The 67937-nt window shown below is 41.7% G+C and overlaps 3 protein-coding genes across 4 annotated transcripts; 2 read left to right on the top strand and 1 right to left on the bottom strand.

Annotated features, from left to right (window-relative positions):
* Positions 1-13007: 13007 nt before the first annotated feature.
* On the top strand, positions 13008-30443 carry slc35f4 (solute carrier family 35 member F4). Of its 2 annotated transcripts, none has more exons than XM_034123300.1 (7): positions 13008-13239; positions 27367-27667; positions 27912-28131; positions 28221-28346; positions 28445-28637; positions 29102-29191; positions 29736-30443. In XM_034123300.1, exons 1-7 carry the CDS (start codon positions 13008-13010, stop codon positions 29975-29977), a joined length of 1404 nt encoding a protein of 467 aa, XP_033979191.1. In that variant the 3' UTR covers positions 29978-30443. The 2 variants fall into 2 exon arrangements, with proteins under 2 accessions (XP_033979191.1, XP_033979199.1); XM_034123308.1 differs by having other exon boundaries at positions 13081-13313; positions 29736-29977.
* A 5025-nt stretch (positions 30444-35468) lies between these two features.
* ap5m1 (adaptor related protein complex 5 subunit mu 1) lies at positions 35469-40293 on the bottom strand. Its single transcript, XM_034125742.1, has 8 exons — positions 40106-40293; positions 39314-39974; positions 38991-39218; positions 38769-38908; positions 37905-37990; positions 37686-37798; positions 37421-37517; positions 35469-37331 (listed from the first exon to the last, which is right to left on the bottom strand). The coding sequence occupies exons 1-8, from the start codon at positions 40171-40173 to the stop codon at positions 37249-37251; spliced, it is 1476 nt and encodes a 491-aa protein (XP_033981633.1). The 5' UTR covers positions 40174-40293; the 3' UTR covers positions 35469-37248.
* A 233-nt stretch (positions 40294-40526) lies between these two features.
* Positions 40527-49519, top strand: exoc5 (exocyst complex component 5). The gene is made up of 18 exons (XM_034119215.1): positions 40527-40553; positions 40940-41034; positions 42451-42598; positions 42716-42910; positions 44303-44367; positions 44560-44588; positions 44697-44806; positions 44972-45016; positions 45122-45262; positions 45347-45429; positions 45521-45730; positions 45847-45994; positions 46092-46200; positions 46722-46842; positions 46975-47061; positions 47158-47266; positions 47430-47645; positions 48249-49519. The coding sequence occupies exons 1-18, from the start codon at positions 40527-40529 to the stop codon at positions 48435-48437; spliced, it is 2127 nt and encodes a 708-aa protein (XP_033975106.1). The 3' UTR covers positions 48438-49519.
* The last annotated feature ends 18418 nt before the right edge of the window (positions 49520-67937 follow it).

The following is a 67937-nucleotide window of genomic DNA, read 5'->3' as shown; positions in this document are numbered from 1 at the left end:
TTTGATGTTTATTAAAAATCAAACCAATCAATTCTAGAAAAGTGTTGACTATATCAACTTTACATTGCTGTGCTATAATGAGCAAAGCTCATCTGAGGCTGATGCCCGAGTCATGGCTGAAGGTTACTGAGGAAGATTACTGAGGCTGCCAAAGTTAATAAGGCTGTGTTTACATTCTGCGGCTCCACATTTAAGCAGACCTGAATGACCCGGGATTAAAAGGGGGCTAGTAGTGGCTTGATTGCAGTCACACACACACACACACACACACACACACACACACACACACACACACACACACACACACACACACACACACAGCCGATGAGGCTTTGAAGGCTGTGTTCACAAATTACTGAGTGCTTTCATATCAGCAGGATTGCTTGAATGGTATGCTATTAACATCCTTCATTAAATCATTAGATGAATATTGAATAAAACCCCAAAACGTATGTACGCCCAGATAATCTACTTGTAAACTACTTAGGGTTGAAATTGGTTTATAGTAAAAGCCATATTACATTGTGCTAGTTCATAAAGTTGACAATAATGCACAAATATACTTTAGCTAAGCTTATAAAACAACTGAAAATCAAAAACTGATACACATGGTCCTGATTATGAATGCGATTCCTCAGGCTTCCAGATGTTTGCAGAAAATATTTTGACTTATAAATTCAAAATAAAATACACTCAAATGCACACATGTGGTGTTACTTATGTAATCTAGATGGTTGTACTCAGATAAGGACAAAATATTCCCTCAATTACACTCTGACAATTGTTTGCCTGAAAGCGCAGGGGTTTTATATTATAGGTGATATTTGGGGTAGTTTGGATTTGTATGGCATGTTAGCTACCATTACAAATGGGCAGATAGAGTGGGTTTGACCCTTACTCTCAAGTTGGTTCTACTTTATAACCTCTGATGCTTTAAAGTTAGGAGATTTACATGACTGTTGATATTAACTCAATTATTTCATAATTTTCAGACTTGAAACTCTGACAATCATCAGGCCTCTATGTGCCTGTGATCAGAGGAGAATCACAGTTTTTGTTAACACCTGATCCTGTATACTCCCAACATACAAAAGCAAGCACTTAGTACCGCGCTCATCTATCATTTTGACATATTTTGGAACCGAACAATTGCCACTCTGCTCTAATGTTCCACTGTCTAGCCTCAGAGGTCTCTCCGTCCGCACTCCACTACACCTGGCTGTAAAGAAACCCCAGCCCACAGGCACCTGCGCAGCCAGCACGCTGCAGATGGAGAGATTAATCACACAGCGGATGAATGCTGGTGATTTATGGGAAACTGTGACAGTGTGGTCATAACATTTAGACTGTGTATGCGGGATGGCCTGGAGACTAAACGGTACGGCAGGAGACTAAATGGGCCATTATTTTGAATGCAACGCTACCGTTCAAACCAAAGGGGGTGTCCCTGACTCCTAACCAGGGAAACAGAGGGAAAGGAGCTGTCCCACGTCTACCGCCTTTGATGCCTCAGTTACAAGTGATTCCCCCCTCCTCTAGTCCTCTTCCCCTGTGGTTTTCCTCCTCTTCGTATTATTATTGCTATTACGGCTTCTTCCTGAGAGGACATATTCCCACACTGTGACCAGAATGAATCTGGGTCCTCTCTGTCGTGACTTCGTCCACTTTCACCGCAGACGTACCCAGCAGCTTTATGACTCTGCCGGAGGCGAGCTTAGTAAGGGGATCGCCATCCCAAGGGACCAAACTCCACACAACAGATAAGCTCTGACAAATGGGTTCTGGCAAGTCGTTTTACACACTCACGTGATATCAGCAATTACACTGCTGCTCCCCCCCCCCCCCCCCCTGTGTCCCCTGGGAGGGCTCTTATCAATGTGAAGAAGTCACTAAAGGAAATGCCAACTTAACTTGAGGAGCCTGCGTCTTCTGTCTGCAGTGACGAGGGATTTGCAGCAGCAAAGGGGGGGGGGGGGTCCTAGCTATTAGGCAGTGTGCCTTGTGGCACTGTGGACAACGAGCACCAAACTTTGTGTTGAGCACTCTGCAGGGTCCAGGATCAGATTACAGGTCTCGGAAACGGGGCACAGTGTCTGGAAGCAGCAGGATCAGGCTGAGCATGCAAGCATGGGAAATGTGCTCATGAATAGAGAGACCTTTTTACTCTGGGCAGGAAACACTAATCTGCAGATGTTGAACAGCTGGTAGACATCAGAAACTACAGCATGGGAAATAAGTACTCATGATATACAGTTCACACTGCTGAGATGTACATTTAATAACCTCTGAGATAGAGAGCTACTGCAGGAATAGTCAAACTGGAATGAACAAATTGGATTTCTGCATGGAGAGGCTCAGTGGAATTGAGCATCACTTTTCCTGTTTCTGTGCTTTTTATTAAGTGAATGTTCTCAACCTGAAGAAGGCCCAATTGACAGTTAATGCATATTTTTCTCCTGTTGTGGAAATGAGATTGAAGCAGAGGAAAAGATGAGAGTACATGACAATTTTAGAGATACAAGCAGATAGGAATTCAAGTATTTCACTCATTGTCTTGTCCAAAGCAGATGTGTCTGAGATGATGTGATGCATGTAAGCCAAGAGCTAGCCTCTTGAGATATCGGACATATTTTAGTAGAAAAAACCTCAAATTAACAAGAAGTGCTCATTCCCATGAACTGGTAGGGGGAAGATACTATGTATGTTGGTTATTATCTTGGACAGTTTTGGAATGCAATTCAAAGAAACAATCAATCAAAATGTGTATAGGTGTTTCCTTTTGACAATACATTTATCTCCAACTGCAAACAGAAATGTGGAAACACAGGAACATCTGTAGCAGTGCACTTGATTGAGATTTGGAGAACAGAAAAAGGCACTTTTGAAAGATCAGTGGTCTGTCCAGCGGAGGTTATTATGTTGTATTTTTATTGAGAACAGAATCTCTGCAAATGACACATTTATAATGCTGTCATCAAGAATAACAAGAACAAGTATCACAAGCATCTGTCTCAAGCACATAAACTGTGCGACCTCAATAGTACAAAGAGTTATATCTTCAAAGCTTTTAAAAGCCAGCAGATGTTAAGTCAGTATCAGATCGGCATTTCTTTCAACCCATTTTGAAACGTTCTCACTAAAAGGAAAAAACTAATTTTATCACTATCGGCCTTATAAACAGAATTAAGAACCAACCGTCAGGAACAGCAGACTTTTTTAAGGTTCAGCAGTTCAAATACTATATGGCTGTTCAACAACAAAGACGAAAACATTAAGAAAATGCAACCAAGGAAAATATATGGGCAAACTATGTAAATCATGTGTTTCTACTTGACTTGAAAAGCCACCAGCCCAGTCAGGGTAGAGAAGAATTGTCAGTAATGCAGTGTTAGGTGACATCAACTAACGGCCATCAAAGAAAGTAAGAAGTTGAGTTGTGATATACAGCGTAGTCTCTGTAATGTTAATGTGCACCGCAGCAGGACATAAACAAGGTCAGGGGACTGAATGACGTCTTTCGGGATGTAAACACATGTTTACAGTCGAAATTTGTTTCATGTAAATCATCAAATTAAATTAAATAATCCTGTTTTTTCAGATAATTGCAACCTTACTTTATTTACATTATTTCCATCTTCAAAGACTGTTTTATAAACTTCAGTACATCTGGGTAACGTATATAAGCCTGCAGATCTATTACCGCAATATCGATCATTTTGAAGTGATCAGTATGTTCCATATGCTGCATGCTTTATAGACAGATCTCACTGACTGACTGTACAGAATGTCACTTTGGACTCAGACTCTGGCAATCGCAATAACATCTGAAATTGCTTCTAACCCTAATTCCCATAAAATTGTTTGAAAATGGTGTCCTGCTGTGGAGTTGGAGCACCCTCAATCATAAAGACAGTACGTTTTTCGGGAGTAGCCAATGCGATAAGTCCTGGCATTCGTAAGAAAGACTACATTCACAACGAGCACTGATGCGGCAGGCTGGGGAGTGAAATGCAGCATTTCCTCTGGGATGACTGAGCATGAGACTTCTGCAAAGTCAGATAAAGGTGGTGACACTGACTTTTAATTGAAGGTCATTGTGAATAAAGAGGAATTGAAAAGGAAAATAGGAATAGAGCTAACTTTTTAATGTATCTGAGGAAGAAGTCTACCAGAGGATTTCACCTTACATTCAATCTTTAATACAATGTTTCATGTGTCCTTGGTGCTCTGTTTAATGCCGGTTAAGGAAGCTCTCATTACACTTCATACTAGGAAAAGTGAAAGCTTTATATTTAAATCCCTCAAGGGAGGTATAAGAAGACAGCCTCTTTAGCCAGACTCTGTCTTCTGTGTCTCACAGAGTGTATCTGCTGCTCTGTATCAAGTTGTTTTAAAGGAATGCTAACCTTCATACACATGACATATTATTAATAATGGCTGTTGTACTGTCAAAAACAAGATCATTTATCTGTGGTTTATCTGATACTGTCATACTCGTGAAGTGAAGTGATTAAACGCAGGGGATACAAATAGAAAATAGAAACAAAAAAACAGAATGAGAAACAATGTTTTTAGAAGCAACACTGGATGTTTGGAAATCCTGAAAGGCAGATCTGTTGTCAGTAGACACTAAATTGCATTAAAATGCCTCTTGTGTCCCTCTAGAGTCAGTTATCTGATTTCCTGTACTCAAAACTTAAAAAACACAGTTACAAATGACCAAACGTTATCCACAAAGATAAACCAAAGCCCAAACACATGATGAGCATTTGTTGGTATTACATTATTTTAACTTACATAAGTTAACATTGAATAAATTGATATAGGATTAGAGCAAATTCATGCGGTTAGGAGAGGCTTCAGGCGCACTGCCAGAATTATCCTTTGATGGCCTTTCTTCCCTATGTGCAGCTCCCAGTTGAGAACATCCTTTAGAAAATATTCTTTCCAATGTAAGTGTGAAACACACCAAACAATAACAAGTCCCTTTTCTTCATCTTGAACATTTTGGTGCAAACTCTGCAGCCATTTATTGCACTGTATATTTCAGTGTCTTTGGAAATGGTCTTGGATTTGCAATTAGCAGATCAACCAGAGGGTGGCACTCTGGTAACAGCTGTAAACTGAAGGTGAACAACATAACATCATGTAATAGAAAGGAAGGATACATTCAACAATATCATTATACTCACACTGTTGGATCAGGATGTGTTCATGGAGCTCAGTTCCAGAGAACGGAAAGAAAACACAACTATTAAGAAATAATCATGTTTTTACAAAATTATAGTCTATAGATTTGAAAAAGCCATATAGCATACTTACCCTGGATTCATCTTTATTCAAATACAATGAATTCAGTAAGCTGTTCTGAAAATACAATTTGATCTCTATCTCACAATGCATTTATGAATTTATAAAAAACTATAAATAAATTATGAATTGAGGCACTGCTGCTTAGATAATGCTTATAATGTGTTATAATATTAACGTTTAAGTAAAGACAAGCAGAACAGACAAGAAAAAGATATATGAGAATCTATGACACCGATAATGAAAAACATCATCATCATCGCTCTTGTTGAGTGTGAAGGGCGGGAACATGTCACAAGCTATTAATCGCTAATAGCTAATGAGATGACTCTTGGTAATGGCTGCATTTACTTTGAGTCCACATACATTTTTTATATTCAATTGAAGTGTTCATGTTTCAACAGGAAGTAAGAAAATGACAGATTGTAGATTAAATCCTGTGTTTGTATTGTATGTGAAATAGTAGCCTTTACACTGCAAAGTCAATGTGGTATTATTGATGTAGATTATGTGGAAAAGGTTTAAAGTTAATATTTTCTCCCAAAACGACAGCATTTGCTTATCGGCCAATTCAATCAAATGTAATTCGACCTTTGGCATGTTATCTGCTCTATGGAGGCATAATATATCTAAGGCTATAGCTAAAGAGAAGTTATACTACAAAAATGTATACCAATAAAACGGCCTAAAAGTATAGTAAATTCACTATAATGTTTTATTGAGTACCACAGTCTTATTATATATCCCTTTAGAAATATTAAGTTGTATAGTGATACAACAGCAGATAAAATGCCAAAATGCCAAAAGTAATATCATATTGATCCATTCATATTAACCCAAATTATTATATAAATGGACTTGCAATATTGCAATGTTGATTTAAGATTGCACAGTCAGAGTAGATAATCCCATCACCATTACTCAGTTTTTGCTGCACAGCAGGAGCTTGGGACCATTTCCTGTTATAAAACTCCATAGGAACTCGGCTCTCAGTGAACATTGATTCTCTGTAAACTCCTCTGTGCTGAGACATGTGAGAGGGAGTCTGACCCTGCAGTTTAGCCACCATTGATGAACTAATTAGTTAAATCAATCTGAATCTGAGGGCGAAAGCAGCATTATGGGTGACGCTCAAGGGTGCACAGAGTCAGCGGGGATAAGGATCGATATTTCTATAAGGAACTGATCGGAAATGTCTGTGCAAAAGTGCCATTTTTGAGCAAGTCGTAAACAACTTGCTGATCGAGAGTTTCGACATTATTGTCGGCTAGGAAATGGTTAGCATAGTTAAAGGTGGGGTAGGTAATTTTGGAGAAACCAGCTCGAGTGCGCTAAAATTTGAAAATACACAGCCGGAAAAAATCTGCCACTTCCTTACAGAGCCCCTCCTCCAACACACACGAACGCACACATGACCAATGAGGGCACGAGATAAGTTTGTGCACAGATGGAAGGCTGACAGGCAGGTAGGCCATCCAGTCATTTTAGCCGGGCCGTGCTTTTTACAGTACTACGGCTTCCACAGATGACATTTTTTTATGGATTTTTTGTCAAAGCACTTAAGATATTCATTGCTATCGGGATGTTAAGCGCATTCCATGGAATATAACAAAAAGTGTATCTCGAGCCGGTTTCTCAAACTTACCTACCCCACCTTTAATCAGAGAGTGGAAGAAGAGTGAACATTGAATTTAATAATGCATACATCTATGATTAGAGCAAATTAATGCAGTTAAGAGAAACATCAGACAAACTGGCAGATGTATCCTTTGATGGTCCTTCTGTAATGAGCAGCTCCCAGTTGATTTCTATCATGGTTGTATGGTACCAAAATGTATATGAGAAGATGATCGAGATTGACACCAGTTCTGACCCACTAGGCTGTGTGTTCATCCAAGCGTCTCCAACACCTTGCTCTGGGCACAAGCTACAGGACACAAATCTGCGAGAACAAGGGTGTTGTCCTCATAGCCTTCTTCATTAAAGAACAAATGACAGCAGCAGGTACAGAAGGCTCTGTGGATAATTTACAAACCACTTAACAGAGCTTCCACTCAATACCCATCTCGACCTTGACTTCCCCGTGTCAGCATGCCATCAGAGTTCAATGAGTCGGTCTGAGAATTTACCCTCCTGGCTGATACACCCCCCCCCCCCCCCCCCCCCCCCCGTATTAGATCTCACTTAATGAGCCAAGGGGCATTAATCTGTCGTAGGAGCCGAAGATGGACACTCATCTCTTGATCATCAACTCCCCTGCACTAAAGCTGAGGCAGAGCTGCAGTTGGAGGATACTATAGTGTAATAATCCCAAAATCCCCACAAAAACTCACCTCAAAAGCTGCCGTGTATTTATTTGAACATTTAGTCCCGATTGATCATCTGTCAGTTATACTGCTATAACTGAGTAACTGCTTCTGTCACTGATCTCCTTCTGATCCTAGTGTAGGATGTGAACAGGTGAACTTACATGCCTCCTCCCCATCCAGTGCTGCAACATTTTAAGGTGAGAACCCCATGAGTGTTTAATAATACAACACAAACATTTATAACTGCACTCTTACACATTAAGCACAACCAGGCAACACCAGACAGCACAAAAACGTATCAATTATTAATGTACCGTTAATGAAAACATCCAACAACCCTTTATAAAGAGCAGATAGAGGCGCCTGGTTGTTCGTTGTTGATGTGCATTTTCATTTGGTATTATGTAGCCGTGTTTCTGTCAACACAACAATGGTGCAATACAAATAAAATATCTGCAGATGCAATTTGTTGGACAGCATCTGTTGCAATAAACATCCTGAAACAATCTAAATTCAGAGTGTGTAAGTGTGAGACAGCCCTTTAGCTAATATCGATGTGAACATAACTAGCAATCCTGCCTGGTCAATCACACTAAATACCCCGTCCCTGCTGCCTTCTTCCTCGGCCCCCTCACACTGGCGGCCTAATCCATCATCCTGACTGCAGTGAGGAGGGATGGAGCATGCTGAAAAGCTGCAACGAGGGATTTAACTTTGTTATCTCCAGAGACCATAAATCTCCGCCAGTCCTCTCCTCCCAGATTCTGCAGGTGAGATCAGGTTAAACTTCACCCCGAGAAACACAACCTTTGTCCACTTCAATACAATGGGAAAATAAACACCCTGTCTCATGGTAAAATGATGAAATACATGCCATGAAGGATGTGTCGATTAGGGTTAGGGTTATGTGCATTTGGCTGTTATGATAGTGTTTTTTTGCTTTCATTTAAAGATAGTTCACATCGGTTTGTGTAACAACTTAATTAATTGATTATTGTTTTGAGCAGTCCTTCAGTTGCCTCGAGGATAAATGATATCACAAACAGTCTGCCTTAACGGAGAGTAAACCTTCCAACCAATCCTAAACAGACAAATGTAGACATCTAAAACTGAAGGTGCCTCTCCACTGATAAGCTTTACTTGCTGTAATTGAACATTGATGTTTGAGCTTTCACTGTGCAGAAGTTTATTTTGTACAAAGAAAGCTGTTTTCAAATTCATATGCCAAAGTAGGACTCAGTTGTACTTTTCTTAAATCCGAGAATTACAGGTATTTTTATGAGTATGATTTTGTTACATATCAACTATTTCAGAAGAAAAGCAACTCACTAACGTGTGATGTGGATTTTTTCCCTGTAATTGTGTTTCTGGGAAAAAACAGACATACATTATTAATCAAAGAAAATCACTTTCACATGGGATCTATGAATTGTTTTTTGCCGTTCAGCTCTGTAAATCCCTTTCTTTATCTTTATCTTGAAATGGACAATCTGTGTAATACCTCCAAATGTGTCTAAATATACTCACATTCAAGGCAAGACCCATAGACATAATGTGTATAGAGTAAAGTCATATATACCGCACAATGAATAATCCTCATGCTGTACAGTATTCTATAAACATGTTCCTCTTCTTGGAAATCTCCTTTGATGGGATGGAGAGCCTCACAGTGACATCCAGGCATTTGGAATTGTATATTGATCTTTCTTAAGGTCAAAGGTTAGGTGCCTTTCTTATGTCGAAGCCACATGTTTAAAGCATATTGTGATTTTCAATTTTGCTGATGGTTTTTAGTGAAATGCCTCCAACGTCCCCTGTCAGGCAACGTTTAAATCATGTGCACATGCTTTACAATGCATGGTCCATGTGGGTATGACCTTCCGAAAAGTGGATATATAGACAGTTGCATGTGACATTTTCATGAGCAAAATACCCTCTCAGTTAGATGTAGTCAGCATGTAGGCTAATTGCCTGCTGGGTCTGTTGTACAGTACATGTGACAGTGCTGGCGCTCCTATGAGCTACACTATGTATTGTGTAATGCACATACAGTATTTAACCACCTTCAACTAAAAGCATGTTCGAACACGAATGAAACATGTCAGGGAAAAATTTGGCATGACGAAGAGGCGAGGGTCTGTGAATAGTCTATTTTTAAAAATGCAGCCTGGTCATTGTATATTTTATTTATATGCATACTGGTATCCCTAAATGAGAGCAAGCAAGCTCATTCTGCAATCGGTGCCTTGAGGCAAAACAACTTCTGTTGCTGAAGAGAGACAAAGAGGAAACTAAATAGGCCACTCTGCAAGACTTCATAAGCAGGTAACGGTTTTTCTTTGCATGGAAACAACAAAGAAAGGTCATACGAGACTTTAAAGGACATTCTGATATTTCATCTTGCAGCCACAATGAATGAAAGAGAGTAAGTCAAACCTACACTCTGTGATGCTGTACAAGAGAGTCGGCTGTATTATAGGAAGAGAAATGTCAGATTTATTTTCTGGCATTGGTCACACATTATTTGCTTGGAAATTTGAATATTCATTCTGTGAATATGCTCCAATAGGATTATGTATTCCTAATTGTTCATACATTCATTGCACTCTGTCTAATTAAAGCCATACATTACCACAGAGAACTGGTGATCAAAGTTATTAATTATTTACCAAACTTTCAAACGTGACCTTTGCAGCCATGCAGCCACTGTTGAGCTCGCCATATTCAAATGACTGTTCCTTCTCCTGCCGAACAGAACCCCTTTCTCTCTCCCCGCTGCACGACTCAGGTTATCTTTAGTGCACATTGAATATTTATACAGCAGGTGGCTGGGGAGTTGGTCACTGATCTCTAAGGTGACTTGCTGAGCCTCTGTGGGGGGTGTTGGTGCGCTTGGGTTTGCCTGGGATGGAGTCACATGGGACATATTGTCTCCTCAGTGTGTCCTTTTATTCCACTTAGGCAAAGGATTAGGTTTTATGGTTGGATGCCTACAGCAAGCGCAGAGGATAAAAGTCAATGAGCTACAGAAGAGTGAGGCAGTTACGGTCAAACTATCATTTGATTTATATCCAAAAATTCCATCAAATCTCAGCATGAAAATCAGAACCAGGATCTAAAAATAGAAGGCACACTCTGCACATAATAAACACGGCTGTACAACAAGAGAAAGATTGTGTGTCACATCACACGTGAAGCAAATAATGGGAAAATGTTTGAGGATCTAATGAACATGATAATAGGCTTTGGGTTCTTTGAAATATTCTCCTGAATTAGACGAGGTTAGAGGAGAGGAATGCAAGGCAACGTTCAGCATGCACAGAGAATTTGTGTTTGGGGATGCAATGAATGCTAATCGTGTTGTCTGAGATTGAAGTCAGCCTCATTCCATCTTCGTGGCTGGGGGACAATAAGACATGATATTAAAAAAGATAGGAGAATCTTCCTTTCATGATGGCTTTTAAGATAACACTCCAAGGATTGAATGATTTCTATTGAGATCACTTGGTCGTGATGACACGTATTACAGTGCGGTATGTGTGGATTTAAAATCTAAAAGGCTAGAACTTGCATTGTCACAGCTCATGCATAAACCAGATTCTTAATGTGGGTTATGGCTGCATAGACTTTCAATGAGCCCACTGCTGTCACAGAGCTATTTTTCCATTGAGTTGATTTATTTTAAAGCATAAGCAGCTGATAGAAAATAATACAGAGTGGTACCTGGAACATGAGGGGAATTCACCAACAAATGATCTTCCAATGTGGCTATTTAAATTGTGTTTTGCATAAACTATACCAACTTGTAAAAAGCCACAACAAAAGTAGGTGATTGAAGACAACTTATTTTGGACTGTAGCTGCACACTGTTGTCAGAGGGTGTCCAATAATAAATGAGCAAATCTCAAAGAGCGTGGAGAAACTTTCTGGGCACTGGCTTTTTATTCTTGTAGCCACAAAGCTGTCCCTGCACTGAATTTGTGAGATAAGTGCTTTGGAGCACAAACAAACTGAAACAAAAGAACATGAGGTGGAGATTGGTTTAGTAAGTAAGAGAGGGGGAGGAAGCACTTCTGGAGTCCAAGGGCATCATAAACCCCAGCATGTGTCTGCACAACAATGCCAACAAGGGCGCAAATTCTCCACACACCGGGAATCGATTTCACACAGAGAGAGGAGGACTTGGAAAGGACTTGGAAAGAGGCGTATCGGAGAAACACTGGAATACTGCATCTTGTGTTATTGGATTTGGAGCCCAGTTTTCACATCTGCAAGCTGGGGGATCCAGTCAAGTGGAGCTTCCTCGAGCCAACCAGAAAAGCTATGGCCAAGGAAAAGAGAGGAAAGAAGAAAAGGGATTGCTCTGGGTTTAAATTTAGTATGAAATTCATGTCATGATAAGCGTTATGAAATATGAAAAACATTCTATATGGCATAACATAATGTGCACACACTTCCTAATCTGTAAACCATTCTAGAAAAAGTGAATAACACTCGTGGCCTGTATTTAAATGTAGAGCGGGGTCAATACAACCAGTGAGTGAAACAAAACTGTGCCATATTCGTTTTTCATACATATTTTATAGTGAACAGCAAATTGCAACACTTTGAAAAGAAGTAGCATGATAAAGGTGTCAAAATATATTCTTGGTTTGATATTGTTGTGTGGGGTTAAATGAGAGGATTTGTTTAATCTTTTTGGTGTTTATATTCTACAACCAGCTGTGAAAGCAAAGTTATTTTAGACCGGTTATCTACTGGTGATTTATTTTTAGATACAAAATGCAATTCAGAGAGAAATATCTTTTTAGACCAATAAAGAAGCAATTATCAAGCACCAATTGAAATGTTACAAGAATATCACAGTGGTGCCAAAGGACACTTGTAACATCACCCGAACATGAACATTACAAAAACTATCATGGTTACTGCCTTCATCAAAGGTTTTAAATCAAATACCAATTCGTATTCTCACTTAGGGAATTATAATACCATAATGGAGGAGGAAAAAAAGTAGACTCTTAAATATTAAAGCTTTAGTATTTGACAGATACCATACAGATTTGTATTTATATGAATGTGTTTTTATTAAGGGTGCAGTGGGTCAGCTCTTCTGCTCCACACTGCTGCTGAATACAGCATATTTTTTTTTGTACCTTTCCTAATTGAATTCAAAGCATGTGATAGTTGTGACACGCCCCCTGGTGGTCGGTGTGTGCCAGGCTCATGGACAGTGATAACCTTGCTGCTCTGCGTGCAGGAGCATCACTGAAGGAATGTGGATGTCCTGCTCGTGTTTCTAATTGTTGATGCAGCTCCGAGGGTCTCTCGCAGGGTGATCAGGGCTCATCCCCGGTCTCTTCTCATCTCTGTCCGCTCGGACCAACAATGCTAAGCATCGAGAGTGTTTTGGAGAGTGCTGCAGACCAGTCTTGCATCCGGCTGGAGCCCCTGGTGAACACGCACTTATCGGGAAAGACGACGACGACCGGTGGCAGCTGCGATGTCTTCACAGATGGCAGCACCAAAGTGACAGCCAACGGGGTGCACGACATAGAGGACCGGATTCTGAGGATCACCGGCTACTACGGCTACAACCCGGGGTACTCCAGTCATAGAAGTGAGTTCAAAGAAAATAAAGTATACTGATGGCATCACCATTGGATGCGACGATTTCACGCCTTTCCTTGACAGGTGCGTGAATTGAAGACAACAATTGTATGATGGAAATAAATGTGTATCAATGTTTATTTGTGTACCCCCATTCACACAAATCATCCTATCTTGCAAATCAGTATTTAATTGTGCAAAATCCACTATTGCAACTCAGCTAATTGGGTTTTAATCATTGCTATTATAGAGCAGCATGATGTCAATCACTGTGAGCTGGAGGCTGGGTGATGCTGGCCCATCCATCTCTGAGATGAGACAGAGAGAGGGAGAGACAGAGAGAGATAAATAGAGAGAGGGGGGAGAGACACAACAAAACTAACATGGCTGAGCATTTACACAGCAGAGTGTCATGCCCAAATGAAGTTAACATTTTCAAATTCAATTTCAAAGTCAATTGTTTAACTGTAGCCTAATGTTGTCCACATCACATACTCATGTTCTGCAAACATCACTTACGCAGCAGCCTCATGTTCAATTCCAAATATTTAATTCAAACAATAAATATCCCGATGACAAACACAGCCGCTGCTGCTGTGGTGCATGTGAATAATGCCAGCTATCTCCTGACGTGTTTGTGATTTAACAGGCACTTCAGGACTTTAAGCTTGCCTGTAATTTTCATCCGTCGATGTGGTTTTGATTGGTAGAGCAATGCTCTGAATTTTGCTGACTCAGAGACAATGTCTGGGATTGGAGAAGGGAGCTGATGGTGCACTTTGTTCAGTGAAATCTTGCCCTCCAGTTCTGTTGAAATACGGCCCGTGCCAGTGGGATTATAACAAGGGAAAAGAACAAACATTGCAGTGTTCTTTGCACAGCTAATCAGTGCTTTTACAAATGGCTTTATGGTAATGAAGCAATGGGTGCAGAGCTGCATTTCAGAACGTTTACACCATTAGAGAAGTCACAGGTTCTCATCTGGGCTTCCTAATTAAGTAAGTAAATAAAACTTTATTTATATAGCACCCTTCTCCACACGAATGTACAAAGTGCTTTACATACAGTACACAATACACAATACAAAATACAACTAATTGGCTTATTCATTGTACTGTGTCCTTATGCTATACAATTTGGATTAACTGGTGCTTTTCTTAAACAAACCCCCCAAAATCTAATAGATCGTCTCTCTGGGAGCCTCTTTCAAATGCTGGTATATCCCCCCAAGTGAGCTGGACTTGACGTGTAAGCATCCTAACTTCCCTTTCTGGCTGTTATGTAAGCTAAGATGTGTGTTTAGAAGAGAGGTTTTTAACATTCAGCTCAGACCTAGTACCAAATCCTCTGTGACACAGCGCATTACTCTGACAAACTTGTTTTGAATCTAGAAGGAAAACAAAGATAGGGCCTTATTCAATCAGTTCAGCTGAGGCTTCTTTGGATGAGCTGCGAGCACCTCAATGGTTTCTTAGATAGAGACTGAGGAAAAGGAAATGAGCCTGTCTCTTATTAACTGCCTGTGTATCAGGGCTGTCAGTTCCAGTCATTAAAGCATGAATGCAATCAAACGCTTTCATTTGGGAATATATCTCTCATCCAGATTCATTTATTGGAAAAAATTACCTGATTAACAAGGGGCACCAGAAACTTCAGAGAGAGATCAGATTGAACAACTTTGACATTTCAAGGGCCTTCAAAAAATGGTGATATCATGTAACAAAGGAGCAAATGAAACGCCATATTTCATGAGATCATATTTTTCACAAGAGAGCTGCAAATATTAATGGCTTAGTTGTTTGTTCGTAAATGAATCGCCAACTACTTTGATTACCCTGTTTTGGCAGTTTTTCTGAACAAAAAGGTAAAAATCCTGATTCCACCTCCTTAAGTTGGCAAATGATATGCTTTGTTTACTCCTCTATACAGTAGAGTAAACTGAATATCTCGGAAATGCCCATACAACTAATCAATTAGCCGCTAAAGAAACCTAAAGGTTAATAGACAATTCAAATAATTGTTCATTGGAGCAATAGTCCCCAAATGTGTTGCATCTATCAGTCGATTCATGTATAAGTTGTCTGAATAAAAACTTCAACTTTGACAATCGCTTAATAATTTAAATATTTTTTAAAGCACAAATGCAATGCTTCGTGCTTCTCAAATGTCAAACCAGGATGCCTTTCTTTATATCATAGCAAACTATCAAATAAATAGAAGATTAGTTAATAATGAAGATTATTGTTAGCTGCAGGTTTGCCATTATGCCTCTGCCTGTCCCATCTCAATCTCTCCTTAGAGTATACCGTAGCAGACAAGGATAACAGATTGGATGTCACCTGTGATGTAATTGAAGGTATAAGGAGCAGGTGGGGATTGTAAAAGCATCAATGCCAGGACTATGAGAGCCAGTGTATCTGCCAGGCTCGCGGTTATTACATTTCTTCGATGAAATATACCATTTGTAGCTCTGTGTTTCTCCATCCATCCATCAACTGATTTGTATGCATGCCAGAGTCAACAGAAGGTATTCCTCAGGGCAGCGTACTTGTCACCATTTTTCCTGCTGGCACAGCTAAACAAGCCGCTGCTGGTGCTGTCACTGCGAAGGAGTCTGGTTATGTTCACACCCGACTCTCTCTTAAATGTGTTTGATCCTCCTGAGAAACAACAATGTGGAAAAGTCACATTTGTTGCATGCTGCTTGCTGCCTCAAAGCATCACATACTTTGTTTCCATGAGTTGAGAATCCCATGTCCCTCCATCTGAGTATCATATTCTATGAAGGGTAGGACAAAGGACTGCATAAATAGGACAGTAGGCTCACCCTGCCAAGCTTATGGGGTAATGACATATTTAGTAAGATTCTGGTGCCAGTTTATTATTGCCACTTGCCATCTGCGTTGAATTAGAAGATGCCTCTGAGGGGGATTGTGGACTACATTTGGGTACAGGCTGTAATTCAAACAGCAGGGTCATTATATAAAGAAAATGGGAAGGTAGACATCTTTCCAAAAAAGCAAGGTGCAATGCACCAGTTAAGTACACTTAATGGACAACTACACAACAAAAACCAAGAGAGAAATTGTCAAGAAATTGACAGAAAAAAACAGGACAACATATTTTATACAACCGACTTGGCTGCTGCTGGAGGAAAAAACCAGAGTGTGTGCAGTAAATTCTTCATCAGCAGCATCTTCCAAAAACTATTACAATAATTCACTGTGTATCTCTTTTTGAGTCTAGCTAATTTAGAAAAAGAGCAAGTCTGTAGTGTGGGCGCTCACCCCGCAGGGTAAAAAGGTAGGATGCAGGAGGAATGACAGGCACTTGTATTGGCAGTCTAACTCAGCACTGTGACTGTGTTTTTCACTGCAGGCATCACAGCAAGACAACAAAAACACACAGGCACTCAGAGGAGAATTTTGAGGGAAGGGCGTGAAAAGCAAGCATTGATCACAATGGGGTGTGTTGTTGTGTGCACTCCAACAGAGAATGTCTGGGGAGATGTACAAAGAAAGCTGCCTTAGAATACATTCATGCTTGTACTGATCGGTAATTCCTTTTGCATTTTAAAAGAATTTATATCCAGTGTTAACAGCTGGTAAAAGGACTGTCTTCCTCAAACATTGCCTAAAACCTTCTGTATGTGCATGCATTTATTTTTGACTGTCCCGTTCCCATGCCTGCTCTGTCAGGGCTATTTATAAGCAGCCCAGCGTCAAATGGGATATGAGCTTTGCCTGAACGACTCCTGGAGTGCTGCTGGTCTATCACGCTTCTGGGAACGAGTTAAAACCCAAGTAATGGATGCAATATTTCCTCACAGGAGTTACAGAACTGCAGTCATGACACGCATGTTGTAGAACTGTATGTCAGTAGACTCAATATTTGTGGCCTGCCCAAGCAATTCACTTCATGGCTGATAGATTTTTCCCTTGAGCAATTATTTGCAAGCAAAACAATTAATTAAATAATAGAAGGGCACATTAAGTGAAGTGTGTTTTATGGCCTTTCAATCATGCTTAATAAAAAACACTCCTTTCAGCAGCCTGACACTGCCCTCTTGTGGTCTGTAAATTTAACAACAACAATAAAGTCCACGTCCTCCAATGAGATGACAGACAGAACATTTTAGTACCAAATCTAATACCTCCGTGTTAAATCAGCATGAACAAATGTATATATTTGTATAATTGTATTGAATACTGATTTTACATCTGCTTAGTATCCAGGGCTAAGTTAAAGGGTTATTTCCCCCAAATCACTTAAATGCATAAACATATTCTTACCTGTAGTGGCTTTGAAATGTGTGTCCCTGAGATTTCTGCGATCACAAATCAACCGAGATGACAGGAATTCACTTGGTGCTGAAAGCATGAAATGAAAAGTGTAATTTGAATAACTTGTCTTGGGCCAAGTAGTGCAACTGCTCTGGGGACTCAAAAGGCCAGAGGAAATTTACCTAATTGCAAGTTTGCTAAAAAATGAGTGTACCAACAAAGACAGGTCCGGCATTATTACCTGAGTATGTGGCTTTGCCTGGTAGAGAGAGGTAGACAGGTATGGGTAAATAATAAAGCTACAATTAAGTCTGCTCTGGAGTCCAACAGTGGATCACTTTGGTCACCAAAACATATGTAATCACTGCTATATGCTTTTGTCATATGACCAATAGGACACTGGCATGAGTACAGGTCAGCAGTTCTGTACCTCCTTTATGGGAAGATATTGCAACCATTATTTGGAAGATGTTTTTGCTCTGGGGTACTCATAAAAAAGGGTAATGCCGCCATATTTTTTTTCCAATAATGTCCTTTCCACTGGGGATAAATGCACAAACCTCACTGCAAACACCAGGACTATTACTACAAAAATAAATAGGCCCTATGAACACTGTCTTTAGAAATGTATGTGATTTATCCAACACTGTTTCTAAACACACATTGCTGTTGAATTTAGAAACGCATGATTGAATTGCTTTAATAATAACAAATAAAAGTCAATTCATTTCCATTGGTGATGGTTATGTTCAGCAGCTAATAGATTTATAAACCTCAACACACAAAACTAAAATTCTAAGGGAAACAAGACACAGCTATGGCCTGTTCGGCCCCAAGCCTGTGTTTCAGGTCTCAGGCTCGAAAATGACATTCCCAGAACAAATGACCATATCTTCCCTTCTAAAAGGGGAAAATTAATAATATTTTTTCTCAAAGTAATGATAAACCTGTGAGTTGGATGTAGAAAAGCCAGAATCAATATAGATGTTTTTTATTTTAAAGAAAATTCAGATTGAACATAGTAAAAAACTGTAAATTATTATTTTACTTATAGTGAAAACCACCCTTGGATGATGGTAAGGTAGACTAAAAGCTTTAGGAATCCAAAGTACAACATATAATAAGTACCCTGTATCAAGATTGATGCAAAACAAGGGACATTTGACCTTTTTAGAGAGATTTAGCACAAAAAAAACACTTCTGTGTCATTTGGGTGGATTTTCCATATCTCTGGCCCCCCTTGGTCGATTTTGATGGTTGACATCTCTTTCTAACCGTCAAAGTTCCCCATATACACACAGCTTACCAAATAAGGAGTGATAGTGACGCGTAGAAAAATCGGACGCTGCGCTAGCCTCTGGTGGCTACCATTAGCAGCTCATTTTTCTCCTCCGATTTTTGCATAAAGATTGAATTATGGATTATCAATAATTTTTTCAAAGTGACAGACACATTGCTATAACCTATGGATTAACTTTCAGCCGCGTTTTTTCTCGTTTTAATGCCATTGAACACGACTTTTGATCAGAATAACAGCTAAGGTGAGCATATCTCCGTGTTTTGCTAACTAAAGCTACTCGTGTGTTGTCTGTATTTGCTTCCCCTGTCACGAGTTCAGATCGCTCAGTGATTATCCTTATATTTCTATAATCTGTGGAATCTCAGGATGTTATCTAAGCTTGTTTGTGCAGATCCAATAAGTATATTGATCGGTATAGCTAGAGTTCTGTGCTAACGGCCTTAATATGTTGTTGCCCGTGGCTAATTCAGAGGCTCAGCGTTAGCATTGTGTTTTTAAAAAAAAAATTTTTTTTAAAAAGATCAGTTAGTTGAGTTTCTTCCCATTACATGGACATACAACATTCATAGTTTATTACACTTTTGCAGATGTTGTGATTTCGGCCCCTTCGGCGGGTCCGTGGGGCTTAAGAGGTTCTTAAGTGACATAACACAGACTGACTGTGGGTAAATGGTAATGTAATCCATCATGTTCACCACTAGATGTCCTCATCATCAAATGTTCTAAACGCATTGAGTGATGATATGAGCTCCAATGAATGGAAAGTAACAGTCTGCAGGACTTAATTCATAGTCTGCCCAGTCTCCACTACAAATATAACCTCAGCTGCAGGAAACATTCATGCCTCTGTTTCTCATCTCTCATCCTCTGCTCCTCACTGAGAGGTGAAGAGAGAGGCTGAAGACAATTAGCAGCTTGCACCATAAACTGAGGAGCATCGGTTCATCTAAATAACAAAAGATCCTGAATTGGGAAAATGCGTCAGTACAGAGAGGAGGCCATCTGTTGCTATGGAGGTAAAGAGAGAGGATGATGTACTATGTGCTTTGATCTGATGCAACAGCTCCATTGTGTTAAATACACTAAGCTTCCTGTTTATTATTTACACATATCTAGGTTATAGACGGTTAGGATGTTTGGTTTTCGTTGAAGCTGGTTTTGTTGTTTGAGAGGTAATAATTCAACGTTATGGTCATTTTGGTGCATTAGTTTATGTTGGTGTTGATGTCCTGGTGTACGACATGATGCTTAAGGGCTGCACAAAGTATGAACATTTGAACACCTAAAAACAATGTGAAAATAAACAATAGAGAAAGGAATGATCCCTTTGTGTCTTATATTTGAAATTGAACTGGGGCCCCCTGTAAGTGTACGTGCTCCAGGTATTTCTCTTAATCTGATAGCGATAAGCATCCCGGGCTCTGCTGACTCGGCCGTTTTCCATCCCCTCGCTGTCTAGCTGTTGGCTCCTCTCATCAGCCGGGCTATTTTAAGTTTAACCCTCCTGTCTCAGGGGATCCATACCCCCAGCTCATCCCGGTTTACACCCAACCAAATATTAGTTCAGCCACCATGTGAAGCCTCATCCTCACAACGTCACTCAATGCATTAGTGTAGCACTCATACCGTTACACTGACGCTGACCATGGGAATTAAGTGTGATTGCAATGGGATATTTTCCTTGAAAAAACACAGTGTTGTTTCCTCAATATGTGATATTTCATCCAAACAAATATTTATTTATTACCTTGGTTTTACTGGAAAATGGCCCTGCATTGTTTCCATTGTAACAAACAGCCAAACAATAACTGTGCTGTCTCGCAGCCTGAGGATGCACACAGAAGAACTCTGATCTGCTATGCTCTCTATAAAAGTGCCAGGAATGTGGCTGATGAGCATTGGAGAGAGAGAAACAGGAAGGGAGGGGCTAGACAAAACAAGTTTAAATATATTGCGCCAAAAAGGCAATTCAAAGCACTTAAAACATCAAAAGCATAAAGACAAAGTGCAAAGGAAACACATTATAAAAGGTAAAACTCAAAACTGGCATTAACCCGCCAAGAGAATAGAAAACAAAAAACAAGGTCATATAGAATAAGTCAGGTATAAAATACCATTAGAGTTACAGTGATGTGAAAGCTATTGAGTATTCTTGACCAGCATAGACATTACGTTTAGCATACTGCATGCTTACTTTAAATGCTTTCTCTATCTCAGGTGGGAACAGTGAAGGTAAGAGTGCGACTGTTCCTGGCTTGGCTTATTGATTTTACTGGTGCGAGGCTAAGCATAGCATAGGTTATATTAAGATCACATTACAGGCTGCAAGGCCTCATGTGTCTGACCACATGCACTAGACACTGATATGTTGTTTATGTCAAGGCTCAAGCAATATTTAGGTCCATTAATGTTCAGGCAGATTAACCACAGCTGGAGATAGATTAGACGGAGGGCTTTCCTTGAGATGGAAACTCCAGGCCGCAGTGACTCACACGGCCCAGACTCACCCTCCCCAGGTCCTCACCTTCTGCCAGTGTCAGGGTTTCCCCTCACTGTGAACTGTGATGGAAAAATTATGTAAATAACTTACTGAAATAGTATAATCACAATGTAAATAATTGATGGAAAAACACTGTTAAAACGTCCGGCACAGACATTTCAACTTTGATTAAAGTGACTGCCAGTCAAAAGGACTTACAGTAAGTACCGTAGTTGGACCTGCATTAGAGCCGAGTAGCATCAGCGGTTTCCTTTTGATGTTCCTTACTCTAATACATTTTCCTACAAAATCTATTACCATAATGTATAAATAAAGGAATGTTATCTTAGTATTTGAGTAAATGTTACTGTCTACCACTATAGAGAAGGCAAATATTGCTGATCTGCCAATGGAAACAAAAAGCAATATATGATCAGATTGAGGAGAATAACACACAGAAGTTGTGGTCACCTGTTTCATGGAGTCAACATGAGAGGCACACATAATGTAAACCACAGTGATTTAGACCCATTGGATTGGAAAGACACAAGTTAAGGTACAGTAGCAGGCATATTCCTATTTGTATGGAAGATGGTAATGTGGATAATGTGTGCAGCACATCATAGTAGTGATATGTAAATGTATACCAGTGGTGTAAGTACCTTGTGGGCAGAGGCTCCCTTATCTCTGCAATGGGATACTTCAGTGGATATGTTTTATATATAGGACTTTCACTTTTCTGTAAAGCTCACTTTGTTATGCTGTGGTGTAAAGCAACAACTGTTCGAATAATCTATCTCTCAGAAGTAGAGAAGAGCAGGAGCTGTGCCAAGAAGGGAGAGAGTCATTGGAAGATGGGGGACAGGAGTATATTGATAGAGGGAGACAGGGAGGGAAGGCATGACAAGAGCCTGGTCAGGTAGAGAGGTGAGCGGAGGAGAAGGAGGGAGAGAGAGAGGCAGCGGCTAACGCAGCATAATTAGCCTGGGCTGCTTGGTTACCTTCCAAACAAAGCTGCTGATTTGTGGAGCGAAAGAAGAGGAGGGGAAAAGCGAGAGAGACAGAGAGAAAAGAAGAAGAGGAGGAGGAGGATGGAAAGAGATGAGGGGAGTGATTGCGCCATGCCAGACACACTTGAAGCTCAGTCTCCCTTGGAGACAGTGGCAGCTCTGGATCACGGCATGACAGTGCAACAGTAGAGTCTCCACTTCACGGCACTAACACTGAGCTATCTCCACTGAGCTGTGTCACTATCAGAGAGTCAGAGCAGCAGTACCAGAGAGCGCTGGGCTGGAGAGGAACAGGGAGTCAGGACTGGAGTGCTGGGAAGAAGACAGAAGAGTTTGACAGAGCTCTGGGAGGAGGGGCAATCGAGAGCGTGAAGAAGAAGCAGAGGAGTCAGGAGTCTGAGGATGCACGGAGCAAGCAGGACGAGCTGCTGAGCGAGCAGCCTGGGCACATTTACTCACACACACACACATCCTCACACACTTCCCAAGGAAGGACAGTGCGTTGTGCCCCCAGTGGAGGATGAAGAAGCACTCAGCCCGAGTGGCTCCTCTCAGCTCGTACAGCACCCAGGTCCTCACCTGCCCCATCTCTGAAGGTAAACCCAAAGAACCGGAGAGGCCCAGGACGCCATTTATAATCAACTATGAATAGTCAAGGTGCATGTGTCGGCATGAGATACTGGCAGCGTTAGCACAGATAGGTTGCTTTAAACTAGTACTAATTAATAGTGCTCATTGTTTTGGACACCTTTTACAGATAAAAAAAAACGTTTTTCCATAAGGCATCAATGAAGTGATGTGAATGTGTTCTATTCAAGGTGGATAAAGTACTCAGATAAAGTAGTAGTACCACAGAAGGGTCTACTGTTACCAGCAGAAGTCTGCATTCAAAATGTTGCCTACTTTACAAATGTATTTGCATCAAAATGTTCTTAAAGTACCAAACGTAAAAGTATTCATTCTGCACAACGGAATATATATTATATAGATTTGGATTAGAATTATCGTTGGATATGTTTTACTTTATCAACTGAAATGTGTGGAAATCACCAATTGATCAATGTAGATTTAACCTATTATAATGCATGACTCATTATTTGTGGATTATATATTTGTATCATTATTCTAAAGTTTTCAGTCACTTAAGTTTTAAAATAAATGTACAGTAGGGCAGTAAAAAGTACAATATTTGCCTCTGAAATATAAGTATGAAGTAGCAGGAAATTGAACTACTCAAGGTAAATACAAGTACATCAGAAGTTGTACTTAAGTACAGTACTTGTATATGTGCATGTGACTGTCCATCACAAAATCTAATGAGCAGCTTAATTTAACACGTTTTACCACCTGGGCTTTTTGAAACATATCACTTTAGTGTCCTGCTGGCAGAGTTTGGAAGCTTAATGTTGACAGGAAGTGTAGTTGTAGCAGCAGCATCTGTTTCTGGCTGCCCAGCCCTCATGGAAAATAAAACCAAACAGGCCCAAATTCAGCGGCTTTCACATCTGGTAATTCTGTCCACCTGCCCTCCATTCATCTCACTGAGCATTACTATTCACTCATCCTCATCCCATAACCAACAGCCTTGTACTTCACTTAAATCCCTTTACTTTTGATCTTTGTAACACAAATGACTGACTGGTACTGCTATCAACATCATCATAGCTATGATTCACATCTCCTGCCGTGACTTGGATAGAAACGTAATGCTGTTCGGCCCGCAGTAAGCCTGCCCAACGCTGCAGAGGCAACTCTGAGCTTCATATTGGATTCGGCAGGGGTCCATCCATCAATGTCACTGGCATGCAGTGTCAGTGGGATAAAACACAGAATGGATTGAAATGTGAGGTTCGAGCAACCAGCTGCGTCACACAGACTGGATAAGCTCTGTTAATGGGTGCTAGTAGTGAGTGATCCTCTGCAGCAATGGGATTGCTGTAATGAAATGGCATGATGATGACGCTTTCTAATGCTTTTTGAACACATTTCTTGAAGGTAAAGTTTAGTATAGTATAACTAAGGATAGCCTTCATATAGTAAGGCATAGGTATTTTAGTTTGAAAAGAGGTGGAAGCTTGTCCCAACTTCAAATGTAGGTGCATACTCTAAGCAGCTCTATTGTTAGTGGTTTGATGTATCTTTGGAGAGTCTATATTTTAAAGTTTAGGCAGAATTTGATGTGATACCTTTGGATCATCATATTTAAATAAAAGAAACCTTTAATTTGAATAATGCACCAAATTATGTCTGATGGATGATGCTCAATGTATAGGTCTAAGAACTTTATTAATAGCACTCTTACATTTCAGCCAAACAAGTACACTTACTCTGAGTTGACTGAATAGCACTTGTTTTACTTCAGTGAAGTCTTTAACAGTGAAACTATGCTGACAGGCTGTATTTATCAGGCATTATTGTTTCTCTTGCAACTTTTAGCATCAATACTAGTCAGCAAATAACCCGTCTGTTATGAGAATACAATTTTGGCCACGAGAGTCGTTTTTATGAGGCACGGTAATAGTAGAGTTATAATATTACTGCATCTTGGCAGCAGATCAGCCTGTAGTGGCTTTTACCTCATCAAAAGAGGACAGAAGAGCCCGTATCCAACACTATAAGCTTTCGTTTTTTTGTCAGTGCTGTGAAACACGAGCCATCTTAGCTGTTGGACAAGGAGTAGCAGACATAATGAAAAAATAAAAAGAATAATAAAGCGGCTTCTCTCTTGCAGCAATATCAGATCTTAGTTTTCCAGTGTTTAGCAACCACCAGGCTCATTAGGTTGATTAAGAATTGTAGCTGTGACAGAATGTAATTACACCAATCCCTCGATGATCCTTTTGGAAAGAACTTGTATCGTGTTCGACATTTTTGTTTTCCCCACAAGCTGTAGTTCTGCTCCCAGCTGGGATGTGCTGTAAGGTGAAACATTTTACAGACTCTAGGCTAATGCAGCACTGATGTAGTAACTAAGTATACTTCAGTACTGCACATATGGAGAGTTTTGTGGTGCCTTTACATGATTTGAGTATTTCAGTTTTATGCAACTTTGTACTTGCTTAACTACATTTCATATTGTGTTGTTTACTCTATTAAACAAGTTGAACATGTTATGACCTTTGAAAACCCCTAACCCTTCCAAACCTCTCATATGGCTTAATTTAAGTCACTCATTGAGACGCAAGGAGGCATAACTTTCCAAAATTCTCAGAAAATGTAAATTCTATAAAATAGTAAAAAATATGAATGCACAATTTGTGTAGCCAAATATGTTTTTCATTTCTTCACCTTGGTTAGGAACAACTGGACTTAATTGCCCAAATGTGTATTAGGTTGTTAAAAAGCTCCAACATGACTGGATACAACAGATCACTTTTTTTATTTTTTTATGAAGTGATCCTCTTACTCCATCGCACTAACATGAATCTGATCGGTCTAATCTAATCACCATTCTTTCTCAGGTATAACAGTTGCAGCCATGGGTTAGATTTAATACTGTTACTGGGTGCCAGCTATGATCTCATGCTTTCATTGATCTTATTAAGTCATTTTGGCAAGACTGTTGAGTTATTTTCTGAATGAAATAGGTGGCTCTGGGTGGACTCACCAGTGAAAGGGTTTCACACAAACAAGCCAGAAAATATCATTATCGTTATTTGATCTAAGGAATGCGCTTAACAAATACTGTTGCAGCTTTCTTTTGGATGAAACAAAAACTAATTAACGTACAATCCACTTTCCTTCATTAGACCTGTCACTGTTTCCTGTTGAAGTCTCACTGCATTTGACAGACAAAAGAGTGTCAGATGGAATACGAGAACCCCAGAGATGCCCTGCTGCAGCAGAGGGAGATACTCTGGGTACAAATGCAGGTGCTTGCAGCGCTGCAGTGTCTGCAGCCATGGTGGAAATGGCAGAGATTCCCGTGCTGAGCTAGCAAAGGGAGCACAGGCAGCAAACATCCAGCACATGTCATCTTTTATTCCTGCCCTGGTGTAAATTGATCACACTGTTGAAAGTTAAAGAACGGATCTGAGCTCTCTCCGGAAATGCTCCCACACACAGCACTTCACATATTAAACAGCACAGTAAGGGTCCAGAAGTCCCGCAGTCGATTTAGGCACTGGGCATGATCAACCAAGCGTCACTGGCATAAGATTAGGAATAAACCTCTCTTTCGATCTATATGTAATGTTGGTGGTAGTGTACATCTTTCCCAGTGCTACTCCATGACAATCTTGCTACATGGCAACATTTTCATAGCAGGAATGTACCAACAGTCAAACAGTGGCTGCCAAGGTTGACATGACTTTCTTGTGGAATGTCATGTGGTTAGGTTTACTCTTGCTTTCTGGGCATCAGGTTTCTGTGCACACCTGACTACAATGGGTGTACAGTATGTGCTGCCTCATGAGGCCACAAAGCTATTTATGACATGCACAGCCACAATGCTAACCCAACACATTTTTGACAAAGTCTTGTCTTGTGCATCAGCGCCCTTCCAGCATGAAATGCAAACTGTGGTAGTGATCACTGAGGGCAATTGATCAATACATGCTTATGTGCTGGACCCCAGCCAGGGAGACACATGCACCACCCTGTATATACAGTAATATAAAGTATACGGAATATTCAAGGTTTGGCTAATATAAAGGATTTCAAATACAAAGCTGTATTTATGCAAAGCTGTATTTATGCAAAGCAATGCGAGAACGGCTTTTAGCTGAATGCTTATATTATGTCATGCTAACATTGTCCTTAGAACAGGAAGTACAACGTGCACATGTAGAGATCCAGCGATGGATTTTCTGTTTTCTGTAATACTGTAGTGACATCACTATATAACACTCGTGCTTCTTTTGACTAGCACATTGTAGTCTAAGCCGGGGTGGGACATTTATATGCGGTTGACCAATCAGAGCAGACTGGGCTCTGGTTTCAGACAGAGGGTGAAAAGAGGTGCTGCAGCACAGCCAGTATTAAAGACCTTTTTCAACATTAAAGCATGGAAAAATGTCACAGTAGAGCCACAAAATACAAATCTTTTTGTTGTGTCTCCCACCAGGAGAGGATGGCTCAGAGTCTCATGCAGAGACACCGGGCAGCGAGACCAGTGAAGAGAGCCGGTCCTATCAGACATGTACCCACACGGCTCTGAAGGTGCTGGGGGGTCTGCTGCTGGTGCTGTGTGTCTCCTCCTCCTGGGTGGGTACCACTCAGGTGGTAAAGCTGACCTTCCAGTCGTTCTCCTGTCCTTTCTTCATCTCCTGGTTCAGCAGCAACTGGAACATCCTCTTCTTCCCCATCTACTACTCTGGACTGGTGGTTACTAAAAGGGAGAAGCAGACTCCCATACAGAAATTCAGGTAAACTGACAATAAAATGATATTTGAATCCAATGAAAGAAGCGTTGATATGGCTTTTGCTAATGTGTGCTTGAGACTGTACGTAAAACAGCTGTGGCAGATGTGTCACTTGAGTTCATCACCAAAATGAAGAGAAATAGTCTAGTAGTGTTTAAATGTATATGTATATACGTTTTTCATTTGTAGAGGGCAGACCTAAAGCAAAGCCAAGTCTGACATCTCTTTTTTTGCCCTTGTAAAACAGGGAGTGCAGCAAGCTCTTTGGGGAGGATGGGATGACTCTCAAGCTTTTCGTAAAGAGGACAGCCCCCTTCTCGATCCTGTGGACGCTGACCAACTACCTTTACCTCATGGCGTTGAAGAAACTGACCGCAACTGATGTCTCTGCGCTCTACTGCTGCCACAAGGCTTTCGTCTTTCTTTTGTCCTGGATTGTTCTCAAGGACCGTTTCATGGGGGTTCGGGTCAGTATCCTCACAATAACAACTATAATGAAACTTTCAATAGCTCCTGAGTACTAATGCCTGTGATGTCTCTGAATCTCTACCTGCAGATTGTGGCAGCTATCATGGCCATCACAGGTATTGTCATGATGGCTTATGCTGATGGTTTCCATGGTGATTCTTTTGTGGGCGTGGCATTAGCTGTGGGCTCGGCCTCCACATCAGCTCTTTACAAGGTTAGACCACTTCTCAGTTTGAACCACTTTTGGACTGACTCTAAATGCTTGTAACAGTGACTGTCAATGTGTATATTAATGTTTGTCTCACTATCCAGGTGCTGTTCAAGATGTTTCTGGGCAGTGCAAACCTTGGAGAAGTGGCTCACTTCCTTTCCACCATGGGCTTCTTCAACCTCATCTTCATCTCCTGTGTGCCCCTCATCCTCTACTTCACCAAGGTGGAGCACTTGGGCTCACTGTCCTCCCTGCCCTGGGGATACCTGTGTGGACTGGCAGGACTGTGGCTGGGTGAGAGTGCATCAATACCTGTAGAGAGAAGAGTGAATATCATGGTTTCACCCACCTGTTCAAAGTGTTTGAATGAATGTTAATTGTTAATGCTGCAGCAAACAGTTAATTTATAGTAATATGTTTCCTTAAAAAATATATGTATTTATAAGATGATTTCTAATTGTTTACATGCTTACAGTCTGCTTTTCACTGCATTCGTTGGCTATTGGTATGCTTTTAGGGGCATTGCTGCCACAAACAGACAGCATAATGTAAACTAGCTGCATGCAAGCTACTGAAAACTACTATTGGTCATAAACTCCTCAACGTACCTTCAAATTAAAAGCTGTAACTAATGACGTTGTCATTTTTGTTTAAGAAAACATTTAATGAAAGAGGCAAAATAATTTCTTCTTTTAATTAACTCATTGATAAGATGACCTGTCATGTGTGAACTCTAATCTATTCCTCTTCTTTTACAGTTTTCAACATCTTGGTGCATGTTGGTGTGGTGCTGACGTACCCCATTCTCATCTCCATAGGGACACTCCTCAGTGTGCCGGGCAATGCAGGTAAAGTTTCCTAAGTATTGTCTTCAATGTATTGGTTATTATTTCTTATTTCTTATTAATATGATTGTGAGAAGGAGAGTACATGGCCACACATACTGTGGTGCTTGTTTTGAGAGGTCAGCACTTAAGGCTACTGAAGCAAACAGATTACACAGCAAGTCTGCCTCTCTCTTCCTGGAAACCCAATCATCAATGTGCCTCAACACACCCTGCAACTCTTCTCTCGCTGAGGGAGGATCAGGTTGCTAAGGCGACACTAAATGCCTGCAGACGAGTTATTTTTCTTTGACCACGATGGACTGCATGAAGGTCAGTGGGTTACGGCCACTTGTCTCCAGACCGCAAAGACACAGAGGATAAAGTGGACGGCTTGTGCTAATTTAAATCCGCATTAGCTTCACTCATCCCCCTATAGCTGCAGTGTCCTGTGGTTTATCTTACTTCATGTAATTAATCTCAATTTGTTTTTGTTTCTCCCCCCCCCCCCCCCCTTCCCTGTTCTGCTCCTCTGCCACACTTCCTGTCTTTCCTTCACCTGCTGTAGCCGTAGATGTTTTGAAACATGAGGTGATCTTCAGTGTGGTGCGCCTGGCAGCCACCTGCATCATCTGCCTGGGCTTCTTGCTCCTGCTGCTGCCTGAGGAGTGGGACTCAGTCACGCTGCGTTTCCTGGCCACCATCGCAGACAAGAAGACGGAGGAACACGGCGAGGAGCTCACAGACTCCAGCGTCCACACACGAAGCCGCAGTCGGGCAAACGGCACTGTCTCTATTCCCTTGGCATGACATGGCTGAGCTCTGCTAGTAGCCTGTGTTAACCAGTCTTTAAGCCCTGTCTGCAAATGTTCCTCCATGGTGTGGAGGTGTGACGGGATTTTTGGTCCACGAGGACTCTATCAGGGAGACAGGAAGTATTGTCTTGAACTTCACTCTGGAGATCTCTCACTAAATCACTTCACAACAGGAGGGGGGGAACTGTTAATCCTGATGCTCAGTCCTGTTCCTCGCACGCACCCAAAACAAGAGCTGACTGACCTCCCCTCACCTGCTCTGTGGACTGTATTCTGTGAATATAAATATTAACAGGGCCAATTTGGCTCAATCTTATATGTATTTATGATATTTATTTAGAGCTTTATCAATAAGAGTATTATTTAGAATCTTATTGAATAGTATTATATACAAGAATGGCAGTTATACTATGCTTAATGTACAGGCTCTTTTGGTTTTGTAATAAAAGACTTAAAACTCACATTTATAGCATGTATTACTTGTTTAAGTAATAGTCACATTTCCAAAATCGGAAATTTTAAATTGGATTCACTCCCCCACTTCAACATGAAAAGATGCTAAATGACCATATAGTTTAATGATGGCAAAGACACATATTTAGTTGTTAGAGTAAAGTTGAGGGTGAGATCACAATTTTTTCCAAACTTAAACTGTGTGAACAGCTTTCAGAGACATTATAAGAACTATTGTTTCATCTGTATACTTTGTATCATGAATAGATATTTTTTGCAGAACTAGGCGGTGTGGTTCATATAATATTAGTAGGTTAATATAGTAAGTGCATTGCATTGATTTAGCAGTGATGACTTTGCACAATTATCCTCGCTATAATACATTACGCAATGGTGTATTTAGCTGTTACTTACTCACACAAGCACACACACATGCAGTGGAAACTGATGAAGATTGGAAATTATAGTTTCTACTTTAATTTATCCTCTTTCACATATACACAATATGTGGTAACAATGCGTACCAATCTGCCTGGCAATGGAGGCTCATGGGACATGTTTTGCCTTTAGAGCATAACACTGTGACAGGCCTCGTCAAAATGACTTAACAGTGTCACATAGCATGTTGCAACGTTACATTTTAGTTCATATAGTGTTCTTTAGATTATTAGGGTGTCAGGGGACCTATTTCTTAGTCTTCACACACAGACACAGACACACAAACACACACACACACACACGCACACGCACGTACGCACACACACACACACACACACGCACACACGCACACGCACGCATGCACACACACACAATCCCGAGAGTTTAACACCACAGTGTATTTATGACTGCTGGAGTGCAGTCAGTGAGTTGAAACCTTTAATGAAGCATTTGCTGAGGTGACACTTTCAGCTAAACAACCGCAGTGACATTTTAACATATTAAAATAAATGAGCTAGAATGAGCAGAGGCATTTGTAATGTTCAAATCTTAATTATAATGTTAAGTATTTAGTTCTGCTGGATGCTGATAAGAGACGTTAGAGAGGGGCCTTATGTAATGAATGTTAAATACAGCGTTTGCCATAATAACAGATTGTTGTACACATTCTTATTGGAAATATTTGTAGATAAATATGGGGCAGACAGAACATGAGGAAAGTGTGAAAAGCATGAATTAGAAAGAATTACAAAACTCGCAAGGTCGTGTCATATAACAAGTTGATTGCCAAACTGTATCATTTTCTAAAAAAGGCAAGCACTCAGCACTGAAAAGTAATATAAGACAACCAATAGTGCTCCAAACAAGGCCAAAACACTCTATCCAAACTGTAGATGCTGCAATAGAAGAAAAAGTTAAATAATTTAAGTGATAAAGATGGTCTATTAAAAAAATGTAATACATAAAGGGAAACCGTTTGGAAAATAATTACTACATAATCTATAGGCTTGCTTTAAGGCCAAAAGTTATATGAAATAGTCTACAGTATAAAGCGCTGATACAACTACTGTCTTATCTGACATGCAGCCGAAAAGGACAAACCTTTGTAACACAGTTTGTCCACCCCATGTGTTCTTCTGTTTACTCATGAAGTCACATTTTTTAGTCAGTTAACAATTTCCCAGAGATTTGCCGTCTACCCCTCCGGGCTTTCCAATATGGAAATAACAGGTTCTTTCAAGCATTAACTTATGAGTTACAAAGTAACCTGTAGGGAGAGTTGCCATAGAAACCTAGCTCATTATAATGAAGTCAAGTATGAAGGCAGCGCTGAAGTACACACCTACTCCTTTAAGCACTACCAAAAGTGTTTTTTGCGGTTTTACTTTGACAGAGATGCGTCGGGACAAACAATCATTTCGCCAGCAGGGGAGATGTGAGGACCACCAGGCTTGTTTTAATGTTATACGTTAAGTTATTCTGTTATTGATGTCTTTAAAAGAAGAGCCAAACAATTCTTAGGGAATTAACATGTTTGGAAAAATTCAACAAAAACGGTGGACCTACAGTTACAGAACCTGCATTTCTGACGAGAAGACTTTAAAAAGGTGAGATTAGTATTAGTAAAGACTAAACTAAACCTGAAGAAAGATAAACTAACTTTGAACATTCTTGTGCTAGAGTAGAATTTAGTATTTTGGCTTGACAGCATTAGGACAAGGGGCAAGTCAATGGGCTCTACAGGCTCCAGACCCAAGCTGTTTAAAGTGGCTCCGTGTAATAGCCTGCAGGAGGGGGCACAGCCTGAACCACAATGGACCGTCCCCGCTCTGCCCGTCAGTGTGGAGCAGCCATCGGTATCTCTGGCACAGAAAAAGAAAACCTTACCTCCACTGAGACAGGAAATAACTCTTTCCACACTCTCAGGTTAGTAAGTCTCATGTCTCTGGTGTTTCATTCCCATTCAGTTGTATTTGTACAGTCCACTATGTGTTGTGATACTGATTGTCTGCATGTGTGTGTTGTAAGAACCATGCTTTGCAGGAAACATCCCATCAAAGCAAAGTAACAATTCAAGCATCATTCACTCACATCCACCCCGAAGAATGCAGGTTAATATATGTTATATTAACTATAAAAGGCTATTATTGTTGCCTGATTCATATGAGAAGTTTTTCATCCATTCAATCCCCGGCTAGGACTCTGGCAGACATCATTTTGTATTATTGTTTCTGACTGGTTGAGATTTGTACCCAGACATGCCATCATTATTATTTCCTCCTCAGACACTCCAACCACTGGCCCTGCAAATTGGGCACACAAGCATTGCCACTCAAATTGCCATGGTAATACAAAAGAAAATAAACATATGGTTGCTGTGCCAGCGTCACTGCCCCCATGATATCTCACGACACAATGAGAAATGTTTCTGTTTGTTGCAGGGCAGGGGATGCAGAGATGGGGGTGTCCGCCTGTCTTCTACAATCGGCCAGACAGGAAGCTGTGGCACCGGCAGAATGATTCAGGTAAAGCAGCTTGACAAAGTAGGGAATTAAGTGCATCTGTATCATCAATAATTCAGTTCGTGCTTTTTTTAAATTGAGGCAAAATTAAAGTGTGCCGCAGTGCTTACAATGAGGGGGGAAATAAAGAGCGAAGAAGAGACGGAAACAGCTGTGAGTAAGGGCTCTTCCAGTCCCAGTGGATCTGATTAAAGTATCTACGGATTGGAAAGTAGGGTGGTCTACAGCCATGACTGGCCCTCAATGGGGTCTATTTTCAGGGTACAGGGAACAGAGAAGCCCCCTCTATAACTGCCAATATTGCAGACAAAGTCGTCTGTCCAAAGGGAATATATTAACACGATCACATACATCGCAATTACATATATAAATATATTGTAATACATATTTGTTGTAGTGGTTGAATAAGTAATGCTAGACCCTTTACTTTAAGACTGTTACCACCAAATTCAAAAATTCATATTTTTCTTAAATACTGCAGTGCTATTCATCAATCTAGATTGTTTTTGTCTAAATTGCTGAGTGTTGGATAAATTGGCCGTGTAGAAGTTTACCTTCTGTCCAATATTACAGGACTATAGCACTCAGCTTGTGCTGCCAAAACAAATGTATTATTATTATTATTTTATTATTATTATTATGTCAAAATCAATCAAACATTAATCTAACCGGTTACTCAAGATAAATCTGAAAACATTTAATTATACCTGTCAAAGACACATACTGGAGTAAAGAGTAGAATATAAATAAGTACTCTCACACCAATGGCCTCTTGTGGCTCTGTGAATTTCTAGGGAGGATTTCTGGAGGCCCAAACAGTTCTCACCCAACAGGCTCATCGGCAGCGGCGAGCTCACCACCGACAGGCCAGAGAGCAGAGAAGACATAAGGTCGTCTACTCAGTTAACGGTAAGATTGCAAATTGTTATTCTAACAAGGAAGCTTGATACAAAATGTCTGAATGTGGTCTAAATATGATTTCATTAGGCCCTCAAGTTGAAGGTCCAAATACAGAGGGCATCCAGAGGCTGAAACTGGTGAGGAGTCCCACAGAGAGGGACATCTTCTGGGACGAGACCACAGGAGAAAGGCTGGATCCCAGCTGCCTTCTAGACCCAACCTTTCTACCTCACCTTTGTGAAGGGAGACAGCGAAACCAGCCGAACAAAGAAGATGGGATCCAGGGAGAGAGAGGTCCCAGAAACAGAGAGGAAAAGAATGAACACACTGGACAGAGATGCCCATATATAGACAAAAACATATTATGGACAAACGAAAGGGAAATGGTGGGAATAGAAGACAGGGACACCACCCAGAGGGATGGTTGTATGTGGTCTGAATCTGCCAGAAGCTGTCAGACAGCAAGGATAAGAGGTGCAAGAGGGATCTGGCACAATAAGCCATAAACACCTTGCAATATAAAGAAAACTCTTGGTGTTCTGGGGATACTTCCTTCATGGCTGAGTTTATGACGCCCTCTATGGGTGAAAGCAGTGAGAACACTTGCAGTCAGGCTCATTTTACCTACCATGTTGATAGCCAACATTTTACATTAAGTTCAAAGAGTTGGGATTCAAATCAGCCAGCTTTGAAGCTTCTTTTCTATTACTGGGCTTTTGTTATAGAAATTAGCACAACATCTTTGTACAAAGGTATCCCATTATTTAAACAGATCTGCAGCTCTTGAACAATAATTATAATGAAAACAGTAAACTGCTAATTGGACCATCATTCTTCAAGTGGTCTCCCTGAGGCCGGCTCTTAGCGGGCTTAGAGAGGCGAAGAGGAGCTGGACTCCCACCAAACACCTGGGGCCGCAGCGGCCGACTAAATCCTGGTCCTCAGGCACAGTGCGTTAGAGGAACACTGCTGGGATCACAGTGCTCAGCAGGGGGCTGGACGGGAATTAAACAAGCTAAGATTATCTGGCGGTGGCTGACTAGAACTATTTGAATAGATGAAATAAGCATTTAACTGTATTAAAGAAATCAAAGGCTTACATTACCTTTATTACTCAACCACTGGGTGTCATTATTGGGCTGAGGGACACAGTGAAGTACACAGGATAACAGCTTCAGTGTTTGTAATAGTGTATTTAATGTTTTGTACACCTTTCGGTATAAAAGATCACTTAAATGAATAAATGAAGGCTATGCAAGCCTCAAAATGATTAATTACGATCCAAACTGCTGCTTTAGTTTGACAAATTCATTTTGGCCCGTGAGAACATTGTACAAAAATGTTTCCTGTATGCTTGAAAAAAATAGTAAACGATAAGGAAATAAATAATGTATTGTTCTGAAAACCACTGTAGAATGAAAGAGCAAGAGGTATGAGCGTAAGGCACTGAAGCAGAGCAATACATACAAAATTAGTCCTTAGCAAGCCGTTCAATCAACAAAGCAAAGTCTGCCAGTGAGAGGCCACTGACTGCAGACATGAGGAGCCAGACTGACCACATATTGGGATACTGAGGAGATTTAGAGTGGCCCAACTCTTCAAAAAACTTCTCCTTTTCCAGTTCGCTAGCCACACACACTGGGCCTTAAAGCCAAATCATCGTGGAGGGGGAGAGCCGAGAGGTCTCGGTGTCTGCCACTCCGTACTGCTACATAAAAAGAAGGTGAAAGATGCCGTGTGAGCAATTGGTTCCAATTGACAGAGGATTGGTCATGGTCAGCCTTCTGAGTGGAAATCCACGTGAGAATGTAGCATTTGGACCAGCAAGGGGCACAAGAGGCCAACAGCAGACAATGAGGGCACTCAGAGGAGTCTGGCTGCTGAGGAATAGTGGGGGCACAATCTCCTTTGATTTAACCCTTCATCCGCTGGTTATCCATTTAACTAAATACACTGAAGTTGAGCTTTCCTAGTACGTATGAGTTCATATAAAACCCATTATAGTTCAGATAAAATAAATGTAAACTGTGAGAAACATCTGGTATGCCAATCATATATATATTTTGTATGAATTGATTATAAAGTGTCATCTACACTGTTATCCGTTTATCTACACTGTTATTCGTTTTACAACAACGAATGTTGAAATTATAACTGTATCGTTTTTATACGGATTAAGTTAAAGCACCTGTGTATCTTCAAGAGGCGTCCCAACCACTTCCATCCTTGTGACTTTTTCACCAATTAGGCAGCTCCTGCTCGCTGAAAGGGACCGGCTGCTTTAAAGTCTCAGAGGGCCCGAGGGTCAGCGCTCAATCACCGTCTGGTTAGAGAGGTGGAGTGTTTGAACTAGCCACTAGTTGACAGGGCGGGGATGGGGTCAAAAGGGTTGGGGGAGTGATTGGTGAAGGGGGCAAGGACTCCTGCCAGCTCTAAAAGAGGAACCTTTTGTAGCCAAGACACTGGCCAGAGCAGCCAGGCCTTTCACAGCCCAGCCGCCCCCCCCCCCCCTCCCTCCAGCTCCACAACAGCTGATGACAAGGCCCCAGCTGCTAATTATCCGGCTGATGGAGAGTCACTGAAGTGGGACTGTCAGAGCGAGGGGTGGCCCTTGTGTCTGCAATGGGATAAATTTGAGGGGAGGGTTGGGGGATAAAAGAAGTTGGACTAGAGGGGCAGGTAGTTTTTTTCAAGAGCAACCATCCGTAAACAAAATCAATACCTCTGCCAGTCAAGGTTTGCACATTGTGAACAGCACTGAATAAAAACGAAATGATTCAGTCTTTTATATGTAAATGTATTATAAATGTTATTTAAATGCTCTATCATTTGTAAGCTCCTCAGTAACAACAGTGTAGTAACACATTTCATGGGGTCACATATCCGGTCTGGATCACAGTGTATGCTTGACAGTCTTCAGTCCAGTTATTGAGCACCATGTACAGTATCCATGCTACAGCATCATCTGCCCAGAGGATACCGGAGCACTTCCTGTTGAATTCCATATGAAGTACTCTTTGGATTGAAGTTCTCGTGCTGAAAATAAGACAGATGGACATTTATTTTAGTTTCAGAAAACGCACATACAGCCACATTTTCTATTTAATAAACCATTGTTAGCTTACATGTTATAGTACGTTGTTTTGAAGAGGAATAAACCTGCACCGAATGCTGGTCCACCGAGCACCCAGAGAGTGTCATGTCAGGCACTTTGAAATATAACTGTGAAGATAACAGGTGAGGTGTTAATCCTTTTACAACCTAATGAGTCTATATTAGTAGATGCCTTATCCAATTGACCTTATCCAATCAGCTGTTTAAAGAATGCTGTAACATGCTGCAGTAAATAAACAAACTGGATCATGAGTATCACAACACACATTAACTCACTTTGATATAGGCTGTTAGTTCTGTGCAGAGGGGGTCAGTAGGTCCTGGTGTCGGCCCAGAAAAGCTGATCTTACCCTCCATTGTTACCTCGCGAGATTTAGGGAACTTTTGTCCTAAATATCAGTGAGGAGGGGAAACATCGCATTAGTTACTTTTTTCAATATGCAGCTACATTCAGGTTATATTTTTTCCATTGATACTAATGAGCACAGTGCCTACCCAAGCTCCAGACCAGCAGGTTTTTCTCTTTTGATACATCGAGTTGTCCGGAGCTCACCTTCACATCCACAACACCGAACTGATCCCTGCGCAGGATACAAAGACCATGTGCAGATGTTACTGTAGACACACTGATTAAAGTGGTTAGGTTAAACCACTTTAATCAACAGAGGCATTTTATGAAAATAGATTTGACACAAAACTGATTCTCTGGTTGGGTCATTTTTAAGTGCAATAATTTTGGGATATATCTGCAAATTCTGTGAGTGTTTTATAATATGACTGCATATAATGGAGCTGAGACATGTAGATTAGGTTTATTAGGTTTACTGGGGGCATTAGTTGGCTGTTAGAGGACTCATTCAATCAGCTCAGGGGACTTATTTATTGCATTTTAATGAGACCAGTGATGGTTTTTGGCAAAAAACTATACAGTTTAAATAAAGATGCAGGATAGCTCTGTTCCATATTACAATGGCCGATGTAAAACACCATAAAACAGTTACAACGTATTTATTGCTTCCAGCAATCTATATATTAAAGTAATCACTAATGCAATTAGTAATTATCTTGTTAATTCTTGCATTTCCTTACCAGATAGAATTAACCTTAGAACCTTAGTTTGCTTCCAATGACAAGAAATGTACGTATCAGTAGTTAATACAAATCTTTTTATACCTTCTTTGAATTAGAGATGTAAATTATTCCACATCTTTATATATCATTTATTATTCTTATTAACAGAATTGCATCTCATCGAACTTAACCTCAAAGATGCCATGAAGTCTGAGGCATTAAACCTCTTCAATCTACAGGAAACAAACACTGGCAAGTGCTCAGTGCTAAAATAATATTGTCTCTTACCTGTTAAAGAATGGCAGGTGTGCTTCACAGTACTCAAAGGAGTTCTTCACACTCTCGTGAAGTTTGAGGGTTACTGACACACGCAGCTGGGTTTCTTCTTCCTTCAGTTGATAAGAACCCAGGATAGGGGGAACAGGGACCTAATGAAAAATTGCAATATCCCTTGGGACATTAGTGTTAATGTATTGGAATTAGAAGAAAGTCAGTATGTATGTTTCATACCTGAGATGTATAGCTGCATAGTCTGAAAGGCTCCAGAGGAGGAGAGAAGGGGAACTTATATGGTCCGGAGAAAGCAGAGCCATCAAAGTTATCCACACTGCTGGCAGTAAGGATGCTGGAATCCAGTGAAGTGACACAAGGATGCACCAGGATGTCCTGTAGTGGAGAACCATTTGGTGGCAGTGTGAGGGTCACCATCACATTTGGGAGCACCCCTTCCACTTCACACTGTTGAAAACAGGGACAAAAAAAGAAGAATGAAGGAAAAGAGTGGAAACAGGCAAAAATAGTTAGACTTGTTTTCCTTAACAATGTGCTCTTACTTTGCATGTTACAGTGCCATAAACATCCCACAAGTCCTGTCTGCTGCGGTTACCATACTGCATGGAGCGTACGGTTTCTATAAGTGCTACGTTCACCGCAGCTCGACCGCGGTGGAGCCCTGTCTTCCAGGCTGGCTGCTTCTGGTTCTCAGCAGGAGTGGGCACTGTGGGTGTAGAAGGAGCCCCCGGTAGTGGCACATCCAGGGGTGTGCCAAGTGGACAAACCTGCAGGAGTACAGAGGGCAGCATCGCCAGGCGAGAGGCCAGCACCTCACTATCAGGCTTACTCCCAGAGCCTAGGAGAAAAGTCTGCAGACCTGCCAAGAGAGTGAGGCCCTGAGAGACAGACAGCAGGCTTGCAAGGGCTGGCCGTGGCTCAGCAGGAGCATCCACTAAAGGCAGACAAGCAAGGGTAATAGGCCCGTGGGAGATTGCCAACACTGGCCAAAGCATTCCCTTTCCAGGGCTGTCCACCCTCAGCTCCAGGGCTGGTGACCGCTGACGATAAAGGCAATCATCTCTGAGAGCTACAAAGGGTTTGTCTGGGTCTGAGAGCCCCAACTCAGTGAGCAGGAGCTGCAGCACAGTGTTATCTTCTGGGACTGCTGTATATGAGGAACCTGCCAGGATCTTTGCACGGTGCTCCACAGTAGCAAACCTCCTGTGGGGGGGGAGACACAATACTTTACATAACACTCCAGTCGATAAGCAGAGACTTTAATACATTAGAAGGCTGCTGTGGTATATACACGTTTGTAAACAGGACATGATATGAGAGTCTTGTATACATACCTTGCGAAGCGTAAAGACACATTTTCGCCCTTTTCGTGCGAAATAATCCACAAAGCTCTCACACTCATTTGTCCGGCTGCAATAAAGTTTTAATTTACAGAATGTGACAGCAATATTAATACTCGCATCGTATTGTTCAGCTGTTAAATTGCCTTACTGTATGAATTTGACTTAACGCAGCATCTCACTTCCTGGTTATGTTTCATGTGACCAATCACAAGACATTTGCGCATGCGCTCTGGCTCGCAGCTATTCCACCCTTCTCCACCCATACAGGAAGCAGGACTGCTAACCAGCTAGCTGTCAACAAAGGGCAAAACTGTACGAAATCAGCAAATCCATGTGGAAGTCGGCGCTATTGCGGACTTTGAGCTCCTTCCTCTAAATCGAATTTCACTTCTCCGTCAGCTGAATCTGGAACATGGCGACAACTGCTCAGCTGTTCGAGGTAAAATGACTTCTGCAGCGGAGAGCTGTGTTAGCTGTGAGGCTAGCTATGATGCTAACTATCCTAAACGGTACTGACATCCTTGGTGTTTATAGTGGATACATATTCACACACACAGCTGTCGTAAGACGGAAAGAGTAGACACATATAACATGTATTTGAGTTTATTTAGGGTAAGGTTAATATAATTGACTGTTAGGGTGCAGTTAAAGCAAGACAGATGTTGTAAAACGTCATTGCAGGATGTAACGTTATTCGTGTAGTAGGTTTACTCTCTTCTTCTTCTTCTTTTTCTTCTTCTATTATTTTGGGGTAAAATCTTTGTTGTGCTAATGTTTTGGTGTGAGGTATTCCTCAGTACATTCATCACTTCCTCTCCCCCTCAGGAGCCCTTTGATGCAGATGAGTACATCGAGAGGTTAGCATGGAGGACACCTGGAGGGGGCTCCAAAGGAGGAGCTGAAGCATTTGACCCCAAAAGGTATTCACATTTACTGTACACATCTTGCTTCCCCTGAGTATAGGAATCAGCATTAACTGTACAATACCATTCTCCAGGTTTAACCCTGTGGTAACAAGTTGAAGAACAGCATTGACACATGTCAACTGGGTTCCTAATCACATTTTTGCTGTGTCACATTTTAAAGAGTAATTTTACACAATACCATATAAATCAATCCAGTTTAGTTGAATTAATAATATGATAATGACCAACTAATTTTACATAAAATGGATGCTTTGTACTGTAATGCAAATAATTAAGCCTTATTAAAGGGCAATTAAGCTTTTCCACTAGTGTCTGCTAACAGTGTACCACAGTTTATCATCTCTCATAAGTACGACTTTATACTGCCCTCATGTCCTGTTCCACAATGTAATACACCCCTGTGAAAAATGTCACTGATGTTGACTAGATGTTGACTAGATGTTGACATTAAGATATTCTTCCTATATTGTGTCATAGAATCAATCTAACAGAAAATCTATCTCACGTTATTTTACGTTCTATTCATATGATAATGCACTCTTTCCTAACCAGCCTCTTTTTTCTTTAGCTGTTGTGTGCACTTCTTGGCATGTTTTAAAAGGGTTAAGAGCAATAATGTAGTTTACAAACATAATACTTTGAATAATTAGATGTGTTCAAAGTTGAACATCTTAATATAAATTCATACCAACTTAATACCCCTGCACTTAAAGATCATCTTGGTCTCTTCTATGCTAATTAAGTGTTTTTGATGGTTGGGTAGGAAAAAAAACAGGAAATATCTATGTTGACGATTTAGTTTCATGGTATTTTCCACAGCTTGTTGTTATGTTTACACTTGGGGACCGAGTTATTTCCTGTAAGCAAAAATGCCACAACAGTTTAACTCACTGTGGATCCATCCTGCCTTATCTACTTCCTCCACAAAACTGTTGCCACCACCTCTCGGAAGCTCTTAGCGAGGAGTCAGAGACAACGTATCTGTGGAGGCCACCATACTGTGAGTCACCAGCCAGGGAATGAGTGTCTATTGGGAAGGGATGGGAGATGTCTTTAAGCTGTAGCCAGTGCTGAGGGAATTAGTCAAGAGATTATACACTCATCATTTTGGGATGTTTCCTACTCTGTGAAATGTGGTGCTGACTTAGAACATTTGCTCTGCAGTCCTGATGGCACTTAAAATGCAGCTGACGAAGTTGCTTCTTAAGTCTGGGGACCCGGGAATTAAGCCTCCGATACTGTTCTGTAACTAACTATAACTGTAACTGTGAGGTCAGTAGGACAGATTTAACCTTGTGCTACTTAATTACTCCTTCAGAGATGGAGAGTGTTTTGTGTGTTTTACCTTTAGTGTATGTTATAAGACTACTGTGGAGTGCTAATATACAGTCTTCCTTTCCTCTGTGATAGGCTGTTGGAAGAATTTGAGAACCACATAGAGGAGCTGAAGCAGTTGGATGAGAAGATCCAGCGGCGGGTGGAGAAGCTCGAGCATCAGTGTCACCGTGAGGCCAAGGAATTTGCCCACAAAGTGCAAGACTTGCAGAGAAGCAACCAGGTGTGTTATATGGTCATATAAATACCTGAAAGTCTTTGAGCTTTAGATTTTTTTTATTGATTTATCACATTACATAGTTACCCCTTTTGACATTCCTTTTGCTCTTTGTCATTTCAGGTGGCCTTCCAGCATTTCCAGGAGCTCGATGAGCATATCAGCTATGTGGCGACCAAGGTTTGTCACCTTGGCGACCAGCTGGAGGGGGTGAACACGCCTCGGCAGCGGGCCGTGGAAGCTCAGCGTCTGATGACATACTTCAACGAGTTCCTGGACGGAGACCTACGCAGCGACGTCTTCAATAACCCAGACAAGGTGAGTTATCTGCTTTCTATTCACTTCACTGGAGGTGGGGATGTGTGTGTGACCACTGACGCGGACCCCCGCTGTGACACTGCTGGAGGTGAGAAGGAACAGGATTATGAGGTAAACCATCCATATTAATTTGTCAAGTTTATCCCTTTAGTTGGATCCCTTGGCTAATTTGGATTATTAAACTGTCATTTGCTGTCTGACAATAGCTGGCTGATTGACTAGCATGGATGTCAACATGCTCATGTCAACCCTAATTGCATTTCAAGAAGGTTGTCTGGGAGCGAGAATTTGCTTGGTCTCAGCTTTGTGTCGCATTACAGCAGCGAATAGCTTGTGGCATTATGGTCCATGTAAGGGCGGTGATAACATGCATGCAGGAAGATGAGATGCACACTTTTACTAAGTTCCTGCCTACACAGGGACCATGTTAATGTTAGACAAGAGACCCCTGAAAGTTTGATTTTGCAGTTTTTAAGTGACAGTAGGGAGATTGGGATGCTTTAGATTAAGTCCTGCTCGTTGCAACATCATAAATTGATGCAGAGCAGCGAGTCTGGGGGTCAATCCCAGAGACGAGAGCTGGAGATGGAGCTAGTTTTTCCGAAGAGGCACGCAGAAATATCTGGCCAGATTCATTTTCCTGAGCATACCTCCAGACGAGGGGAAAAGAGGAAAGCTGCAAGTGAATAGCTGAAGGGGGATGGCTTTGCTAATCCTTCTGAAAGGGAGGGCTGGGCCGCCAGCGTGGAGACAAGTGCTGCTAAACCCTGACTGCAGGGAGACGGCTACATTACTTACATGGGATTTAGCTAATCTTAGCTGGGGGACAGATACTTAGAAAACCTTCGCCGAGCAGAAAGGCTGGATCCTCCTCACGGGAGCAGAGTAATGATGTTAGCTGAGGCAGGCATCTGCGGGAACAGAGGAGTTGCGGACGGCGGGCCTTTCGTGGGTCTGGGGCTTTTTTCAGCCAGTGTGTGTGTCAGGAGGGGCGGGAGGGAGGGGGGGTTTCTCAACAGGGCCCCCTTTTTTTTAAGACAGATATCCTTGGCCGGACAGATTATTGAAGGCGATTTAGACTCCTGTGGGATTACAGCCCATTCAGAAAAGGCATGCCAATATAGAGTTGGATGTGCTGCTAAGTCAGGACTGCTGCTGCTCCCGATGCCCAGGTGAGCGCCGCCTGCCTGTTATCAGCTCTCTGTTCAACATGGGGAGGTGGAGGAGGGCAGCTCTGAAATGATGATCCCCCCCCCAGGTGGAGAGACCACCGGCGGCCTGCCAGCTTTCTGTCTGGGTGTCCACCTCTCATGGTCCTGTCGTGCTCTGTCTCTCTTTTCGCCTCACCTGACTCTCTCTCTCTCACACTCACTCATTCTCTCTATCCCCCAGATTAAGGAGGCTGCTGATATAATTCAGAAGCTGCATCTCATTGCCCAGGAGCTGCCATTCGACAGGTCAGTCAGGCATCCTGCAGGCAGCTTTAGACAAGAGCACTGTCAAACAAGGGGAAGGTGGTGTATTAGCGATGTAGACTATTCCTCGCAGTGTAAGCCCAACGCAGTACATATCGAGCATTAAAGCCTTTTATTCAGATTCATTATATATGTATAGAAATGAAAAGTACTGACTTTGTTTTCCTCTGACAGATTTGCTGATGTCAAGGCAAAAATTGCAAGTAAGTTTCTTTTGAAAAACTCCTCATGTTCCCATTACATATACATTAGATGTTGGCTACCAAAACTGATTATTTATTTCTTTGTGTTTTTTTTGTGATTCTACCCAGGTAAGTACCATGACCTGGAGAGGCAGTTAATCCAGGAGTTCACAGCTGCCCAGCGCAGGGGTGAGATTGGACGTATGCGGGAGGTGGCAGCGGTTCTATTACATTTCAAGGTGACCTGAAAGAATCACATTGGATGTCTAGGTTTTATTTTTAGACCACATTTAATTGGTCTTATATTATTGGGATAGTCACTCGCGTCACACATTATATAGTGTTCTAACAACCTATTCTTACGGCCATTGCAGAAAAGTAACTTCTTTGTCTTTTTGTTTCAGGGCTATGCATACTGTGTGGACGTCTATATCAAGCAGTGTCAGGAGGTGAGTGTAAAAGGTTTCTCCTGACAGATAACATGCCACTTTTTTCTCGTTTTCCAGTTACTATCACCCTCAGACTCCTGGTTAACCCTTTGTTTGTCTCCGTAGGGGGCCTACCTGAAGAATGATGTGTTTGAGGACACTGCAGTCCTCTGCCAGAGGGTCAACAAGCAGGTGGGCGAGGTCTTCAGCAGCCCTGAGACTGTGATGGCCAAACTCATCCAGAACATCTTTGAAAACAAACTACAGGTATTTTCAATACTTCTCATTTCTTTACTTTTATTTAGACATGCCTTATTTGTCCTGTTATATTCATCACCTTTGCGTCTGCAGGCCCATGTTAAGGAGAAGCTGGATGAGACACGACACTCTGATGTGGAACAGTACCTCAAGAACCTCTATGACCTTTACTCCAGGTATTTACCTTGCTCACATATGATTTGATTCACTTCCTTTCTACACATAACCATAAAGGCTAACAATGTTACACACTTTTATGTTTTCCAGGAGTACAGCATTGGCCACCAAGCTGACAGAGTTCAACCTGGGCTCAGACAAGCACACTTTCCTGTCCAAGCTGATAAAGAGCATCTTCTCCTCGTACCTGGAAAGCTACATTGACATGGAGAAGGATTACCTTCGCACTCGAGGTGCCATGATTCTGCAGCGCTACTACGACTCCAAGAATCACCAGAAACGCCTTATTGGCACCGGCAGGTCAGATTTGAATCTAACTTTTTTTTCCCCCACATCCGAATTGATTATTTAAGTACGTTTGGCAAAAGGATAAGACATTGTGTAACAAAACAACCATCCTCTGTGTCTTTCTACAGTATTCAAGAACTGAAGGAGCGGATCAGACAGCGCACCAACCTCCCACTCGGCCCTATCATTGACACCCATGGGGAGACCTTCCTGTCCCCAGAGCTCGTTGTCAACCTGCTGCAGGAGACGCGACATGCCTTTGAGAGATGCAACAGGGTAAGGCTAATAAAAAGACTGAGAAAAGCCGATCCAAACAGACCATCCTGTGGGCCAGAATACCTGACTCTGTTCCCTTTCTTTCTGTTCGTGACAGCTTTCAGATCCTTCAGACCTGCCCAAGAACGCATTTTTAATCTTCCTGCTGCTGGTTGACCATCTGTGTGTGGAACACATCGACTACGCCCTGGAGATTGGCCTCTCAGGTACATCAGATTCAGATGATTTAAAAAAAATATATATATATTTTTCATGTTAATGCTAACTTGGCTGTGTGCTAAATCAGGGAGTGGATTTGTATTAGGGATGCAGGCCACTTCACAGAACCCAAAGGCCACACTGCATTTCCCTTTCTAGATAAGGCCAAGCATTTAGGTAGATCGTGTTAACTAATCAGCGACATTTCCATCCAAACAGCCAACAAAAGAGTTTACAACATCATTCTCTATGCGAGGTTGTTTGATATTCTAATCACAGCACAATTGATCATGTCTTACATGAACACGTGATGTACAACTGGAAAGCAATGCACAGGGTCAGCAGTAAATACAAACAATTTGTATTTGTCTGTGAAATCTGGCAATGATCACATCCACACTGCCAACAACTGAAGCAGAACATTGCTATGAATGTTTATTTACAGTGGTTTTCTGCCCTGTGTAAATCACATTGATCCATCCTTTCACCTAGCTTTTGGTTTATTTCCCCCCTTCTCTTTGATCTACAGCGATTCCCTCATCAGATGCCAAAAATGCCAACCTGTACTTCCTGGATGTGGTTCAACAGGCGAACTCGATCTTCCACTTGTTTGACAAGCAGTTTAATGACCAGCTCATGCCTCTAATAAGGTCAGCTCTTGGTCAAAGCTTAAAATCATGTATACTCCCCAGATGTTGGTCATTCAAAGGCCACTGTCTCTCATACTTTTAGATGAAAGTGATTTGTACCTCTTTTTTCTTTCTTTTTAAATCTGTCTCCAGCTCATCTCCAAAGTTGGCAGAGTGCCTGCAGAAGAAGAAAGAGGTGATTGAACAGATGGAAGTGAAACTGGACACAGGGATCGACAGGTCAGTATGTTTATAAGTTGCGCTTACTTATGTTTCCTATGTGCCAACAGAAACCCATAATACAAATATTTTCCAATGTATTCTTCTGATGTACAGAACGATCAACTGTATGGTGGGACAAATGAAGCACATCTTGACAACAGAGCAGAAGAAGACTGATTTTAGGCCCGAAGACGAGAACAACGTGATGATCCAGTACACTACAGTAAGAGATACAAGGCCTCTGCGTGCACTACTGAGCTCACATGCAAAGCAAATCAGGAAATGCATTTTGCTGATTTTGTTTATCTTTGAATGTTTTGAATAGTTTTTTTTGCCTTTGGTCAGCAAATCTTCCATGTGTCTCTGTGTGTGTCCCCGCCCGGCAGGCCTGCTCCAAGGTGTGCGCCTACGTCACTCGGCAGGTGGAGCACGTACGAAAGTCCATGGATGGGAAAAATGTGGACACGGTGCTGACGGAGCTGGGCGTTCGTTTCCACCGGCTGATCCACGAGCACCTGCAGCAGTACAGCTACAGCTCCATGGGAGGCATGCTGGCCATCTGCGACGTGGCGGAGTACCGACGCTCCGCCAAGGAATTCAGGGTGAGCGGGGGGGCATAGGTCCAGGATACACTGCTCGCAGGGCAAAAACATGGATCCTCTGACAGACCCTCATTATGTTTGTCATTACATTTAGATGGTTAGGTCGATTCAGGTGAACGCTCGTAATGTTTGGTAGTTTTACACAAAATAAGTCAGTTTAGAAACTGTCAACCTGAAGATGTTAGCGTCCAATTATTTTCTTTGTGACAACAGCAGTTAAAGGGTAAGGATTTATAATTATATTTGACAGAAAAGATTAAACTTTTAAATGTTTCTTTGATAAATAACTTTTATTTCTTTGTTAAACAATGAATGGCCAATCATGACGCATTACATCCAAGTAAAAGCAGAAGATGGAGAACATGTTTTCATCAATGTGGCTATGGACAAATGGATATTAGATTAGAAATATTCAAATATAGTTTAAATCCATGCCATTGTTTTGATATTATTGTAGATTTTGTATTGTGCTCCACACCACAGGATTAAGGTCCTGAGCTAGATTAATAAATAAAGTAAACTATTAATATATTTTGTCATGACAGCCTCGCGTGTAGAATAGTAAGGAGGTCTAATAGGTTTGTGTGCTTGTCTGTCCTCCAGGTCCCTCTGGTGCTGCAGCTCTTCGACACGTTCCACGCCCTCTGTAACCTCCTGGTTGTTGCCCCTGACAACCTGAAGCAGGTGTGTTCAGGTGAGCAGCTCACCAACCTGGACCGAAACCTCCTGCACGCCTTCGTCCAGCTCCGAGTGGACTACCGTTCCTCCAGACTGGGCCGACACTTCAGTTAATGACTGGTTCATCACCGCGCTGCCCTCCGTCCAGTTAACCATGCTTTGATGAAACAATGCACCTTGAAGACACCCATCCCTGCTGCAGAGGACGCATCAGCCCGGCCCCGGTATACAGACTATTGCGGGGTTGCTTTGTACACCATGGAGACGAAGGCTACTGCTCCTTGAATGTGGGAAATGTGCATTTTATCTTTTTTTTCATTGTTAAATTCTCCAAGCGGATGAAATTTAAATGTCTATTGAATTACAATTTCATTTGTTTTTAAATACTAATCCAACACCAATGCACATGGATAACATTTCTGCCATAATCTAAGTAAATGGACATAATCAATTTCTGTGCTTATGTAAAAAGGAAACTTGTTTTTGATTGTGCCAAATATATAAATTCTGTGGCTGCAATTGTGCACAGAAAAACTCCCAGAAGCTGCTGTAAAGAGTCAACGATGATGCTGTAGTGTCACACATCAGGCCTGTGTGGGGAACAGCTACCCCTCTGTAATGAAGTGTAGGAGACCTGACAGACACAACCCCACCAAGCATGAGATACAGAGCTCTGTCTGGCTAAAAGAGACACATGACCACCTCTGTAACCTTTGACTTCTGACCACAAAGTCGAGGTCAAGAGGCCATCACTGAGAAGTGTGATCTGAACTATTAGCAGGTCTGAGAATCTCTCTGGAGGTCTGGGTGGTCCCCTCTTAGGCTAAGATGACTGGTGTGATGGGTCAGTGGGTATGCGTCACTGTAATTGCACAGATCAACACCTGCTCATCCAGCATTGCAGACAGTCCAAAGACATTGTTGGCTGGATCGGCAGTGTTTCTGGGTCAGGGGACATTAAAATGTTGACCCTTTGCTGATTAAGGAAACAAACTAGAGGGGACTTCTTCACACGGGGCTTTATTTGATCTCAGTCACTGTCTTCTGCACTTAAAAAAAGAGGGCCGATCGTGTCCTTGATGCCTGAAACTGTCTCCTACAGCTGTTTACTTTAATTAGTGACTCATTGAAAAGATGTTGCATTTTATTATTATTGTCCCTCTTCTGAACTTCCTCAATAAATGTGGGAGCTGTGAGTTGAAAGTTTGGCCAGTTCCTCTCCGCGAATGTCACTTTCAAAGTGAGATGAAACAGTCTTCGCTTCTATAGAAGTCATCAAGTATTCATGGGAATTCTTGCCTCCAGAGTAAAGTTCTTTCTTAGACTTCAGGAAGTGAGCAAAGCCAGAGGGGATTAGATATCTACGAGTTGATGAATTGTGTGCAGTAGTCATGGACTGGGGGAGAGCCGGGGAGATAGAGCTGCCTGAGAGCTCAGTTCCAGCTCCGGCTGGTTAGTGTTGTGTAGAAGGTACACACAGTGCTGTGCAAGTTCAAACAACATAATTAATTAGGCTAATATTAATATTATCAATGCCACATAAATTCAATTCTCGCTACCCTAATCACAACTGGATAGCTTGTAAAAATTATTTTGTTAGGCCCTGATGCAAACACTGGGTCTTTTCCAAACATTTGAAAACTATTTGTTTTTGCGGCGATTAATGTGCGTGGCGCAGGAAGGGGTTGGGGGAGCGGAGCCGGGCCGGGCACGATAACTGCTGTGGAGACGGAGGCAGAGGCGCAGCCGGGCCCCAGGGACTCCCAGCGCAGGCACATGGGAGAGGGGGAGGGATGTGTTTTTTGGGGTGGGTGTTTGAGCAGGTGGAGGGGATTAGTAATACTGTCAACACTGGAGAGCTGGATAAGACTGTCCTCTCTTACTCGTGGGTTTGAGCAGCTCTTGCATACACATTCAGACACATTCAGACACAAACACAGGGGCGTGAGGACAGGAGGGGGAAACGTATCTGTTGTGTTGAACTGACCATGGACAAGTTGTTCATGTTCCACCTTTGATTGTACTTCTCGTTGAGGTTGTTTCCTGCTGCAGGAGTATGACTCATGCACATCCTGTAAAGACAATAACCCTCATTAAACACCTTAAGTAAACTCCGGTATAAATGTGCATACTAAGAAAACCTCCTACAAACAGTGATCAGCAGCCCTAAATTAGTACCTTTGCACTCACTAAAACATGGATTCTTAAAGTTAAGCGTTCAGTATGTCGATATATAAGTTACTCTACTGAATTTAGTCTTACTATCTTTTCAATATACAATAACACATCAAATACACATTTTCTATGATTTAAACTTACATATCTAGATGTAAACAGAACCTTTTCATGTGAGTGTAAAAGCGCGTACACATCCATATTCAAGTTAAGACTCACATTTTGAAATTCTGCAACTCAATCCATTGTTCCACTGACCACAGACACACTCATTTGTTTCCCCTTTTCATGCATCTCCCTCCCTTTGTCTCCTCTGCCAAACCATCAACCATGCTGTCCTGTCTTTCCACTCTTTCTCCACGCCCTGCTAGTCCTCCAACATCCCATAAATCCTTGCTTTCGGCGCATTGCTGCTACCCCAACTAGGCCGGCCCTCCCTCTGCCTCCTGGAGCACTGACAATAAAGCATTACAGCAGTCAATCCATGTCAACAACAGCTTTGCTTAATTCCTGCTAAACACGTTTAAACTAAATCTTCACCTAATGATGCATAATGATTTGCTCTTTAGTGTGCTGGCGGCTCCTATCAATTTCTGTGGTTTATTTTACACTCCATCGGAAAGATGACTCAGGTGGTCTAGCTGCAGCAGACAGACAGGGAGGGAATTAAGGATCCCCCTGTTAAAAATAGTCAGGTAATTGTGACTAGACACTCTGCAGAGCCTAATGCTCTCAGCAGGATCACTTTTACTATTTTCAAACATTATTATGCATTTACGAATAATGCAACTGTTTGATTATTAAAGAAACATCAGAGTATAAATATTGATAATAATACTGCAGGTGAGTTGATATTAGTGAATAAACTGAGCATCCATGGTCCCTTCAAATCAATTCTTAAGGGTTTCTCAGTGGGAGTCCTTCAGGGCACAGAGCCAGGCCCTCTGATGTGCTGCAGATGTTGCCCTGGCCTTGACCTCCTGCCCATACGATGCCGGGGCCAAAATGGCACAGGTGCGGCGCCACCTTCAGTCTTGGGCAGCCGGGCGCTGCACTGTGCAGGATGTGACCGGTGCCAACTCTCCTCCTTTGCTCACTTTCCTCATTACCAAGGTCTAGTCTGATGGGGCTTAAAGAAACTCTCCCTTGATTCCTGCAATCACACAACCGTCGTTTTGATGATCCTCAACTACTGTGCTTGTCCTTTTTTTTTTTTCACCCTCCCCCACGCCTTCTCTCCTATAAGAACACTATTAATTCTCTGCCATAGTGGAGTGTTTTCCACTGCTATTTCCTGGCCCGGTGCCTGTGCCTTGCTCTCTTGGCTGGGTCTGTCTGGTTGACTGCTCCACAGGAACAGACTGGCACTCTAGCTGAGGGCTCCAGGGTCTGCACACACAATCCACTAAACATGTCTCTGTGTGAGGAGCTGCACTGCCTCCCAAATATGAAATATGGGCCCTGATTTACCACATATTAGGCCTATTTAATGAGCTATTATTATAATAGTTAACGTGAACCACTCGTTGTTACAATGAATAATGATGTGAAGTAGTAGCAGCAGCAATATACAGAAACAAAGTATGTATTTATATTGTTATAATTATATAATATACATGCATATTTAAAATCCTGCAACACACACCCACTGACTGTCATATTGGCAGATGTACAACTACATGTGAAAAAGCATACACAACATATTAAAATCCCACAGTAACAGTATAGAGAACAAATTGATTCTGATGGTTAAGGGACTTCAGTGCCTAACACATTCACTCACAGGGCAAACAAACATCTGTTTGTTTGTACGGCCTATGGCCCTCCTAACCCACTGATGTTGAACCAAGCCTGCACACATGCCAGAGACACAAATGAGTTCTCTCTCTCTCCTCCACCGAAGATGAAACACTGCATCACCAAAGCATGTGCATTTGTCTAATCAAGCTTTTGCCTGCGGCTACACTGAATGTAAATGAAAAGGCTCGTGTGTGCCAGCCTCTATTTCTGTTCAGACTGGCTGCTGTTTGATGATGAAATGATGCGCTGAACATCAGACAGAAGGGGGCACTAGTGCTCCAGAGTTGCTCTGCTCCCCGTGGAGCCCTCTCTTCCTCAGAGCTCCTCACAATGGGGATCTGCCTGAGGGGGGAAATGTTGCTTTTTTAGGTCTGTTAGCCCATATCCCTTAATCCCCAGCCATGATTGACAATCATGATTTAGGGTATATGGTGTCCCATTCTAATCCACGAGCAGTGATTTCATTTGCATACCTACCGTACGTGGCCTCATTTTGGAGGAAGCGGCTGCCTTTGTAAGTGATACAGAAAGAGAGAGGGAGAAAGCTGAACAGTGAGTGCACGATAGAGAATAAGGAGGAGAAAGAGAATGGATGAGGGAATGTTTGTGGGCTTTTCTTCTTCTTCTTTTTTGCCAGAAGGAAGATGATAGCGGTCTCCATGCCCAACCAAACACCAGTGTATATATGGCTTTCCTCTGCAGCACTTTCCCCTGTCACACAGTCACAAACACAATGCATATTCAAAACTCTCAAGCACAATCACAAGTATATTCAGAAATGTAAAGATGCATGAAGACGCGGGAACGCGGAGGAACACACAGAGATGCTCCCTCACACGATGCAAAACTAAATTGCTATTTGCTCATTTTATAACCAAGTCAGGCTTAATTATAATCATGGGAGTTTGGGAGTTACCGTATAATCTCTAGAAGGTATTAAGAATTACCCAGAGCGCACCACAGTGAAAGAGAAACAAAAACAAATACGTACAATTATTTCCCAGTCATAACACCCAGGGGAGTCTGAATCAAATGATGCTCAGTGTTTGGTATGCCCAGAGACCCTTCATCCTCACTGTATCTACTGAGGAAGTGGAACAGAAATGAAACGCCGGATAAAAGGTCAGAGGGGTCACGTTTCAGTGTAAGATAAAGGGACAAATTAAATGTAGAGATGTATAAGGCAAGATAAAATAATCATCTGCTTTGATATAATGTAATACTGAATATTCATATATATTTAGATTTCATGATCATTTATGCAGCGTGTCTTAAGACTTCATATAATGCATATAGTAGGACATAAGTCATTTTAAATAATGAGTAAATACAAAAATAAATGCAAAACGCCACTTTTTATTTGTAGTTTAAATGCAGATCCAAATACTGACAAATACATATAGAATCAAACCATTATATTTCACTTTGTACAGTTTTGTTAAAATCAAAAAAGAACATATATTTTCATATTTATTTTTTTAGGCCAAATGATTGTAATCTGTATCTATGTATACATTTTGAATTATCTAGATGCAAGGCGTGAGGTTATCCTAATTACAAAAAGCAAATATAAATGATAATATTATGAACTCCTGGATTAGACTGCTCTCAGACCGTATACACTAAAACCGTTTTTTACAGTTTTAGCAGATCTCCAAATGTGTATAAAATGATGCAATCTACAATATGTCCATTTAATGAAATGTTGCAGCCATAGAACCATGAAATGATGGGTTTCATTTTTCATTCAGTAAAATAAAAAACAAATCCCGTTAACATATCGTGATATATCAAGAGTTGGAACCAGCTGATATATGATTTGTAAAAATAAATCTATAGTGAGGGATCAATAATAAAAAATAAAAAGCTGTTAATGGGTGAAACCTTATTATGATATCGGAAAAGAGGGAATGGAAACACATCTCGGCTTTGCACCATTTACACCATCACTCCACATTTAGAATATACTAATAACAATGGTGTCATTTTCAGAACAAATATCAAATATCCCTCATCTATATTTATCTGATCTGGAGTCCCTGAAGCAACACTGCCAAGGTTAAGCTTACAAGAGAAGGAAGAGATAGTGAGGCAGCCTCTTCCCTCTCAGTAATCACCGCCACATACTGTACCCTCCATCCATCCGTCGCTCCTCTGTCTGACTGAGCCTGGCCAGGTCTCTGTGACAGAGGACTCCCCTTTGGAACAATAACAGTCTGATAATCTCCTCTTATCTCCAGTGTGTTTAGTGCCTGGTTAACAGGCTGTCTGCTTGATGGGTGTCTCTCCTCTGCTGTAGGGGAATGATCGTGTCATCGTGAACCTGAGGAAAAAGAGACTGAAGGCTACACACCACACCAGAGAGGATACATGTAATAGTATATTCAACGGAACAAATGATGTAGAGTATTCATTTGGGACATGTTTGTTGCAAAACTCTCCCGTCTACCTGTCCTGAGTTTCCTCCCCCTCTGGCCTCACCCAGCCCACTTCTCTCCCAGGGTGTCAGTGTGGGAGGCGGTGTGGAATTAGGCCGCCTGAGGGTGTTGAGCACTTGAGCATAGCACCCATCATCCCACCTCCATGGGCCATCCCACCCTCCTAGCACTGTTTACCAGGCCTGGCCTAATTGATTCCCTCTCGTTATCTTTTTACCTCCCTAATGTTGTTATTAAGTGTGCGGGAGAGGCGAGAAAGCTCTTCTTTTTCCCATTTTGAAAAATGATACTCTTGTACTTGATCCAGCTAACAGGATTTTCTTAAATTACTTTATAAAAGACCGTCTTTTAACTTTCTTCTTTCTCTCTCTATCCATTCATTAGCAGGTCTGCCTCAAGGCCCGCTCACATCCATTTCTTGGGTTAAAGTTACAAACGTAGGCAGCTCAGCTCGGCGCTCACGGTGGTTTTGCGGACGAGAGGGGGTGTCTGGGGGTGGGATGGGGACGAATTATTAATTCCTGAAGTATTAGAAAAATAACGAGATTGAATTAAGAGTATTGGTCCTCTGTTATCCAGCATGGCCTCAGGGACTTACTGTGGTGGAGGACATTATGCAAATGCTCTCCCTCTCTTTCTCTCTCTGCTATCATCCATTCTCTCTACCTCCCTCCCTCTTTCACCCTTTCTCACTCTCTAGCAGTCAATCTCTGCTCTCCTATCATCTTTCTCTCTGTGTCTCTTTCATCTTCATCAGTCAGCAGAGACAGCGTACAGAGAGTGTCTCTTCTCTATTCTCTCCTATCTCATTCATAAAGTGTTGGTTCCCAAAAGCTACAAAAGCAAATGAAAAGGTCAAGAAGAGATTCTGAAACCAGACAGGAACCATCCCATCCTCTGTCACTTTACCATCAGTGAGGTGTAAGGATCTGAGGATCGATAGGATTTATCAAGAGGTTTTGGACTCCTAGGTGGGAGCACTTGAGGAAGCAGAATTGTTATTTTCCTTGAAGCATTAAATGTGATATCATATGATAAAGTAAGGGGAACTCCAGACCGTTTATACTGTATATGTAAACAAATAAGTTGTTTAAAGCCTTTTAGCTGCGCAAAATCTGATAAATCACCTCAAGTGATGTCACCGGTCAGCGTTAGATTAAGCTAAATACCACAGGTTTAAAAAAGGAAAAACAGAATTGTGATGAAAGAAGTGAACTAACTGGACCTATGTTCTCATTCTACAGCCCTTACACCCAAATCGTCAACTCAGCTTTGGATTGTGGTCTACTTATGTGCCAGGTATTGACAAGGAAGATCAAGAAAGGAAATTCAAATAATATGATGACTCTGATTCTGCTCCATCCTTTTTGTTTTAAACTTTATGGGGGAAAGTAAAAGGCATACAGAAGGAGGCTGAATGAACATCAATATGTGTGTATTCTTATTTGTTATGCATCAATGGTCAAAAGGTCAACATTGAAAGTTTTCCAAACAAAGTGACGTGAAACAGTGTGTCAAAAACAGAACTAAAGACATGAACACAAATTACATTTTGAAATAAAAACTAACAGATAAGATAAACTGCAGAGTCAATATCATAGAATAAAACAAAAATTAAATGAGAATATTCTTATTTGACATGCTCCCATTTTACAAAAATATATATATAATCAAATCTTGACATCTTGCTAGTGATCTTAGGCTTCTTTTCAATGTATATAATAAAGAGAACAGGCAGGTAAAGCCAGGTTAAATGAACTCATCATCTACGAGCCATAGATAACTAAAGCTGACGTGCAAAACTTTGTTCAATATTGATGTTTATTCAAGAAGGCTGATGAGGCGCTAGTTCAGGTAATTAAACCTTAATAGATGAGATGGAAGAAGAAGGGGCAGCAGAGGAGGACGGCCAAAGGGGAGGAAGAGAGGAGGACGAGGAGGAGGGCAGCGAGGCATGGTGTCAGTAACAAGGGCAGTAATCTTACAGCGGGGGGGGGAGAGGCTCCCAGCAGCACCGGCGGCATCCTGCTCCAGCGGCGTACACGGCACTAGAGGCAGAACAGACAGGTTTGATGTTAGCAAATATTAGCTTTGTGCAGGACGTGGTGTACTCTCTTTGACACACTCATTGCATATTCAGGGACAGATGTTTCCGAGGACGAGGACTAGGAGGGCGGCAGGCTGAATGAAAGGCCTGAGATGGAAGAGTTGCTCTCAGAGGAGCAAGTAATTGGCCCCTTGACGGTAGCGGCGATAGAGAGAGAGGCACTCACACACGCTCGCGCACACACCCCTCGCTCGTCTCCTCTGCCTCTCTTCCCAGATCTGATAAAGGTAAACGTGTAGCAAATTTGTCATTTGATGAGGGAGGATTTCCACAAACAGAGCTGACATGATGAGCCTGTGATCTGCCTGTATGAGAGTCAGCAGGGGCCCAGGCAGGCAGAGATCTCAATCCTCCCTCTTCCTCTTCCCCCCCTCGCGCTCTGTGCCTCTCTCTTCCTCACATACTGTCACACACACACACACACACACTTGGCTGTGTTCACATGGAGCCTCAGTCTCAGTAATTGCTGCCTGCCATCCATATCTTTCCTCTTCTCTGTCTCTGAGTCCCTCGCTCTGCTGCCGTCTATCTCTCCTCCTCAGAGACGTCCTCCTCTCCTTTTACCCCGTCTCCTCTTTTCTCCATCAAATAAAGGGCCCGGCCCTCGCCTCAGCATCACACTCAATTTCGGACTCTTTCACTTATCTCTGGGCTCCATGCCTGCAGACTGCTCAATTATCCACACTCACCTAGCTCCTTCTTCTTCTACTCGCCCATGCAAAAAAAAACTCAAATATTTCCAATGGCGTATTGACAAGTTAAAGGGGTTCATGGTCAAGAGCTCAGTCGCAGACATGAGCTGAGTGATACAGTTGCAACACATTCAGGTGATAACAGCCCCGCTGGAATAATACAGGGATTTATGAGCGGGTTTTTGAGAGACTCATATCAGATGGATTCAGAAGGACTACGTTAAATGAAGTTTAGTGGCGATGGCCCATCCCGGCTCCTCAGCCAGAAATTGACCTCCATTACCAAAATCATTCTCACTACAGTAACCCCTCCATAGAGATTATGAACACTCTTTCAAAGTGATCACGAGACTCTCCTCTGACCATAAAAACACCTTCCCCGTCCCGCCACACCTAATTGCTCTGCACTTCTGCAATCCTCTTCCCGGACGCATGCCCGCTCTTTCTATCCCTCCCTGCTTCTCTCTCTTCTCGTCTTTTTCTCTCCATCTGATCTGAGAAGGAGTCACTGGGTTTGAGCCCTTCCACTCAGAGGTAATGGTCCTGCCTCTGCCTAGTCCCATGACTCTAATCCTGGGACTCGGGACCCAAGCTGCTCTCCTCCATGCTGCCTATACTCAATGCCCCTCTGTCTCTCTGAACCGCCTCGGCTCATGTTAACCCTTTCGCACTATTCTGTAAATCTGAATGCAAATTCATTGTTTCGCTGCACTGAAGGGGGGCTAAAGTAAAAACAGGGCAGTTGAAAGATCATTATATTGACAAATTGGATTTCGGTTTTTTTCAGCCATCATGCCTTTAATTAATCATTAGATTCCATAAGGTTCAAACCAGTGGCGTAACTATCGACGGTGCAGCCGGGGGCCCCGAGCCGGCAAGGGGCCCATGCAAAACAATTAATATATATATATATATATATATATATATATATATATATATATATATATATATATATATATATATATACACCTGAATATATATATATATATATATATATATATATATATATATATATACACCTGAATATATATATATATATATATTTTAATATTCTTTTTTAATATTTTTTTTTGGGGCCCCAATGGCATTGACCGGTTCACGCAGTCTTCAAAGTAACCAAGCAACCTAAATTAATTTGTAATTTGTCTGTCCAATGACCTTGCTCCCTTTCATGTCATGTGATACCTTGCGTGACGAGCGAACCGTTTAATCAACCTGTACTGTACTGTAGCTAGCAGCAGCAAGTTCGGCAGCATTATAAAAAATGTAATAGCTTGCATTTATAATGTACAGCAAACCAAAGCACAAGAGCGGCGCTCAAAAGAGAAAGGACAAGAGAGAACAAGGAGATGTAACAGCTAAACTGACAAAATTAGACCGTTTTTTTTGTCATACATCGTCCTCGAAATCGAGCGCTAACGTTAGCAATGTTGACGTGCAGTGGCAGCCGGAGCCGGAGGCTAACGATAGCTCACCACCATCATTGCCATCTAGCTCCATAAGTGAAGCTGTATCCGTGGCCGTGGCTGTGCAACCCTCTTCTCCAGCCAGCCAGGAGGAGAGGCTGGATTTGGCTGTGCCCGGCGGTGGTCCAACAGTTCCCCCAAGGGCCCCAACCGATAGGGGACTCTATGGCGCTATTAAGACCCCCGACGCCAAGATCAAAAGCTTTATTATAGCAACCGGTCTATGTAGGCCTACCGGCCCATTCCCCAGAGACAAACATCAAGGAAACTGGTTTAATCCTCTTCTTAGTTCGCTGTGCCGTTGTCAGGCTGTGGTGGTCTGAGGCCAGGGCAGGCTGTTGTTGATAGCCTATACATGTGGCCAAAACAATATTTGCACCGGGGCCAATCACAACCTTGTTACGCCACTGGTTCAAACAAGGCTTACAATACCCCTCTTAGTATATCTGTAGTATATCCAGTTAGCATAGCTTAGCATACAGGCAAACAACGGTGGAAACAGTTAGCCCTGTATTATAATGTATCTATGGTCAGGAGCGTAAGCAAGTAGACCATCACACAGAAGTTACAATAGAAACATTTCAATACCGACAAGCACGAGGGCAATGCTTTATTGTGGGAGCGATTATAACTAACATTTCAGGTGCACTCTTATCAGATATATCCTCCAATTATTCAACTTTTATGTCCTTATACCGATATTCTGAAACCACCACTCATTATACCTGCTGATACCTGAACAATCCAATAATACTGATCTACTTTCCCCCAAATTTGAAATCTATATACCTCACTGTGTGGAAGTAATTATAATCATTGTATGTAAGGTGATATGAGGCAAGGGATTGTGTGGTGGCACTAAATATTGAGTCAGCAGCCCTCTGGGACTGCAGGAATGTAAATGAAGACTGAATAATGTGACATGATGAACAAATTGCCTTTTTGTGGATCTCTCACTTCAGTACCCGCACAGATACCGATAACTGCGAAATGATTGTATTTTCAACAATCTGTCTAATCATCTAACGGCTTGTGATTCTTGCCCCAACAACAATTTTTGATGATGTTCCAAAATCTCAGCAATTAACTTGGTGGGTACAATGTTATCATAACTGATAGAAATAATGGCAAACACTAGGAAAATACGACCCAGGTTGTGATAAATAGGAATTATCCTTTCAGACTCTATCCAGGCCTGGAGCTGCCTCAGCCGACTGTTTGCTCTCGTAGTACATTCTTCCTGTTTATTAAGGCACGGCACCCTGAAACATCATAAGGAAAAAAAAGCTGTGCTGCCTGGGAGGGAGAGGTCTTCAGTGGTGGGAGAGGGGGGGCTCAGAGGAGAGCTGAACTTTGTTAATGGAGTGTTTCTCTGTGCAAGTCACTCAGCTTTGAAAGCCAAGCCCCCCGGGTGAGGACTCTGAAGCGCAGGAATCAGACATGCACAATCAGTTCCACTCCTTAAATCTCCCTCAGAATCATATCTTTTTGAGCAGCCTTTCCTTAATTTATTTCTCTATCAGTTAGTGGGTTGTGATCTGGCGAAGTGCTTCGGGAATAGGAGGCACCGCTGAATGGTGAAATGGAGAAGGTTCCTCTCGTTCTGTTTTCTGCTCCCTCGCTGATTTCCACACACACTTGTACTCCCTATCTCTCCCCCTGTGCCCTCGCCATCCATTTAGGCAGCGCCTCTGACTAATTTGCCCATCACGCTTGCTGTCTGGTCCTTTACGGTTGAAGATGTTTTGACGTGTCTCTCTCGGCTCGCTCTCTCCACTGGCACTGTCTCCACTATGATTAAGAATATTCTGATAATAAGCAAATGCCAAGAGTCACCGAACGGCTGAGGAATCTGGAGTGCCACAGTGTGAGAGAGTGTGTTCCTCTGCATCAGTGGACATTTTTGTAGAGTGAGCGGTGCATGCACAGCATTTTCACTCAAAGGAAATGTAATCCAAAGTGCAGAAAGAGTGGGGCTTCTTGAGGGCAGATTCTTTATGCTGCAGATGAAAGAGACGCACACTCACAATGTTCAGTTATTTCTCAGATTTCACATTTAGATCAATGACAAATGGAGTAATATGTCTTATTTATTACAGCCACTTGTTCAGGGGGGTTTAGGAGGATTTGTAAGTACCAGCACGGATGTGGGTGCCACATGCATGCACCCACGAGTCAAAGCCTCCTGCCATCCAGCCTCACTCCGGAGGTCGCCCTGTTTGACTCTTCCCACAATCCCCTTAGAAAAAAGGGCGTGTCACTGACAGGAAGAATGTGCCAGGCCACCGCAGAAGCCCCCCTCCCAACCCCCTCCAATCCCAAACCTCCACCCACTGGACCCACCAAGTGATTAGTTGGGGATTAAAATATTTGCTGGGCAAATATCTGCCTTGGCTGTCTGACCCAACATCACAGTTCAAAGACACGGGCTTAACAAACTTTTCTCTTTACTCGACAAACCATCGAGACATCCCCCGACCACACCCAGTACACAGGCCATTCATTATGTATGACCTTCACTGAGAATCAAATCCAGATTTCATGAAATGCTTTGAATTTAAACAAAAAATAATCTTTTCTCACTGAATCTGCTTGTAGAGAGCTACATGTATAATGCTGAGAATGCAGGTGAGGTGTTGATGGGACATGTGGTTCATGAAACTCAGGTATTTACTAAAGGGGTCTGAAGAGCATAAACATGTATACTGAGGATTAACAAACTCTGCTGGAAACACAAACCTTGTGCAGTGGTGGAAGAATAACGCCCTTTACCTGAGTAAAGGTATAAAGCCTTCTCATACAAATAAAGCTTGTGCATTTAAGTGTTACTTCATTCCAAGTGAAAAGTAACATCAGCAAAATGTGCTTTACGCAAAAGCACAAAATAAAATAATATAAAGTTGAAAAATTGCCATTTAAAGGTGGGGTAGGTAATTTTGGAGAAACCAGATCGAGTGCGCTAGAATTTGAAAATACACAGCCGGAAAAAATCTACCACTTCCTTACAGAGCCCCTCCTCCAACACACACGAACGTGCACATGACCAATGAGGGCACGAGATAAGTTTGTGCACAGATGGAAGGCTGACAGGCAGGTAGGCCATCGCCAGTCGTGCTTTCTACAGTATTACGGCTTCCACAGATGACATTTTTTAATGGATTTTTTGTCAAAGCACTTAAGATATTCATTGCTATCGGGATGTTAAGAGCATTCCATGGAATATAACACAAAGTGTATCTCGAGCCGGTTTCTCAAACTTACCTACCCCACCTTTAAGTACTGAGTTACAAGGGTGTAACTTTGGTTTGAGAAGTGGGGGGGACACAAAACAGGGGGTCCTCCGCAATGAAATATTTTCTCAATTTAATTCCATTTCCTGCCTTTCTACAAATATATTAGGGACTATAGTGTTAACAAATCCAAGAAAAATGTGTAGTGTATATAATGAGTGTGCACACTTATCTAGTATCCTATCCATGTGAACCTGTTTTATTTGTGATTACCTGACATCCTCTAGGGGGGTCCGGGGGCATGCACCCCGGGAAGATTTGTTTCTTTAAATTGAAGTTGAATGCATCAATCTGGTGCACTTTGAGGGCAACATTAAGAGATTTATGGATACAGTTCTCAACACTCATATGAAACAGAACTGTATATATTTCAATAATCAAAAAGCCATTAGAATATGCTCACAAGCAATAACAAATCATTGATAAACTCCTCTCTCCTATCTTTATCTTACCTAGTCTGCATTTTTTCTTTTTATTTATGCATATTTGACTAATCACTCCCCTTTCAAACTGTGTTTTTTATTTTTGTACTGACCTATAGTACACATTGGAAGGATTTCTTAACTTATTTTATATACAACTAATATTACATAGATGGAAATATTTGTTTACATAGATGACCAAACCGTTTGAGACCCACTGAGATAACTTAGACTAAAGTTTACAACCTAATCACTCAGAGAGTCCTTTACCTCCCTGAGCTGACGTTATCTCTCTCAGTCCGACAGGAGAGGACTCTCCCTCTCCTTATTGTTGAAACAGCTACTAATCTCCATTAGCTCCGAGCTAGCACCAAATGCTAACAACAACCCCCGTAACTCTCTATGTCTCTCTCTCTCTCTCTGTCTCTCTCTTTCTATCTCTCTCTCACAAGATGCGCTCGTGCAACACACACACACACACAGACGCTCCTCCGTGACGATGACCGCTTGCGTAAAAAAATAATAATAAAAAAAAAAAAATGTAAAAGTGGGGGGGGACACAAATGGGATTTTGAAAAGTGGGGGGGACATGTCCCCCCTGTCCCCAGTGGAAATTACGCCCATGCTGAGTTATATGCTATAATAATATTAATATTTTATTCAGAAAATGTTTTATGTGAAAGGTAACTATAACTAAAGCTGTCAGATAAATGTAGTGAAGTGAAAAGTATTTAAATCTGAAGTATAAAGTCGCAGGGAATGGAAATATTCAGTTACAGTGAAGTACCTCAAAAATTGTACTTTGAGTATACAGTAATTGTGTAAATGTACTTAAGTTGATCATTACCAGGGACCATGGCACCTAATATCGAATTGATCAAAGTTATATGAATAGATCATTACTGTTTTATGCTGAGAAAAGTTCATTTAGTTTCAGGCCAACACTGTATCAGATCAGACACTCATTTCTAAACCAGCTTTTTTATGTACTTTTAATAAACGTCAAGGTAATAAATATAAATGTTGAGCTTTTAAGGGCAGTTTATTAGTACTGAGGAAACATATTTTTTTTAAATTTCCACATAAAGTGCTGAATGCAGGGGGGGACGAGGGGAAGCTGCCAAGTACATTATTACCCCTCAGGGCCAACAACACGCACCCCTGGGGACTTACATCACTCAGCAAATTAAGTGCGGGCTCTCACCTCAGCAGCCACCCCCCCCTCCCCTCCCCCCTCCGAACAATACAACCTGCACCAGCACCGCAGTGCATTCATCTCAGCTCTATGCCTGGTCTTGTTATTCCTTTATTATGAGGCTGGGCCACTAACTCGGGGGGCTAATATTGTTTTGCTTCCGACGGTCATTTGGCACTGAGTGTTCTTAATTTCTAGCCCCCCCTCGCTCCATCCTACCTTTTTCTTTGTGTCTCGTGAGGGTGGGGGCAGAAGAGCCATGTCGGCAAAATGCAAAGGTTTAATTACTTTCTGTTGAAATAATTAAGGAGGAAAAACTTGTTCTTGGGGAACAAAAGTGAGGCTGGCTGTGGCTGTGGTGGAGGGCCGGCGTGGGGCACAGTGAGAGCGTCATAGCAGCCTGGCAGCCTCAGAGGATTTAATTTAGAGTGGGTCTCCTGGAGGGCCCATCTACTGGAGCCCTGGGCCCCAAATGGACCACTTGGAGGCTCTTATTGGTACCAAGCTTACAGCTATCCATCACTGTCACGCCACCCTCCGAAAACCAGGGCACACTGGGGAGAAACTGCATCACCGCTTGTGGCTTCAGGAATCTAGATGTCACTGTCTGCAGGGTGGCTGCTTTGAACCTGAAACTCAACATAAACTTCTTACTGCGCCTGCAGACTCTTTTCTGTATGTGAAAAAACAAAACAATTCTCTCTAAGTGAGAAAAATATGACTGTTTTGTTCATTTGATGCGTAGCCTGGAGCTGCTCCATTAACAGATCAGAAGTGAATTTGTTGATACCCCAAATGTTTGTTTTAGTTTTTACACCCCAAGGGCTGAAGATTGAACCAGAACATGTGCTCATAGCCCAAAACAATCTTTCTCAGTGCTGCATCAGAGACAGATAAGGTAATTTTTTGATGATAAAAGGAGGGTAAACAAACAAATCAGAATACCTCTTAGTTGTTAATTATGCACCAAATTGCCCCCTTGTACAACTACTACTAAACGTTACCCAAATATCAATATATAGTGCATGAACAGATACATTTGACTTTTGTCTTTTTGGTAATTTAAACAACATATTGCTGGAATCATTTTGAGAAATATTTGTCTTAACCTATAACCTTTTTTTGGTTATTTCATGCACCACTTCTTTACAAGGCTTAGTAACTTTCTGGACTCTGGTCAATGTATCTGCTTTATTTATCTGGTTTATAGTCTTAGTATTAGTGAAGTGATTGTTATATTTCTTGACCCCAGCTGTAATACAATTCTATGATTTCAGTCACTATTTGAGAAAATGATTCTACGGGAAACTAGGCTAGCGTAAGTTGAGCGTACAAAGTGTTATTGATCTTCACAACTAACTCTTGGAAAGAAAGTGATTACGTGTATTTGCTAAATGTGTAATTATTCCTTTAAAAATATGATGTATTTCTAAATGTAAGACAGTCAATAGTGTAATATGTCCTTGATCATCACAAAGGTGCGACATTCAATAATAGTCCAACTGTTAACTAATTAGATCCTACATATTGTGAGACCAAATCTGTAATTCTTTTTGCCAGATTCTCTAGAATTTAAAACACCTAGCTGATCCTATTATCTTTACTTTTATGACGGAGGTCCCTAGAGTGTTCAAATACAAATAACTTTTTGTGCAGTATGTTGATGTATTCAAAAATGAATTCATGGATATTCACCTTTAACAAAAATCGTTTCAGTTTTATTTTGTCAACCAATGAATTGCTCTCTTTGTAATCAGTTACACTTTCAGTTTCTCCATCTTATCATGACCCGTTGGCTCGTGTGAGTTCTCCAGTGTGCCTCTGATTTATTATATGCTGTTGAGACCTTTTTTCTTCCTGTCCCATATCTGCCTATCACACCACAATGTAGATGTCCAATACAGACATGAACATCAATACTTTTCAACACGAGAAAATACTCAGCTTGCCAAGTGAGATATCTACACATTGTGTTGCAGTGTATTTGTGAGGTGTTTTTTGTGTTTTTGTGCTTGTGGCAAAGGGGGAGGGGAAGACCGTTTGAATACTACATCCAAAGTGTGCATGACAGAAATATCACCAAATTAGATGCCTCTAATCCCTCGGGAATATGAATTAGCCTGGAATGAATCAGACCTCAAATGAGTAGGTGTTTTGAGGAAAGAGAGGCTGATATAACACGCTGAAGCCAGTCAACAACAATCCACAATGAAAATACAAAAAGGAAGGCGAGCGAGGCTGCCAGAGGAAGATGCCAATGAGATCTGAGACTTTACATTCAGTATCAAAAACAATGAGATAGTGCCATTGTCAGCTGAGGATCTTTAGTTTCCGTTCTTTACCTTTTGGCTTAATATGAACACAATCTTTGAAAAATATGGCACAGTTTTTACTCAGCTTCCTGGTGAGGGTTTTACCTTTGTTTGATTTGTCAGTACATCTAACATATGAAGTTTTAGTTCCAAAAATGACATTTATTTTGAGACACTGAATGGTGCATTGTTTGTTTTTTTAAACGGGGTTGGATGAAACAGCCTGGTGCTTTTTTTTTTATAATGCTTTGATGTTTAGAGGAGGGAAAAAATGAATTTGAGTTTTGATTTGCTGGAAATTGGTTAAATGAAACTGGTAGATGTGTTCGTGTCGTCACTGCCAGTGATTCAGTGATCAAAGCTGCCACTTCTGCAGCCTTTGGGTTTGTCAGTGTGTCTGAGCTGGAGAGCTGGTGCTGAACTAATGCCTACCATCGCCAGGGTGTAGAGTGTCTCCTACCGGGTGGCCGTGCAGCCCCTTAGCTCTGTGTCTCTCCATGGGTCTGCCCACCCACAGAATGGAGGTGTTCAAATCTCCATTGGGACAAATCTGCATCTCTCTGGCCCACGGCGCCCTCTCTCCCTCCTCTCTCTATACCTCTGTTTTTTCTTCTCCCTAAAACACACACACACACACATAAACACACACAAAGGTCCATGGCTGTTAAGTGGTAGTGTTGGTGGAAGAGGTTAGTGCTACCTCTGCAGATTATCCTTTTAAGAAGCTTCAAACTGTTGGCGGGGGTAACAAAATATAGCAATCAAATACCTTTCTCTACGTACGCTTAAAAGGTATAAGACTAATCACATTCACACACAGGAATCCAAACAGAGGTATCCATGCTGAAATAAAGGGGGATTTCCCTGCAAAGATTCTGCAGCCATGCTAATGAATCCCCAATTAAAAGTGGTGCAGTGTGGCCTGAAATCTAAAAGTGTGCACTTTTAGAGGCACCATCTTCCCCCTTAATCACACTATCAAGTTGTAAGATCAATAAAGCTTAGTGCTTAAGCTCTGTTTTATTTTAGGGAGGAAAATGGAGGCAGTGTACTCTGTAAATGTTCTTACTGGCACATGTGAATTTCTTTGCACTCAAATTAAGCAGGATTAAGGAGTGTGGGGTGGGGGACAGAGAGGGACAGAGGGGGGAACACCGGCGTCTTCAGACTACAGCTCATGTGACAAAAGCTGAGTGTGGTCAGCCAGACTATCCAGCAGTAGGCAGACGTGGGAGTTGTGAGGTTGCCCTGTGTTAGCACACAGAGACAGCCTCACAACAATGACTCATACAGATGGGAGACAAATTAAAGGATAAACCAACATCAAGTGTCTAAGTCAGGTGTTGGGCCACCACGAGCTGCCAGAACAGCTTGAATGCACTTTGGCAGAGATTCTTCAAGTCTTAAGGCTGATAATCAGACTGAACTGCCATTGCACTACACTTGCTTTATTCAACAGGACATCATGTCGGTGTTTGTCCCATTTGTTGCTGTAAGGACTGTTTTGTTCGATTTGTCCTGGACAATAATTAGGTGACGCATCTTTCTCCTTGATGTTTGTTTAATAACTGATTTTTCTCCCATTTATCAAAAATATATATGTCGAATTATTTATTTGTGTTGACTTAAACAATTTGTATCTGGGTCCATCTTTTCCAAACTTGTTAATATTTCTCTATAGCATTTAATTCATTTATACATTAAGCTAACTATTTAT

This window comes from Trematomus bernacchii, unplaced genomic scaffold (assembly GCF_902827165.1).
Source record: "Trematomus bernacchii unplaced genomic scaffold, fTreBer1.1, whole genome shotgun sequence".
In the NCBI taxonomy this organism is placed as follows: Eukaryota; Metazoa; Chordata; class Actinopteri; order Perciformes; family Nototheniidae; genus Trematomus; species Trematomus bernacchii.
This window is presented reverse-complemented; position numbering and strand designations above follow the sequence as displayed.

What these genes read in the sequence shown, in the direction of transcription:
- slc35f4 (XM_034123300.1), top strand. Translation starts at nt 13,008, where the DNA reads ATGCTAAGCATCGAGAGTGTTTTGGAGAGTGCTGCAGACCAGTCTTGC. An exon ending in GGGGTACTCCAGTCATAGAA is followed by an intron (nt 13,240 to 27,366) that starts GTGAGTTCAAAG and finishes GTCTCCCACCAG; the next exon opens with GAGAGGATGGCTCAGAGTCT. An exon ending in ACCGTTTCATGGGGGTTCGG is followed by an intron (nt 28,132 to 28,220) that starts GTCAGTATCCTC and finishes CTCTACCTGCAG; the next exon opens with ATTGTGGCAGCTATCATGGC.
- ap5m1 (XM_034125742.1), bottom strand. Translation starts at nt 40,173, where the DNA reads ATGAGTGTGAGAGCTTTGTGGATTATTTCGCACGAAAAGGGCGAAAAT. An exon ending in CCTGCTGGTCTGGAGCTTGG is followed by an intron (nt 37,799 to 37,904) that starts GTAGGCACTGTG and finishes ACTGATATTTAG; the next exon opens with GACAAAAGTTCCCTAAATCT. An exon ending in AAAACAACGTACTATAACAT is followed by an intron (nt 37,332 to 37,420) that starts GTAAGCTAACAA and finishes TCTTATTTTCAG; the next exon opens with CACGAGAACTTCAATCCAAA.
- exoc5 (XM_034119215.1), top strand. Translation starts at nt 40,527, where the DNA reads ATGGCGACAACTGCTCAGCTGTTCGAG. An exon ending in CCTGGAGATTGGCCTCTCAG is followed by an intron (nt 46,201 to 46,721) that starts GTACATCAGATT and finishes TTTGATCTACAG; the next exon opens with CGATTCCCTCATCAGATGCC. An exon ending in TGATGATCCAGTACACTACA is followed by an intron (nt 47,267 to 47,429) that starts GTAAGAGATACA and finishes CCCGCCCGGCAG; the next exon opens with GCCTGCTCCAAGGTGTGCGC.